This window comes from Podarcis gaigeae (assembly GCF_964106915.1).
Source record: "Podarcis gaigeae genome assembly, chromosome: 3".
NCBI classification, from domain to species: Eukaryota; Metazoa; Chordata; class Lepidosauria; order Squamata; family Lacertidae; genus Podarcis; species Podarcis gaigeae.
Genome location: NC_139680.1, coordinates 122,041,356 through 122,103,622, shown reverse-complemented (window position 1 = coordinate 122,103,622; position 62,267 = coordinate 122,041,356). Strand labels below are relative to the sequence as shown.

At 50.9% G+C, this 62,267-nt stretch overlaps 3 protein-coding genes across 6 annotated transcripts; all 3 read left to right on the top strand.

Moving 5' to 3' along the window:
* Positions 1 to 2,377: 2,377 nt before the first annotated feature.
* LOC310841807 (uncharacterized protein) lies at positions 2,378 to 14,534 on the top strand. Of its 2 annotated transcripts, none has more exons than XM_083733306.1 (6): positions 2,378 to 2,897; positions 3,465 to 4,092; positions 4,271 to 4,352; positions 4,809 to 4,891; positions 5,629 to 5,755; positions 11,833 to 13,858. In XM_083733306.1, exons 2-6 carry the CDS (start codon positions 3,667 to 3,669, stop codon positions 13,416 to 13,418), a joined length of 2,304 nt encoding a protein of 767 aa, XP_083589432.1. In that variant the 5' UTR covers positions 2,378 to 2,897; positions 3,465 to 3,666; the 3' UTR covers positions 13,419 to 13,858. The 2 variants fall into 2 exon arrangements, 1 of the variants encoding a protein (XP_083589432.1); XR_014562751.1 differs by lacking the exon at positions 2,378 to 2,897 and adding an exon at positions 14,011 to 14,534 and having other exon boundaries at positions 2,960 to 4,092; positions 11,833 to 13,830.
* Positions 14,535 to 20,997: 6,463 nt separating this feature from the next.
* LOC310841838 (uncharacterized protein) lies at positions 20,998 to 27,658 on the top strand. 2 transcript variants are annotated; one of them, XM_083733389.1, is made up of 7 exons: positions 20,998 to 22,292; positions 22,327 to 22,443; positions 22,493 to 24,039; positions 24,217 to 24,298; positions 24,758 to 24,840; positions 25,579 to 25,705; positions 26,302 to 27,658. In XM_083733389.1, the coding sequence occupies exons 3-7, from the start codon at positions 23,614 to 23,616 to the stop codon at positions 27,549 to 27,551; spliced, it is 1,968 nt and encodes a 655-aa protein (XP_083589515.1). In that variant the 5' UTR covers positions 20,998 to 22,292; positions 22,327 to 22,443; positions 22,493 to 23,613; the 3' UTR covers positions 27,552 to 27,658. The 2 variants fall into 2 exon arrangements, with proteins under 2 accessions (XP_083589515.1, XP_083589516.1); XM_083733390.1 differs by having other exon boundaries at positions 20,998 to 22,443; positions 22,493 to 22,840; positions 23,412 to 24,039.
* A 12,174-nt stretch (positions 27,659 to 39,832) lies between these two features.
* On the top strand, positions 39,833 to 62,042 carry SLC5A6 (solute carrier family 5 member 6). 2 transcript variants are annotated; one of them, XM_083733433.1, is made up of 17 exons: positions 39,932 to 40,026; positions 43,926 to 44,034; positions 45,915 to 46,468; positions 47,443 to 47,508; positions 50,232 to 50,283; positions 50,486 to 50,553; positions 51,278 to 51,432; positions 52,194 to 52,334; positions 52,719 to 52,848; positions 53,747 to 53,835; positions 54,618 to 54,730; positions 54,865 to 54,932; positions 55,082 to 55,168; positions 56,064 to 56,236; positions 57,775 to 57,878; positions 59,520 to 59,641; positions 61,243 to 62,042. In XM_083733433.1, the coding sequence occupies exons 3-17, from the start codon at positions 46,130 to 46,132 to the stop codon at positions 61,420 to 61,422; spliced, it is 1,887 nt and encodes a 628-aa protein (XP_083589559.1). In that variant the 5' UTR covers positions 39,932 to 40,026; positions 43,926 to 44,034; positions 45,915 to 46,129; the 3' UTR covers positions 61,423 to 62,042. The 2 variants fall into 2 exon arrangements, with proteins under 2 accessions (XP_083589560.1, XP_083589559.1); XM_083733434.1 differs by lacking the exon at positions 43,926 to 44,034 and having other exon boundaries at positions 39,833 to 40,026.
* The last annotated feature ends 225 nt before the right edge of the window (positions 62,043 to 62,267 follow it).

Here is a 62,267-nt window from a genome sequence, read left to right as displayed (position 1 = left end):
TGGTACCTCAGGTTAAGAACAGTTTCAGGTTAAGAACGGACCTCCAGAACGAATTAAGTTCTTAACCTGAGGTACCACTGTAAATAAGTAAAATTTCTCCTCCCAGGATTCTTTCCCCCTCTGGATAAACAGCTCCTGCTGAAGTTGGAGAGGGGTAGCGAGAGAGAGCGGCAGTCGCAGACCCAGCACCCCCCCTTGCGCCCCAGAGGCGCTTGCTCTCAAGGGGAAGGGGAGACCAAGGCAGCCCTGCTCACACCAACATGTGGACCTTCCCTTCCTCTATTGGGTGAGGCAAGGACCCCTGGACGGTCAGGTCCCGGCAAAGGCGACTGGGGCGCAGAGCTCATCTCCCTTCAGGCTGAGGGAGTCAGCAGTGTTGGTCCGCAGACAGCCTTCCGGGTAATTTAGGCAGCAGGACTAAACCACCTCTGGCCAGAGCGCCCAGAAACACCACAGTGGTACCTATTTCTCTACTTGCGCTGGTGTGCTTTTGAAGTGCTAGGTTGGCAGGAGCTGGGACAGAGCAAGGGGAGCTCAGTCATGGGGACTGGAAGCACAGACCTTCCGCTGGGCAGCCCAAGTCTCAGTGGCTTATAGACCACAGAACCCCCTGCGCCCCAAGACCCTCCCCTTTTTTGCGGGGAATTCCCTTATTCCCGCTGCTATCCCAGATTGTTAGATATCCTATTGAAAGAAGGTGAGGACAGGTGACCTCACCTAGGCCCGAAGTCACCCCCCACCAAAGCAGGCTCAAAGCTTCTCCGAGCTTTTCAAAATCATTTTTCTCAGCAGCTAAAAGACATTAGCTAAGCATCAGAAACATTCCGCTTGCTGTAACTAAAAAGATTGCAACAAAGGTAGGGAACACAGTCCATTGTTTCTCAGGCCTTTCTGATACCTTCTGGCCTTGCTAAAGAACCACATTGCAACTTGCTTTTTGTCCGGGAACCATGCCAGAACAAGAGATTGAAACATATCTGAACACTCTGAAACCCCTTTCCTGGGAAGGGGGCCCAGAGTCCCAATAGTCCCAAGACAGCTTTCTGTTCATGCTCAGAGGACTCCTGAGGGAGGAGAAAGGAGGAGGGAAGGGCTATATATGCTTGTGCACATGACTGTGAATTTCATGCATGCTTTTTGTGACTTGTCACACTTGTTCCTTCTACCAGTTCACGGATGGTAGAAATAAAAGCCTTTTCTCCGAAACTATTCCTTGAGTGTCTGTTGACTCCCAATTCCCTTTCCCAGGTGCAATATTTTTCCCACCCGAGGGCAAAGCCTCATAAGGCTACACTATAGACTGTCCCTGGGACAGGGGAGGCTGCTGATCCCTTGCCAGCTCTGGCCCTGCCTGCCCTTCGCCCTGGCCCCTCCGGCCCCCCCCCCGCCCGGCCTGCCTTTTCCCTGCCCATCCCGGGGGGGGGGGCAGGGGGCTCCTCTGGCCCTTCTCGGCTCCTTCTCCTCCTCCTCCGGCCCCCCGGCTCCCCACAGAGGAGACCAGCTGGTACCTATTTCTCTACTTGCGCTGGTGTGCTTTTGAAGTGCTAGGTTGGCAGGAGCTGGGACAGAGCAAGGGGAGCTCAGTCATGGGGACTGGAAGCACAGACCTTCCGCTGGGCAGCCCAAGTCTCAGTGGCTTATAGACCACAGAACCCCCTGCGCCCCAAGACCCTCCCCTTTTGGGGGGGAAATCCCTTATTCCCGCGCCCCCTTGCCAGCTCTGGCCCTGCCTGCCCTTCGCCCTGGCCCCTCCCGGCCCCCCCCCCGCCCGGCCTGCCTTTTCCCTGCCCATCCCCTTTCCCCTCTCTCGGCTTCCTGCCTTTTCCTCGAGGCCCCCCGCCAAGAAGACCACCCTGGGGAGGGAGCAGCTGGGCGCGGAGGGGTTAAGAGCAGCTGAGCCGCCCTCCTAGAGAGGACAGGAAGAGGCGGAGGCGGGTCTTCCGGAGCCCCTCCCGGACCCCCCTCTGGCCTCCTCCGGTGAGTCTCCTCTCCCCCCTCGGGGGTCCCATTGCGGGGAGGGGCAGGCAGGGCCGGGCCAAGGGGGGGCGAGGGGGTTTCCCCAGCTGGTGCTGGACTACAACTCCCATCATCCCTCAGCCCTGGCCGGGCTAGCTGGGGGTGATGGGAGTTGTAGTCCAGCCACCTGGGGGGGGGGCGCCCAGCTGGAGAAAGGCTGGTCCAGATGCGGGACTGAGGACCCCGCGGGGCCCCTAAATGGCAGGGGCTTCCCCAAATGCTCAGATCTGCACCCCCAGACTGAAGAGGAAGCCTTGGGGACTTGGAAGGGACCCAAAGGGCATCTAGTCCAGCCCCTGCACTGCAGGAATCTCTGCTCAGTTCCCCATTGCAGGCAAGGATAATGAGTGAGTCTGCAACATATGAGTTGGTGCTTAGCGGTGGGCTCTGCTCCAGAGGCTCTTCAGAGATTGGGGTCCAAGTGAACCCCTCATGGCAGCGCCTTGAACGGAGCCCCATTGTTGTGGGGACTCAGTGAGGAGGGGTAGACGCATGGATGCCCCCGGAGATCCTTGGAGAAAAAGGTGGCATAGAAATGCCATTAATAAAGAAAGGCAGCCCAGCCCATCATCTGGGTGCTGCCAGATGGGTCTGGCATGACTTGTTTTCGAGAAACCCCTGATGGGTCCTCACAGCATCCTTTTCTCAGTCCTCACAGACTGACGGTTTAATTATCTGTTCTAGGACCTTCCCCGGTTGCCTGGTATCAATCTCAAGCTCACCGGTCGGTAGTTTTTCCTGTTTTTGAAGATGGGGACAACATCTGCCCCCCTCCAGTCTGCAGGAACCTCTCCTGTTCTCCCAGAATCCTCAGAGCTCTAGATGAAGGCTCTGAGCTTACATCCCCAAGCTCCTTCAGTACCTTGGATGCAGCTCAGCAGGTCCTGGAGATCTGGATTCACTTGAAGAAGCCATGCGTTCAGATACTTCCTCTTTTCCGATCCTGGACTTCAGCTCCCTCCTTACATCATTTATTCTTTTATCACTAGGTTGGGCATCACTTTCCTTATGCAGCCACACTGTTTTCCCTAGATGCCTCGCACTTTTCTTTACGGTTGGGACTGCCTGCATTTGGGCCTTCAATATTTCACCTTGAAAAAGCTCCCATTTATTTCAGTATTTCAGAACATAGGATCTCACCCAGTATCCCCTTAAGCCTTTTTAAATTGGCCGCCTTAAAGTGAATTCCTGACTACACTCAGCTTGCGTTTCCCTCTGTCTCAGGGGAGGACATGATCACTTTCTCCCACGTTTCCCAGTACTTCCACTTGGTTGATCAGTTCCCATCTGTTGTTGAGGACTAGATCCAAGATGATCCCCTTGCTGCTGCTTGCACCTTCTGGGTCATGAAACTGTCAGTGAGGCAGTTCTGCATGGTCACTTTCCTTAGACCAGGACTAGAGGCTTCTCTCTCTTCTTCCTTTTTTCCTGTTAATGAAAGTTCAGAGTCGGGGCTGTGGTGCAGTCCAGCCCTGGCTCCTAGCAAGACTCAGCCATGCTTGCTCAGGAAACATTTCTCTTCTCCTGACCAAGTATCAGTCTGATAACAGACCAATATGTTTGCTTTGTAGGATTTGCTGGTACCTCTAAATCGGACCATCAGAACTTGGCAAAAAAGGAAAGGATTCCTTCCGATCCCTTGGAGGCTTCATGAGAGCCCAGATGGATGAGCAAGACTCAGCTGGCCCTGAAGCAGGAGGAGGCCTTGCCCTCCAAACTGGGAGCAGTGGGAGATTATGGGAAAACTCAGTGCAGAAGATTTCGGGTGAGGAGGACACCCTCTGCTCAGAGGTGCAGAGCCAGCAGTTGACGCAGTCCGGCTCTCAGGAGGCCAAAGGACCCCGAGAGGCTTGCGGCCGACTCCACCACCTTGACTGTCGGTGGCTGAAGCCAGAAAGTCATACGAAAGCTCAGATGCTGGACCTGGTGATCTTGGAGCAGTTCCTGGCTGTCCTTCCGCTGGAGATGGAGAGCTGGGTGAGGGAACGCGGAGCAGAGACCAGTTCCCAGGCTGTAGCCCTGGCCGAAGGTTTCCTCCTGAGTCAAGCGGAGGAGAGAAAGCAGGCAGAGCAGCAGGTGAGAGAGACTTTCCTCTGGAAACTCCCAAGGGGCTCCAAGCAAGACAGGGCGCCTTCCAAGACGCTCTCCTAACGGCTGGCCCTCTTTTGAGAAGCAAGGGATGAGATCTGCTCCAATCATTCCTTTTCTAATCCTTTTCCCCATTCTCTGTTTTAAATCCTTGTTACTCTTTCAGGGAAAGTATCTCTTTGCGGAAATGGGCCTGGAGTCCTGTGAGGCAGAAAAGACTCCGTTGGACGCCAGAGAGAGGCCACTGGGTAAGGAGGAACTCGTCTTCTCATTCTGTGGATCTTGAAACTAATCTTTGGGTTCTGTTCATCTTTAGAAGGGGGAGGCACTTGGGGCCAAGAGCCCAAAGGGGGGGGAAGATGTATTTTGAAGAACAAAAATTTGAAATGGGTACAATGTCAAAATGCACTCAACAAGCAAGACCTTTTCCATGGCACATCTATGGCACTTATCTCTAAGTGCTGAACCTCTAGTTATAGGTAGGTAGCCGTGTTGGTCTGCCATGGATGGAAAAAGAAAAAGAAATCCTTCCATTAGCACCTTAGAGACCAACTAAGTTTGTTATTGGTATGAGCTTTCGTGTGCATGCACACTTCTTCAGATACACTGAAACAGAAGTCTCTTTCAGCAGCCTGTTTCCATGTGTCTGAAGAAGTGAGGGACGCAGAAACTGATGGCTTCCCTTTGACTTTTGTCTCTCGCAGGTGACAGAAGGATGCCCCCCAGACCTCCTCATCCATCTTTTCATGAGAACGGAGGAGAAGCAGCAGCTGTGGAAACAGATCTGGTATGGGGAAAGAGCTTTGTGGGGAAAGAGTCAGAGGAGTGGGGCAGCCAAGGAGCCTCTGGGCCAGAAAGAATCTCTCCTCCACTTGGTTTCTGTCAAAGCCTCTGTCCTGAACAAAGATGGGCAATCCCATTCAAGAAGGTTTATGTGCTGACAGGAATGAACAGCCATCTCTCCTTAGCTGGGCTTCGGAATGTCACTATTTTTATGATTTATCAGTAGCTGCAGTTATATTCTATATTGATCTAATCAGGCTTCTAAGCAGTTGAGAAGCTTCCAAGAAGTTGAGAAGCCATAACAAACCGTGGCCGGGATTCACCTGAGCAGCCCCATCAGCTGAAGAAGGGGAATCCCCCTCCTCCCCCTCTCTGTGCCCCCATGAGCCCCTTGAAGTTGGCTGTAGGGCAGAGGGAGGGTCCCATCGCCCCCAAGCATCGCACAGCGGGAGTAGAGAAGGGAGCGTTCTGTCTGGCAGACAGGAATACTTCCACAGACAGAACGATTTGAAGAACACCAGGCGGAGGTCCACCCATTCACACAAAGATTAATACCCATCATTAGAATGCACAGTAAAATAAATCCACTGAAATGCTAAAATAGGCATCCAGACCTAAAATGTGCAGCCAGATAAACCCATTAAAAGAACACAACAAGGAATGGGCAAAAAACAACTGAGGAATGTATAGTGGATAATCTTTGTGCTGTCTCAGAAGAGGACCTTTTCCCTTTTCCTTCAGGGTCCTCTGTGCTTTGAAGATGTCGCTGTGTATTTCACCGAGGAGGAGTGGGCATTGCTGGATCCTGACCAGAGAGCTCTGCATAAGGAAGTCATGGAGGAGAATCGTAGGATTGTGGACTCTCTCAGTAAGGATTCCTGCTGGACTATAATATCTGTCAGGGAACTGCCATCGGAGTTAGAGGTGCTGGACAGGCTCCAGCAGAGTAGGAGAGACTCTGCAGCAGAAGCAGGAACCAGCAGGGGGAGTGCAGGAGTTACAGCGGAGGGGAGGCTCTCAGACGCTTCTAGTGAGAATAGTGAAGAGGTAACTAGACCCCCTTTAGGAATTCCCTCCCTTCGCCGGAAACTGTCACGCAGAGAGTCACGAAAGCGCATGTCCGTCAAACAGCTTTTATGTTGGCGTAAGTTCCGTAGACGCCCACTGTCAGATTCTACCAGCGACTGACGGAGTCATGCTTTTGGGGGCTCCGTTAGTGCCTGGGTTTGGATGACCGGCCAAACCCCAGCGGGATCAAGCTTTTACGCACAAGCAGCTCATTATCCCATCACAGCAATCTGACAGTCTCCGAAAGCTGTTTGTGCAAGCAGAGGGCATCATGAGTGAACCAGCAGGAACCGGGGCAGCTGGAGCTGGAGCAGATCCAAGCCTGGAAGAAAGGTACAGGGCGTTGGAGGTCCAGCTCGCACTGCAAACGGCGAGGCTGGAGGAGAGGAGGGCTCAAGATGCAGATAAGGGGAAAACCACCCCACTTGCCAGAAGGGTGCCTGGATTGGTGCAGAAATTTGGGGGGAATCCCAGGAACTATCAAGCCTTTAGAACAGAGATGCAATATGCTCTCAATCTACTGTTTGATGACTTCCCCGATGAGAACTCTAGAGTGGCGTACGTGATTGGCCATCTAGAGGGAGGGGCGAGGGACTGGGTTCGCCCCCTGATGGCAGCCAATAATGAAATCTTAAAGGACACAATGAAGTTTTTTCGCGCCATGGACTTGATGTTTTCCAGCGAGATTGAGCAGGGGATGGTGCGCAGGGAGTTGATGGCTTGTAAACAGGGGAGCCGATCTGTACGTGAGTACTGGACTGAGTTCACCATGCTGATTCATAGACTGGGGTGGAACCTTGCTAGTGAACCTATTCAAATGCTATTTGAAGAAGGTCTCTCTCCGGCAGTGAAAGATGAACTTTCCCGGGCGCCTAGGGCGGAGTCTATGGACCAGCTGACTAAATCAGCGCTGTCCATAGGAGCACGCCAGGAGGCTAGAGCTTTGGAAAAGCGGGAAGGAAAGGGGGAACGTTGGAAGGACTTCCGCATTCCAGAGATTCCGGAGCAGCCTTTCCCGCCAGCAGAGCCGATGGAACTTGGAGCAGCGCGCGCGCGCACAGTTTCAAACACCAGTGAAGGGCGGAAGAAGGAGGGAAAGAGCGGCAAGAGATGCTATCTCTGCCAACAGCCAGGTCACTTTGCCAGAGTCTGTCCGCAAAGGAAGGAATGGCAAGGGATGGCAGGAACTGTTGGGGGGAAGGAGGAGGATGAAATGAAGGAGCAAGTAAAAGCCAACGCCTGGTTGCCAACATCGGGGCACAGCAGCCAGGCCAGGGAGTAGTGAACGTGCCCACGCCGGAACCCCCAAGACCAGCACTTGTGATAGAGGTGTTGCTGGAACTGGCAAACGGACACCCACTAAAGATAAGAGCGCTATTGGACTCAGGTAGCTCATGTAATTTCATGAGTAAGGAGTTTGCAGCTGAGCACCAGATACAGACTATCCCATTAAGTAAGCCTTTGCAGGTTACCACGATTGATGGGAGGGAGCTGTTGGGAGGAGAAGTGAGCCAACAGACTGTACCAATGATAATGAGGGTGGCACGGCACACAGAACTGATAGCGTTTAACGTAGCCACCCTGGGAGGAGCCCCTATTATCTTGGGAATGAGCTGGCTGGCACTACATGATCCGCTAGTAGGCTGGCATCAGCGCGTGGTTTCCTTTGGATCAGCACATTGCCTAGAACACTGCAAGGAGGGAGAGGCCCAGGCAGGCAGCAGGGCCACTCTAGCAGGGGTGGAAGTGATGGACAAGGGGAAGGTGCCACCACAATACGCTGACTTGATTGACGTATTTAGCGAAAAGGAAGCGGATAAATTGCCCCCGCACAGACCCTTTGACTGTCAAATTACTTTACTCCCAGGAGCACAATTGCCAGTGGGGAAGCTGTATGCAATGTCAGACAGTGAGATGCAGGAGTTAAGGGAGTTCATTGACAAGAATCTCAAGAGAGGTTTCATCAGAGAGTCACGAGCGGTGGGGGGCAGTCCAGTGTTCTTTGTGGACAAAAAAAACACGGGCAAGCCCAGACTTGTGTGTGATTTCAGGTCCCTGAATGCAGTGTCAGAACCAGTGACTTTCCCTATGCCTAGAATTGATGACATTCTGACACAGGTGAGAAAAGGGAAGATTTTTACCAAGCTGGACCTTAGGGGGGCATATAACTTGATACGTGTGAGGAAGGGGGATGAGTGGAAGACCACTATGTTCACCCCCTTGGGGGCGTTTGAGTACCTCGTTATGCCTTTCGGATTACAAGGAGGCTCCGCCTGTTTTCAATCATTCATGAATCACGTCCTGGGGCCATTGCTCTACAAGAACTGCGTAGCGTTCTTAGATGACGTCCTGGTGTACTCAGAGAATGAGGAGCAGCATGTGCGAGATGTAAGAGAGGTACTGAGCAAACTGCAAGAAAACCGGCTGTGGGTGAAACTGGAGAAGTGTCAGTTTCATACTAGGGAGGTGGAATTCCTGGGGTACCGGTTGTCTGACAAGGGATTGGCCATGGATCCCAGCAAGGTTCAAGCGGTACTGGAATGGAAAACACCAAAGACCAAGAAGGACGTGCAAAGGTTCCTGGGGTTCGGAAACTTCTATAGGAAGTTCATCAAAAACTTTGCCCATTTGCGCCCATCACAGATTGTCTTAGTAGCAAAAAGAAATTTGTTTGGACGGAAGAAGCGCAGCGGGCGTTCGAACGCCTAAAGCAGGCGTTTGCGTCGGAAGAACAGCTTCTGCACGTGGATCTACAACAACCAATGAGAGTGGAGACTGACGCGTCAGACCGAGCAGTGGGGGCCGTGCTTCTCCAGCCGGGAAAGGATACGTCGGAATGGAGACCGTGTGCATTCTTTTCGCGGAAATTGAACAAATCCGAGAGGAACTACACAGTGTACGACAGAGAACTGCTCGCCATTCATGAAGCATTCCGGAAATGGCGGCACTTGCTGATTGGGGCGCAACACAAGGTTCAAGTCCGAACTGACCACAAAAATCTGGAATATTGGAGAACAGCCCGTGTCCTGAACCAGAGACAAGTGCGATGGGCCCAGGAGTTCTCCAAATTCCACTTTGAGATTCGTTACGTGCCAGGTTCAGAGAACGTGAGAGCGGATGCCCTTTCCAGGAAACCTGAGTACTTAGAGGGGGAGGGAGCGCCTGAGGCAAGGCATGTAATCTCCGAAGACCGCTGGGTGTGTGGGGCGGCATTGGTGGGGCAAAGGGAACTGATGGAAGGTACGGAGAACGATGAATACGCCCAAGAGAAACTCAGAGAACTCAGGAGGACAGAAGAGAACACAGGGGGATTTGAAGAAAAGAACGGGGCGTTGTATTACAAAGGGGCACTGTACATACCAGATGGGGAACTGAGGGGCAGAGTACTCAAGCAGTTGCATGACAGCCCCACAGCGGGACATTTTGGACAGCACAAAACCATGTGGTTGGTTACCAGGGAGTTTTGGTGGCCCAAGGTGAGGGAGGACGTGCGGGAATATGTTAGGGGTTGCGACAGGTGTCAGCGAGCAAAAGGAGAGAGGGTGGCGCCAGCGGGGCTATTACAACCCTTACCCACGCCAGAAAGGCCTTGGGAGGCAGTATCCATAGATTTTATGACGGACCTGCCAAAATCCAAAGGCAAAACAGCTGTCATGGTGGTGGTAGATCTATTAACCAAAATGTGTCATTTTATAGCCTGTTCACATGCGGTTACAGCGGAGGAGACCGCCAAGTTGTTTGTAGAGCATATTTTCAGGTTGCATGGCGCCCCCTTGAGGGTGGTCAGTGACAGAGGCAAACAATTTACTTCCAGGTTCTGGAGGAAACTTATGAGCTTACTGCAAGTAGAACTCAATTTCTCCACTGCCCGACACCCAGAAACTAATGGGCAAGCGGAAAGGGCAAACGGCATTTTGCAACAATACCTGAGGTGTTATGTAAAGGACAGAGAAAATGATTGGGTAGATAAGCTACCGCTGGCCGAATTTGCCTACAACAACGCGGAGAATGTGTCCACAGGGATGAGTCCTTTCCTGGCAAACTATGGGTGCCATCCCCGGGCATTCCCAGGAGAGGGGGGGGAGAGGTGGAGCGTGCCGGCAGCGGAACATTTTTTTGAAGAGATGGAAGCGATCCACCGTCAGCTTCAACTTAACTTAGAGAGAGCCAAGGAAGAATATAAGAAGCAAGCAGACAGAAATAGGAGGGAAGGTGAAATCATAAGGGTGGGAGACCGAGTGTGGTTGTCCACCCAAGGACTACCGTTCAAGGGTGGGAGTAAGAAATTGAGACCCAAGAAATTGGGACCCTTTGAGGTCATACAGCAGGTCAACCCAGTAGCATTCAAACTCAGACTGCCCAGTCACATGAAATTACACCCAGTATTTCACAGGTCATTACTGTCGCCGTACCGAGAGGGACGTGAGTGGGGGGAGCGTGAGAGAGAGGCCACCCAAACGCTCGTGATAGAAGAGAGAGAGCGCGACATGAACGTGGCAGGAATCATTGATTCCAGGTGGAAGGGGAATCAGGTGGAATATCTGGTAGAATGGGAGGGGGAAGTAGAGTCGGAAAACACTTGGGTGCCAGCAGAGGTAGTGAATGACGAGATCTTAATAGAAACATTTCATCAGCGTTTCCCAAGAAAACCGCAACCCGTGGCACGATTTAGAAGGGAACACTTTGGGACCACCGATGAGGAGGGAGAGTTTGAAGGGTTCCCAGAGTCAGGGGTGGGTGAGGAAGCTGCCTCCGACGAAGAAGAAGAAGACGGGGAGAGAGACGGGACGCCGTGGCTAGAAGTGTTTGAATCCTCTGATGACGAGGATTGCTCTTTCAGGGGCTTTCCGCCCTCACCGCCAGTGGGAGAGGAGGCGGGAGGGGGTGAAGGGGGGCCTGGGGGGGAGGTGGATGTCAGGGAACTGCCATCGGAGTTAGAGGTGCTGGACAGGCTCCAGCAGAGTAGGAGAGACTCTGCAGCAGAAGCAGGAACCAGCAGGGGGAGTGCAGGAGTTACAGCGGAGGGGAGGCTCTCAGACGCTTCTAGTGAGAATAGTGAAGAGGTAACTAGACCCCCTTTAGGAATTCCCTCCCTTCGCCGGAAACTGTCACGCAGAGAGTCACGAAAGCGCATGTCCGTCAAACAGCTTTTATGTTGGCGTAAGTTCCGTAGACGCCCACTGTCAGATTCTACCAGCGACTGACGGAGTCATGCTTTTGGGGGCTCCGTTAGTGCCTGGGTTTGGATGACCGGCCAAACCCCAGCGGGATCAAGCTTTTACGCACAAGCAGCTCATTATCCCATCACAATATCTGTTTTGAAATACACACACACACACACACACACACCCCTACACCTGTGAGAATCCTGCAATATTTTGATGGTGCTTGACAGCATCTGGGATTCTCATTCCCCGCAGTTCACCTTGAATCTACTGTTTTGTCTGCAAATATTCTTGCCCCACATATGCCTTTTTAAACCATGACCAGGCTGGTCTGAGCTGCCCAGACCTTCTGGAATGTAACTTTCTGTGTGGTGGCAGAAGAAGTAGCAGCTTCTGTGAGGTTTTCTGTTTTTGCTTCTGTCGCTTTCTGGTTGACCAAAGAGACAACTGGCCTTGCAGATGGAGGAGATTCCATGATTAGGCCAAACAAGATCTTTTCCGGAAAATGCCAGGCTGTTTGAATCTCAGGTTCCCATCAATATGTGTGTCATTGACAGTCAACAAAGGCAGTGAACCCTGTAGTAGGACCTCAGATCTAACTCCCTTGAACTCTTCATTGATCACAAACATTCATTAGCAGTGCTCCATAAATTGAATAATTTGGGGCTCCATTTCTTCCTGAGGCTCTAATCAGTTTTTCTCTTTGATGCAGGTGGTGATGGATTGGAAATTATGAAGAAGGGGAACCGTGACAACATTCACACAGTGGGGAAGTTGTATAAATATTTGGAGTGTGGAGAGAGTTATAGTCTGAGCTCCCATTCTACTTCCCATGAAATATATCCTATTGGGAAAAATCGTTATCGGTACTTGGAAGATGGTAAGACGGTTCGTCAGAAGACATTTCTCACTTTCCCTAAAAGAACTCACAGCAGGGAGAAACCCCATCAGTGTTTGGAATGTGGGAAGAGCTTCAGTCACAGGGCTGTGCTCAAGGCCCATCAAAGAATTCATAAAGGAGAGAAACCCTATAAGTGCTTGGAATGTGGAAAGAGCTTCAGGCAGAAAGCTAACCTCACAGATCATCAAAGAATTCATACAGGGGAGAAACCATACCAGTGCTTGGAATGTGGGAAGAGCTTCAGTCGGAAGGACCATCTCTTATCCCATCAAAGTATTCATACAGGGGAGAAACCATATCAGTGCTTGGAATGTGGAAAGAATTTTAGTCGGAAGGATACGCTTACTTCACATGAAAGAATTCACCGAGTGGAGAAACCATATAAATGCTTGGAATGTGGAAGGGGCTTCATTAGGGGCTGCCAGCTCACTTCCCATCAAACAATTCACACTGGGGAGAAACCCCATCGGTGTTTGGAATGTGGGAAGAGCTTCGCTCGCAAAAATAGTCTCACTTCCCATCAAAGAATTCATACAGGGGAGAAACCCCATCATTGCTTAGAATGTGGGAAGAGCTTTAGTCGCAAAAATAGTCTCACTTCCCATCAAAGAATTCATACAGGGGAGAAACCATATCAGTGCTTGGAATGTGGAAAGAGCTTCAGTAGGAAGAGACGTCTCACTTGCCATCAAATAAGTCATACAAGGTATGAACCCTATAAATGCTTGGAGTGTGGAAAGAGCTTCAATCGGAGGTCCTTTCTCACTTCCCATCAAAGAATTCATACAGAGGAGAAACCATATCAGTGCTTGGAATGTGGAAAGAGCTTCAGGAAAAGGGTCCATCTCACTTCCCATCAGAGAATTCATACAGGAGAGAAACCATATCAGTGCCTGGAATGTGGGAAGAGCTTCACTCGCAAGAATAGTCTCATTTCCCATCAGAGAATTCATACAGGGGAGAAACCATATCAGTGCACAGAATGTGGGAAGAGCTTCACTCGCAAGAATAGTCTCACTTCCCATCGAAGAATTCATACAGGGGAGAAACTATATCAATGCTTGGAATGTGGAAAGAGCTTCAGTCACAGGCAGGGTCTCACTTCCCATCAAATAATTCATACAGGGGAGAAACTCTATCAATGCTTAGAATGTGGAAAGAGCTTCAGTCACAGGCAGGGTCTCACTTCCCATCAAAGAATTCATACAGGGGAGAAGCCATATCAGTGCTTGGAATGTGGAAAGAACTTCAGTCGGAAGGGACATCTTACTTCCCATCAAACAGTTCACCGTGAGGAGAGACCATATCAATACTTGGAATGTGGAATGAGCTTCAAATGGAAGAGAAGTCTCACTTACCATCAAAGAACTCACAGCAGGGAGAATCATGGTATTTGAAGATGGGTCTCCTATCTCCTCTCAATCTCCTCTTTTCCAGTCTAAGCCTACCCAGCTCCTTCTATCGTTCCTTAAAAGGCTTGGTTTCCAAATGCTTGATTATATTGGTCACCCATCCTGTGGCCACCCTTCTCGGCACAGATTCCAACTTCTCAATATCCTCCTTTGATTGTGACATCCAGAATTGAGCACAGGACTCCAGGTGTGGTCTGACCAATCAGAAAGGAATATAGTATTACTTCCCATGACCTGGACATTAGACGTCTGTTGAGATAGCCTAAAATAGCATTAGCTTATTTTGCTAGTGACTCACCTTGTTGACTCACGTTAAACTTTTGGTGTCCTAAGACCCTTAGATGCTTTTCACATATGCTGCTGGCAAGCGTGGAGTTTTACATAGAATCATAGAATTGTATTTTTTAAAAAACTTTTAATAAATTTTTATTCAATATGAGTTAAAATACATACATAATCACGACAAAAGAAAATACAAAAGAGAAAAACAAATACATCTATCCAAGGAAAAGGAATTAGAGAATATTTTGTCTCTTTTCATATTTACAGTTGTTGTTGTTGTTGTTTAGTCGTTTAGTCGTGTCCGCCTCTTCGTGACCCCCTGGACCAGAGCACTTCAGGCACTCCTGTCTTCCACTGCCTCCCGCAGTTTGGTCAGACTCACGTTTGTAGCTTTTGCCTTCCCTGGGAGGAAGGTGGAGTGGATGTCTGAAACTCAATGTCAAACTGAAACTCAATCCAGATAAGACTGAGGCAGTTAGTGGGTGGTGCCCGAGACCAGATGGCTGGGAGATGGCCTGCTCTTAAAAAAAAATAAAAAATTTAAATTGGTTTTACATAAAGTTATACACGATAACTGTAACCTTTCCAAAACATAAACAATAACAAGGTTCTTTTACACCTTCCCCCCCATGCGCTCCAGTTCTAAAGATGTTATCTTTTCCCTTTTTCCTGCATCTTTTACCATTATCCATCTCTTATGCAGCCATAGTAACCAAAGTTCAGTTCACATTACAAATGTCTTTGCATCCCTGCCCGTGATTTTAACTGTCTACAGTGGTCTTTCAAGTATACAATAAAATTATCCCAGTCTTTTAAAAATACTTGTTCTTCCTGGTTTCTGATCTTTCCCCTTAGTCTCGCCATTTCTGTGCATTCTATCAGTTTGGTCTGCCATTCTTCTTTAGTCGGTACTTCACCTTCTTTCCATCTCTGGGCAAAAAACATTCCCGCTGCCGTCGTGGCATACGTAAACAGTCTCTTATTTCCTTTGGTAATTCATCACATATTGTCAGGGAACTGACATCAGAGCGAGCAGAGCGAGAGGCGGAGGCAGGGCTCCCGAGCGATGCCGGAGAGGGGACCAGCAGGGGGGAAGGAATTCAGCGTAACACCAATAGAGATGAGAGGGAGATGGAGGAATTGGTGACAGGGCTCCAAGACCCTTCATACGAATCTAGTGGAGAGAGCGCTGGCACGCCCCTGCCTTCCCCTCACTTGCACAGACGCGTCCCGCGCAGGGAACATAGGAGGAGACTCGGGGTCAAGCAGCTTTTATGCTGGAAGAGGTTCAAGAAACGCCCAGTGACGGATTCTGCAAGTGACTAACAGGTCACGGAGGGCGAGCTCCAACCCTAAACATGGTTGAGCAAACAAACGGACTAAACTGAAGGCAATTTACGCACAAGTAACCCCCTTACAACCATTACACATATATTATAACAGAGAAGCCTCTGGTTTTCTGAGAAAGGGTGAGGGGAGAGACTCCACCAGGCCAGGCCTCCTTCCACCTGCCTTGCCCCAACTTCTGCTTCTCAATGTGTATTGTATTGTTTTGTCTACTGTGGCTTGCCGTTGTTTTACTGATTATAGTTTAGATATTATTGTAACTGTTGACTGGATTTCTGTTTAACTTTTATATGTTATTATTATGTTATACTATTCTAAGTAATGGTTGAATGTTGCTATTTTGATGTAGGCTGCCTATTTTAAAGTTATGTTTTGTATTGCATTAGATTGTTAGAAGATGTACATTTTCTGTTTCTTCAGCTTGTAAACCGCCTTGAGTATTGTAAGATAGAAAGACAGTATACAAATTAAAATTGATGATCATAGAATCATAGAGTTGGAAGAGACCACACGGGCCATGGAGTCCAACCCCCTGCCAAGCAGGAAACACCATCAGAGCACTCCTGACATATGGTGGTCAAGCCTCTGCTTAAAGACCTCCATAGAAGGAGACTCCACCACACGCCTTGATGATGTTGATGGTGACAAAAGTTTCCTTAAACGCTTTCTTTAACTCAGTATATATCATTTCCCAGAACGCTTTTACCACTCCACAGTGACCACCACATATGATAAAAGGTACCTTCTTTCCTTTTACATTTCCAGCACAAATTTGAGCTGGTTCTATACATTTTTGCAATTTTACTCAGTGTGAGGTACCAACAGTACATCATTTTCATACAGTTTTCTTTCAACGGAACAGCAAGCCTTAAACTTCAAATGCTCTTTCCATGACTTTTCCCATGATAAAAATTGTATATTATAACCAAAGTCTCTTGCCCATCACTGATGTAACTTCATCATTTTTAGTATACCATTCTAGGGAGATGGCCTGCTCTTGATGGGGTTACACTTCCTCTGAAGGAGCAGCTTCATAGCTTGGGGTCCTCCTGGATCCTTTCCTGTCGCTCCAGACTCAGGTGGCCTCCGTGGCCCAGAGTGCCTTCCATCAGCTTCGGCTGGTGGCCCAACTACGCCCCGGTCTGGACAGGGATCACCTAACTACTGCTGTCTATGCCCTGGCAACCTCAAGGTTAGATTACTGCCATGCGTTACACGTTGGGCTGCCTCTCAAGACGGTTCGGAAACTGCAGCTGGTGCAGAATTGAGCGGCCAGGTTGCTCACCGGAGCAAGGCGGATTGAACATATTGCACCAATCCTGGTCCGACTGCACTGGCTACCCATTCAGTGAGCTGGTTTTGACCTATTAAGCCTTAAACATCTCAGGACCGCAATTCCTCAAGACAGCCTCTCTCCATATCCCCCTACCTGGACCCTGAGATCATCTTCTGAGGCCCTTCTTTGTGTCCCTCCTCCTTGAGAGGTCCAGAGGGTGGCAGCACAGGAACGGGGCCTTCACTGCAGTGGCTCCCCATTTGAAGAATGCTCTCCCCAGGGAAGTTCCCCCAAGCGCCTTTGTTATACACCGTTATGCACCGGGCAAAAATGTTCCTTTTTAACCAGGCCTTTGGTTGATTTGATTGACATCCTATGCCCTTTTAAAATGTGTTTGGGGGGAGGGTTTATCAGGTGGTTGTTGTTTTTATTTTGATGATTCTGCGGTTTTATATTCTGGTTTTATTTTGTGAATTGCCCTGAAAGCCTGTGGGCATTGGGTGGTATATAAATTTAATACAGTGGTACCTTGGGTTACATACGCTTCAGGTTACAGACTCCGCTAACCCAGAAATAGTACCTTGGGTTAAGAACTTTGATTCAGGATGAGAACAGAAATCATGATCTGGCAGCCCCATTAGCTAAAGTGGTACCTCAGGTTAAGAACAGTTTCAGGTTAAGAACGGACCTCCAGAACAAATTAAGTTCTTAACCTGAGGTACCACTGTAAATAAGTAAAATTTCTCCTCCCAGGATTCTTTCCCCCTCTGGATAAACAGCTCCTGCTGAAGTTGGAGAGGGGTAGCGAGAGAGAGCGGCAGTCGCAGACCCAGCACCCCCCCCCCTTGCGCCCCAGAGGCGCTTGCTCTCAAGGGGAAGGCGAGACCAAGGCAGCCCCCCTTTTCCTGCTCACACCAACATGTGGACCTTCCCTTCCTCTGTTGGGTGAGGCAAGGACCCCTGGACGGTCAGGTCCCGGCAAAGGCGACTGGGGCGCAGAGCTCATCTCCCTTCAGGCTGAGGGAGTCAGCAGTGTTGGTCCGCAGACAACCTTCCGGGTAATTTAGGCAGCAGGACTAAACCACTTCTGGCCAGAGCGCCCAGAAACACCACAGTGGTACCTATTTCTCTACTTGCGCTGGTGTGCTTTTGAACTGCTAGGTTGGCAGGAGCTGGGACAGAGCAAGGGGAGCTCAGTCATGGGGACTGGAAGCACAGACCTTCCGCTGGGCAGCCCAAGTCTCAGTGGCTTATAGACCACAGAACCCCCTGCGCCCCAAGACCTTCCCCTTTTTTGCGGGAAATTCCCTTATTCCAGCCCCGTTTCCGGCTGCGATCCTGGATAGATAACCTATAGATAGACTGTCCCTGGGACAGGGGAGGCTGCTGATCCCTTATTTTCAGATCTGACAGTTGACAGCTATGGCAGGATCCTGGGCTGGATGGGTCCCCTTTGGCTCCATGCAGCTGCCCTGGGGCTCTTCCTGGTTTCTGAGGAGTCCTGCATGGAGCCTCCAGGGCCAGAGCCAGTCTACCTTAGCGGGCCAAAGGCGCTCTCCTCCTGCTTGGGGCGCCTGGGTGCCACTGTGGGCGCAGGATCCTGGGCCGGATGGATCCCCTTTGGCTCCATGCAGCTGCCTTGGGGCTCTTCCTGGTTTCTGAGGAGTCCTGCATGGAGCCTCCAGGGCCAGAGCCAGTCTACCTTAGATAGCAAAAGGCGCTCTCCTCCTGCTTGGGGCGCCTGGGTGCCACTGTGGGCGCAGGATCCTGGACCGGATGGGTCCCCTTTGGCTCCATGCAGCTGCCCTGGGGCTCTTCCTGGTTTCTGAGGAGTCCTGCATGGAGCCTCCAGGGCCAGAGCCAGTCTACCTTAGCGGGCCAAAGGTGCTCTCCTCCTGCTTGGGGCGCCTGGGTGCCACTGTGGGCGCAGGATCCTGGGCCGGATAGGTCCCCCTTGGCGCGAGGCACCTGCCCCAGGGCTCTTCCTGCATGGAGCCTCCAGGGCCAGAACCAGTCTACCTTAGCAGGCAAAGGCCCTCTCCTCCTGCTTGGGGCGCCTGGGTGCCACTGTGGGTGCAGGATCCTGGGCCGGATGGGTCCCCTTTGGCGCGAGGCACCTGCCCCAGGGCTCTTCCTGCATGGAGCCTCCAGGGCCAGAGCCAGTCTACCTTAGCGGGCCAAAGGCGCTCTCCTCCTGCTTGGGGCGCCTGGGTGCCACTGTGGGCGCAGGATCCTGGGCCGGATAGGTCCCCCTTGGCGCGAGGCACCTGCCCCAGGGCTCTTCCTGCATGGAGCCTCCAGGGCCAGAGCCAGTCTACCTTAGAGTGGCAAAAGGCGCTCTCCTCCTGCCTGGGGGCGCCTGGGTGCCACTGTGGGCGCAGGATCCTGGGCCGGATGGGTCCCCTTTGGCTCCATGCAGCTGCCCCAGGGCTCTTCCTGCATGGAGCCTCCAGGGCCAGAGCCAGTCTACCTTAGAGGGCCAAAGGCGCTCTCCTCCTGCCTGGGGGCGCCTGGGTGCCACTGTGGGCGCAGGATCCTGGGCCGGATGGGTTCCCTTTGAGATTCTTCCTGCACGGAGCCTCCAGGGCCAGGGCCAGTCTACCTTCGAGGAGCGGGGAGGCTGCTGCTCCCTGGCCAGCTCTGGCCCTGCCTGCCTTGAGCCCTGGCCCCAGAGGCCCCCCCCCGGCCCCCAGGCTCCCCCCAAGGAGACCTCCCCGCTGGCTAGGCAAGGGGGAAGAGCAGCTGAGCCGCCCTCCTAGAGGGGACCGGAAGGGAGGGGCGGGTCTTCCTCTGGCCCCTCCTCCTCCTCCGGTGAGTCTCCTCTCCCCCCTCGGGGTCCTGGGGGGGGGAGGCCTTGGCCCGGGGGGGGCCTGGAGGGGGGGACTGCAACCCCCCTCTTCCCTGAGCCCTGGCCGGGCTAGCTGGGGGGTGGGGTGGGGGGGGAGGTGGAGTCCCCCAGCTGGAGATGCCGGACTGAGGACCCCGCGGGTCACCCCCCTTCCAGCTCCGCCGGGAAACGGGAAACTGCAGCCCAGAGCGAAATCGCAGATCTGCACCCCCAGACTGAGGAGGCGGAGGCGGAGGGGGAGGCGGGTCTTCCGGAGCCCCTCCCGGACCCCCCTCTGGCCTCCTCCGGTGAGTCTCCTCTCCCCCCTCGGGGGTCCCATTGCGGGGAGGGGCAGGCAGGGCCGGGCCAAGGGGGGGCGAGGGGGTTTCCCCAGCTGGTGCTGGACTACAACTCCCATCATCCCTCAGCCCTGGCCTGGCTAGCTGGGGGTGGGGTGTGGGAGTTGTAGTCCAGCCACCTGGGGGGGGGGCGCCCAGCTGGAGAAAGGCTGGTCCAGATGCGGGACTGAGGACCCCGCGGGGCCCCTAAATGGCAGGGGCTTCCCCAAATGCTCAGATCTGCACCCCCAGACTGAAGAGGAAGCCTTGGGGACTTGGAAGGGACCCAAAGGGCATCTAGTCCAGCCCCTGCACTGCAGGAATCTCTGCTCAGTTCTCCATTGCAGGTGGCCCCCCACCTTCTGCTCAGAAACCTCCAAGGAAGGAGAGGCCGCCATCTCTCAAGGGGGTGACAGGGCCCAGCAGCTCTTCGGTTTCTCCAAATGCTTAGTCGGAATCTCCTTTCTGCAGGAGATCCAAGAGGAGAGGCCATGGTGGGAAGGAGGGGCAGTGCGGCCTAATGGTTAGAGTGCCAGACTGGGACATGCCACTCAGCCATGAAGCTCCCTGGGTGAGCTTGAGTCAGTCAGCCTCTCTTCGCCTCGCCTTCCTCACAGGGTTGTTGTGCGGGTGAATCACGTATTCCACCCTGAGATCCTGGGAAGATAAAAGGGGTCTGTACGTGTGATAAATAAATCCCAGGGTGCAGGTGGGGTGAAAGAGGCAGCCCCCTCCGAGAGCTGAGAGTAAGTGGGAGACCCTCTCTCCACAGCCCCCTCTGCTCCAGCTACGGTTCCCCAAGTCCCCTGGCAAGGAGGCTGGGTTGTTACACCACCCTAGGAATTGCGGGAGAGGGCGCTCTCCTGTCCACTCACCGCATCCTGAACAAACTACGGTTCCCAGGATTCTGGGGAGGAAGCCGTAGCTCTTGAAAGGGCTCTGGTCCTGCTTGGCAGATGCACCACAGGTGGAGCCTGGCTGGGGGTCCGGGGTCTTCTGCTAATGCTTTATAATATAATAATAATAATTTAAAGGGCTCTGGTCCTGCTTGGAAGATGCGCGACGGGGTCCGGGATCTTCTTATGGGCTTTATAATAATAATAATTTATACCCAGCCCACCTGGCCGGGTTTCCCCAGCCACTCTGGGCGGCTTCCAACAAAAGATTAAAAATGCTTTAAAACATTAGTGATTCAAAACTTCCCTAAACAGGCCTGCCTTTAGAAACAAGGATCTTAGGAATAATAGACCCAAATAAATAGGCTGTCTTCTTGTTTCATGTGTACATCACAAAATGGGCCGAGATCTGGGCAGCCCAGTTGTCAGCATGTGGGCTCTTGGTTCGTGAATGGGTCTAAACCAAAGCAGGAACAAAGGGGAAAGAGGACCGAACAGGAGAGCAGTCCCCGTGGCCCCCCAAGCGCCAGGTCAGGAGCGCCTCTGGCTGGGCTGAGATTCAGCCTCCTCGAGAGTCATTTTCCTCCTCTGCCATCTGGTTGAAGGAGGGAGCAGCCTGTGATTGACAGCAGAGCCAGGCCGGAGTCGGGGTGCAGTTCCCCCGAAAGGCCACCAGGGGGGTGGAGCCTCTCTCTCTGATTGGCTGCCCAGCAACCAGCCCAAGGGGCGGAGCCAGCACTTTGGGCGGGAAAAGAAAAGGAGCCGCTTCTGAGGGAGTTTTTAGTCAGGGACAGAGAAGGGAAAAGAGCAGATTATTGATTATTATGATTATGATTATTTTATCATTTATACCCCTCCCGTCCGGCTGGGCTCCCTCAGCCACTCTGGGCAGCTTCCAGCACATATAAAACCATAGTAAAATGTCAACCCTGAAAAGCGAAGCTTCCCCAAAGAGGCCTTCAAGTGAGCCAGGGCTCCTTTGGAGAGATAGAAGCAGAAAGAGGGATCTGGACCCAGGACTGGACTGAGGGAGAAGAAGGGGCTCTGGATGGAGCCTCTCTGAGGAGAATCTGGTCTCTGGCCAGAGGAGGAGCCGGTGGAGCCTCTGGGGAAGGCAGGCAGACAGACAGGCAGACAGACGGATGGACAGACGGGCGTCCCATGGGGGGCTGAGTCTGGGGCAGGAGAGGGAGAAGCCAGGGGAAGACCCTCTGAACCAGAGCTGTCCACTTTCAGATTGGAAAAGAAGGGATCCGCAGCCTCCCCTGTCCCGGGGACAGTCGACGGGATATCTAACAATCCGGGAGAGCAGCGGGAAGCGGCGCTGGAATAAGGGAATTTCCCTCCCAAAAAGGGGAGGTTGACAGCTATGCTCTGACCGGGGTCTCCTTCCCGTCTGGAGGGGAGAGGTCTTCCCGAAGGAGAAGGGGACCCCGAGGTCGCTGATCTTATTTGGAAAGACCTCCGCAGTGGCATTGCTCAGAGAACCGGGTCCAGGACGAAAAGCTCCTTCTCTGGAGGCAAAGAATGAGGCTGCGCCCAAAGCTTTTCACGGAAACGTCTGCCATTACTAGGGAAAGGAGCAGCAAGGCCGGGAAGCATTTGGCCCCCCTCAACGTCTCCCTCAAGTGGAAGAACCGATCTGGAGAGAAGCTGCGCCTGTACTAGTGGGTTTAGGCCCGTGACATCTTTGAGTTTAGTTTAATAATGACTTAACTTCTGCCTGAAAGAATGCCTCTCCTGACCCAACCTTCTTTCACCAACATTTTGTGTAAGAAAAAAAAAGCTTTTCTGGTTTGACCAACTCCTGCCTCAGACTGCAAATCACTAGGTTTTCCCTCAGAAAAGACGCCCTCCCCCGACAGCCTGTGGCAAACGGTAGAAATTTGGTGGGTCAACGATAATGAGTGAGTCTGCGACATATGAGTTGGTGCTTAGCGGTGGGCTCTGCTCCAGAGGCTCTTCAGAGATTGGGGTCCAAGTGAACCCCTCATGGCAGCGCCTTGAACGGAGCCCCATTGTTGTGGGGACTCAGTGAGGAGGGGTAGACGCATGGATGCCCCCGGAGATCCTTGGAGAAAAAGGTGGCATAGAAATGCCATTAATAAAGAAAGGCAGCCCAGCCCATCATCTGGGTGCTGCCAGATGGGTCTGGCATGACTTGTTTTCGAGAAACCCCTGATGGGTCCTCACAGCATCCTTTTCTCAGTCCTCACAGACTGACGGTTTAATTATCGGTTCTAGGACCTTCCCCGGTTGCCTGGTATCAATCTCAAGCTCACCGGTCGGTAGTTTTTCCTGTTTTTGAAGATGGGGACAACATCTGCCCCCCTCCAGTCTGCAGGAACCTCTCCTGTTCTCCCAGAATCCTCAGAGCTCTAGATGAAGGCTCTGAGCTTACATCCCCAAGCTCCTTCAGTACCTTGGATGCAGCTCAGCAGGTCCTGGAGATCTGAATTCACTTGAAGAAGCCAGGTGTCCAGTTACTCCCTCTTTTCCGATCCTGGACTTCAGCTCCCTCCTTACATCATTTATTCTTTTATCACTAGGTTGGGCATCACTTTCCTTATGCAGCCACACTGTTTTCCTTAGATGCCTCACACTTTTCTTTCCTGTTGGCACTGCCTGCATTTGGGCCTTCAATATTTCACCTTGAAGAAGCTCCCATTTATTTCAGTATTTCAGAACATAGGATCTCACCCAGTATCTCCTTAAGCCTTTTTAAATTGGCCGCCTTAAAGTGAATTCCTGACCACACTCAGCTTGCGTTTCCCTCTGTCTCAGGGGAGGACATGATCACTTCCGACTTTCCCAGTACTTCCACTTGGTTGATCAGTTCCCATCTGTTGTTGAGGACTAGGTCCAAGACAGATGATCCCCTTCTTGTTTCTTCCACCTTCTGGGTCATGAAATTGTCAGTGAGGCAATTCTGCATGGTCACTTTCCTTAGACCAGGGCTAGAGGCTTACTTCTCTTTCTTCTTCCTTTTTTCCTGTTAATGAAAGTTCAGAGTCGGGGCTGTGGTGCAGTCCAGCCCTGGCTCCTAGCAAGACTCAGCCATGCTTGCTCAGGAAACATTTCTCTTCTCCTGACCATGTATCAGTCTGATAACAGACCAATATGTTTGCTTTGTAGGATTTGCTAGCACCTCTAGATCGGACCATCAGAACTTGGCAGAAAACGAAAGGATTCCTTCCGATCCCTTGGAGGCTTCATGAGAGCCCAGATGGATGAGCAAGACTCAGCTGGCCCTGAAGCAGGAGGAGGCCCTGCCCTCCAAACTAGGAGCAGGGGGAGATTCGGGGGAAACTCAGTGCAGAAGATTCCAGGTGAGGAGGACACCCTCTGCTCAGAGGTGCAGAGCCAGCACTTGAGACAGTTCTGCTCCCAGGAGGCCAAAGGACCCCGAGAGGCTTGCGGCCGACTCCACCACCTCGACTGTCGGTGGCTGAAGCCAGAAAGTCATACGAAAGCTCAGATGCTGGACCTGGTGATCTTGGAGCAGTTCCTGGCTGTCCTTCCGCTGGAGATGGAGAGCTGGGTGAGGGAATGCGGAGCGGAGACCAGTTCCCAGGCTGTAGCCCTGGCCGAAGGTTTCCTCCTGAGTCAGGCGGAGGAGAGGAAGCAGGCAGAGCAGCAGGTGAGAGAGACTTCCCTCTGGATACTCCCAAGGGGCTCCAAGCAAGACAGGGCGCCTTCCAAGACGCTCTCCTAATGGCTGGCCCTCTTTGGAGAACAAGGGGTGAGATCTGCTCCGATCATTCCTTTTCTAATCCTTCTCCCCATTCTCTGTTTTAAATCCTTGCTACTCTTTCAGGGAGAGGATCTCTTTGCAGAAATGGGCCTGGAGTCCTGTGAGGCAGAAAAGACTCCGTTGGATGCCAGAGAGAGGCCACTGGGTAAGGAGGAACTCGTCTTTCTTCTCATTCTGTGGATCTTGAAACTAATCTTTGGGTTCTGTTCATCTTTAGGGGGGGGAGGCACTTGGGGCCAAGAGCCCAAAGGAGGGCAGATGTATTTTGAAGAACAGAAATTTGAAATGGGTACAATGTCAAAATGCACTCAACAAGCAAAACCTTTTCTATGGCACATCTATGGCACTTATCTCTAAGTGCTGAACCTCTAGTTAAAGGTAGGTAGCCTTGTTGGTCTGCCGTAGTTGTAACAAAATAAAAAAATTCCTTCCAGTAGCACCTTAGTGACCAACTGAGTTTGTTATTGGTATGAGCTTTCATGTGCATGCACACTTCTTCAGATACACTGAAACAGGCTGCTGAAAGAGACTTCTGTTTCAGTGTATCTGAAGAAGTGAGAGACGCAGGAGCTGATGGCTTCCCTTTGACTTTTGTCTCTCGCAGGTGACCGAAGGATGCCCCCCAGACCTCCTCATCCATCTTTTCATGAGAACGGAGGAGAAGCAGCAGCTGTGGAAACAGATCTGGTATGGGGAAAGAGCTTTGTGGGGAAAGAGTCAGAGGAGGGGGGCAGCCAGGGAGCCTCTGGGCCGGAAAGAATTTCTCCTCCTCTTGGTTTCTGTCAAAGCCTCTGTCCTGAACAAAGATGGGCAATCCCATTCAAGAAGGTTTATGTGCTGACAGGAATGAACAGCCATCTCTCCTTAACTGGGCTTCGGAATGTCACTATTTCTATGATTTATCAGTAGCTGCAGTTATATTTCTATATTGATCTAATCAGGCTTCTAAGCAGTTGAGAAGCTTCCAAGAAGTTGAGAAGCCATAACAAACCGTGGCCGGGATTCACCTCAGCAGCCCCATCAGCTGAAGAAGGGGAATCCCCCTCCTCCCCCTCTTTGTGCCCCTTTGAGCCCCTTGAAGTTGGCTGTAGGGCAGAGGGAGGGTCCCATCGCCCCCAAGCATCGCACAGCGGGAGTAGAGAAGGGAGCATTCTGTCTGGCAGACAGGAATACTTCCACAGACAGAACGATTTGAAGAACACCAGGCGGAGGTCCACCCATTCACACAAAGATTAATACCCACCATTAGAATGCACAGTAAAATAAATCCACTGAAATGCTAAAATAGGCATCCAGACCTAAAAGGTGCAGCAAAATAATCCCATTAAAAGAACACAACAAGGAATGGGCAAAAAACAACTGAGGAATGTATAGTGGATAATCTTTGTGCTGTCTCAGAAGAGGACCTTTTTCCTTTTCCTTCAGGGTCCTCTGTGCTTTGAAGATGTCGCTGTGTATTTCACAGAGGAGGAGTGGGCGTTGCTGGATCCTGACCAGAGAGCTCTGCATAAGGACATCATGGAGGACAATCGTAGGATTGTGGATTCTCTCAGTAAGGATTCCTGCTGGACTATAATATATGTTTTGAAATACACACACACACACACACACACACACACACACACACCCCTACCTCCACCTGTGAGAATCCTGCAATATTTTGATGGCGCTTGACAGCATCTGGGATTCTCCTTCCCCATAGCTCACCTTGAATCTACTGTTTTGTCTGCAAATATTCTTGCCCCACATATGCCTTTTTAAACCATGACCAGGCCAGTCTGAGCTGCCCAGACATTCTTGAATGTAACCTTCCATGTGTTGGCAGAAGTAGCAGCTTCTGTGAGGTTTTCTGTTTTTGCTCCTGTCACTTTCTGGTTGACCAAAGAGACAACTGGCCTTGCAGATGGAGGAGATTCCATGATTAGGCCAAACAAGATCCTTCCCGGAAAATGCCAGGCTGTTTGAATCTCAGGTTCCCATCAATCTGTGTGTCAAGGAGAGTCAACAAAGGCAGTAAACCCTGTAGTAAGGCCTCAGATCTAAGTCCCTTCCATTCTTCATCGATCACAAACATTCATTAGCAGTCTTCCATAATTTGGGGGTCTATTTCTATCCTGAGGCTCTAATCGGTTTCTTTCTTTGATGTAGGTGCTGATGGACTGGAAATTATGAAGAAGGGGAACCGTGACAACATTCACACAGTGGGGAAGTTGTATAAATATTTGGAGTGTGGAGAGAGTTATAGTATGAGCTCCCATTCTACTTCCCATAAAATATATCCTACTGGGAAATATCATTATCGGTACTTGGAAGATGGTAAGACATTTCGTCAGAAGACATTTCGCACTTTCCATAAAAGAATTCATACAGGGGAGAAACCCCATCAGTGCTTAGAATGTGGGAAGAGCTTCAGTTGCAAAAATAGTCTCACTTCCCATCAAAGAATTCATACAGGAGAGAAACCATATCAGTGCTTGGAATGTGGAAAGAATTTTAGTCGGAAGGATTACCTTACTTCACATGAAATAATCCACAGAGGGGAGAAACCCCATCAGTGTTTGGAATGTGGGAAGAGCTTCAAACTGAAGAGACATCTCACTTATCATCAAGCAATTCACAGTCGGGAGAGACCATATCAGTGCTTGGAGTGTGGTAAGAGCTTCAGTTGGAAGGACCATCTCATATCCCATCAAAGTATTCATACAGGGGAGAAACCCTATACGTGCTTGGAATGTGGAAAGAGCTTCAGGCAGAAAGCTAAGCTCACTTCCCATCAAAGAATTCATACAGGGGATAAACCATACAAGTGCTTGGAATGTGGAAAGAGCTTCAGGCAGAAAGTTCAGCTCACAGATCATCAAAGAAATCATACAGGGGAGAAACCATATCAGTGCTTGGAATGTGGAAAGAATTTTAGTCGGAAGAGTACCCTTACTTCACATGAAAGAATTCACCGAGTGGAGAAACCATATAAGTGCTTGGAATGTGGAATGGGCTTCATTAAGGACTGCCAGCTCACTTCCCATCAAAGAATTCATACAGGGGAGGAACTATATCAGTGCTTGGAATGTGGAAAGAGCTTCACTTGTAAGAATAGTCTCACTTCCCATCAAAGAATTCATACAGGGGGGAGACCATATCAGTGCTTGGAATGTGGAAAGAGCTTTAGTCGACAGAATAGTCTCATTTCCCATCAAAGAATTCATACAGGGGAGAAGCCATATCAATGCTTGGAATGTGGAAAGAGCTTCAGTCAGAAGATTACCCTTACTTCCCATCAAACAATTCACTGTGAGAAGAGACCATATCAGTGCTTGGAATGTGGAAAGAGCTTCAAATGGAAGAGAAGTCTCACTTACCATCAAGGAACTCACAGCAGGGAGAATCATGGTATTTGAAGATGGGTCTCCTATCTCCTCTCAATCTCCTCTTTTGCAGGCTAAGCCTACCCAGCTCCTTCTATCGTTCCTTAAAAGGCTTGGTTTCCAAATGCTTGATTATATTGGTCACCCTTCTCGGCACAGATTCCAACTTCTCAATATCCTCCTTTAATTGTGACATCCAGAATTGAGCACAGGACTCCAGGTGTGGTCTAACCAAGGCAGAAAGGAACCTAGTATTACTTCCCATGACCTGGACATTAGACGCCTGTTGAGATAGCCTGAAATAGCATTAGCTTATTTTGCTACTGACTCACCCTGTTGACTCATGTTAAGCTTTTGGTGTCCTAAGACCCTTAGATCCTTTTCACATATGCTACTGGCAAGCGTGGTGTTTCCCATAGAATCATATTTTATTTTATTTTTAAATAAATTTTATTAACCGGCCAATCACATCAAATCAAACCACATCACATAAATTCCAAATTACAGAGCCGAATTTTTAAAATTTTGTGGGGGGGGTCCCATACTTCCAGATCCGAGGAAGAATTCTGATCTAATCATTCCTTCTGCATTAATGTCCAAATCAGTCCAAATCAGTCCAAATAGATGTTCAAACAGTCCAAACATATATTCATATCTTGCTGTTTCCACATCACTCGTAATCAAATATTTTCCCTTTGTCCTTTATGGTCTCTTCTCATGGTCTCCTTAAGCAGATAAGCACCGATAATACTCCTGCGTACATTTCCTGTCGTAAATCCTCAATTCCAGTTAGTTCCCATAAATCATCACCTTCGGAGATAAGATCACTTTTTCCTTCGTAAATTCTGTCGTACCTGAAGCCTCTTTGAGGGGTCTCTCCCACGATGTAAACACACTCTCTTCCACCTCCCAGGCTTATTCCTCCGACAGAGCTTCCTAAGATGGCGTCGACGACATTTTTAACTGCATCAGAAGCAAAGCTCTTATACATTCCACAGTCTTCTAAAAACATGCTTTGGTTCGAAAGTTTATCTCCACACAGCCTTAGATTCACAGCTTAAGTCCTTAAAACCTCATTTCTGGCTTTTGACTCCTGAAGGGAGGGGATTCTTGGGGTATCACTTAGTAAAATAAAATGTTTTCCCCCCTCCCCCATCAGTCATTTGCCATACCGTATCAACGTATCTTCTCATAATTTAAAATTTGCTTTTCCAGAGACCTCTTCTGTTGCAGTCTTCACTCACTCCTCCTCATTTCATGAAGTATGTGCATTCCTTCGTGCCAAATTGTTTCCTTTGAAGTTCTTGCAGCTAGTGGCACAGGTCAGAGACAGCGTCCAGGAGTGCCGAGATCCCACAGGAGGGTTTTTGTGCCTAATGCCCCCATCCACCTCAAAAATTTGGGGGTGGTATCGGGCACAGCAGGCATATGGCCCCACTCACCGACCTGGGTGGGTAGGGAGGCTAATTACTCCCAAGATAGCCTCCAAATTACCTCCTGTGGGTCGGAGAGATAATAATAATTTATTATTTGTACCCCTCCCATCTGGCTGGGTTTCCCCAGCCACTCTGGGAGGCTTCCATAGAAACCAGAAATACACTAAAATATCACAGATTAAAAACTTCCCTGATCAGGGCTCCCTTAAGATGTCTTCTGAATGTCAGGTAGTTATTTATCGCTTTGACATCTGATGGGAGCGCATTCCACAGGGCGGGCGCCACTACCGAGAAGGCCCTCTGCCTGGTTCCCTGTAGCTTTGCTTCTCGCAGTGAGGGAACCGCCAGAAGGCCCTTGGAGCTGGACCTCAATGTTATGGTCAGCCATCTTCCTATGCACCCCCTAGTGGCCCCCCGTTTCCCACAGAATCATAGAATTGTAGAGGTCTAATGGTCTTTGTGGACCACAAGCTGAACATGAGTCAACCGTCTGATGGCATCCAGCATGGAATGTGTGCCTCCGTTTTTCAGCATTTTTAGTAGTCTAGCAGTCTCTGCTCTTTTTGCCTTCCCTGGGAGGAAGGTGGAGTGGATGTCTGAAACTCAATGTCAAAGTGAAACTCAGTCCAGATAAGACTGAGGCAGTTAGTGGGTGGTGCCCGAGACCAGATGGGTGGGAGAAGGCCTGCTCTTAAAATATATATATATATATATATATATATTTGCTTTCGTAGATTTTCACGGGTACAGGAATGCAGGTTTTGGTGTCCTCGGGTGTCTTCCCGTGTAAAAGTTGGGGTGTCTAGGCGACGTTTCGACGAGGTCTCACTCGTCATCTTCAGGCTGGTGCTTTCGGCTTCTTGTTACTGGAACAGAGCGGGATCTCAATGTTTGAGTTCCTATAAATACTGTAGAGGGGGTGTGGTGTCTAGCCTCCAATGTTCTGGGCAGAGAGGAAGTTCCCAGGCTAGTGTGCCTTTTCTTCTTTTGTTCCTTAATTACTTGAGAGATACCTTGAGTGATTTCTTGAGTGATATCCTGAGTACCACTTAGGTGGGTCATTAGGTGTGGATTAGTTGCTAAAGTCTTTGTGTCTTGACCTCTTGAACTTTGTGAAGAGTTTTCCTGAGAAGATGGCTGTATTGCACTTAGTTGTGCTTTGGCTTGGCTTCGTGTATAGGGGCGAGCTGTGGTTTTGTGGCTTGTGTCAGCCAGATCTGTGTAGGGATTGCAGGGGGGTGCAGCATCCGGAGGTGCCACCATGGATTGGCTACTGGATGGTGTCAGTAATTCATCTGTGGAGAGGGTCTGGGTTTGGGTCTGGTGTGGTTGATTGGTGTTGGCGTTCTGTGTGCCTCTGGATCTGGTGTCAGTTTTTGTGGGGAGGGCTAATTTCCAGATGTCTGGCAAGCGGGATGTGTCGTCACGCTTGTTCATGTTGTGAGGGTGTTTCTCTATCTCGATGGCTTCCATGATTATTCTCTTGTGGTGATGTTCCGTGTTAAAGAGCAATTTGGAATCTGCAAAATTAATTTCGTGTCCTGTTTCTTTCATGTGTTGGAAAAGAGAGGAAGTTTTTTCTTCTTTTTTGACGGCATTCTTGTGTTCTGCGATACGTGCATTTATTCGTCTGTTTGTTTGTCCAATGTACGTGGCTGGGCAGACTTTGCAGGGTATTTCATAGATCCCTTGGTTTTCCAACTGGATTTTATCACCCGAGGACACCAAAACCTGCATATATATATATATATATAAAAATTTAAATTGGTTTTAGATAAAGTTATCCACAATAACTGTAACCTTTCCAAAACATACAAAATATCAAGGTTCTTTCACACCTTCAGACCTTCCCCCCCATGCGCTCCAGTTCTAAAGATGTTATCTTTTCCCTTTTTCCTGCATCTTTTACCATTATCCATCTCTTATGCAACCATAGTAACCAAAGTTCAGTTCACATTACAAGTGTCTTTGCATCCCTGCCCGTGATTTTAACTGTCTACAGTGGTCTTTCACGTATACAATAAAATTATCCCAGTCTTTTAAAAATACTTGTTCTTCCTGGTTTCTGATCTTTCCCCTTAGTCTCGCCATTTCTGCGCATTCCATCAGTTTGGTCTGCCATTCTTCTTTAGTCGGTACTTCACCTTCTTTCCATCTCTGGGCCAAAAACATTCCCGCTGCCGTCGTGGCATACGTAAACAGTCTCTTATTTCCTTTGGTAATTCATCACATATTATATTATAACAGAGAAGCCTCTGGTTTTCTGAGAAAGGGTGAGGGGAGAGACTCCACCAGGCCAGGCCTCCTTCCACCTGCCTTGCCCCAACTTCTGCTTCTCAATGTGTATTGTATTGTTTTGTCTACTGTGGCTTGCCGTTGTTTTACTGATTAAAGTTTAGATATTATTGTAACTGTGGTTTTTTAAAAAAAAGATATTTATTAAAGTTTTCCAAGTTAATACAATAAAAAAAAACAAAAACAAAAAACAAAAAATAGAAAAATACAAAAAAGTTTAAAAACACATAAAGTTCACCATACTTATTTTTCATTAACATATTTCCCCGACCTCCTCAAACCTCCCTTCCTTATATTCCAGTTCAAATTGTTCACTCAGCAAATTATTAATTCTCAAAGTTAATTTTGCTTATTCCCAAATCTTATTTTTCATCTCTTAAAACATTACAGCTGGAAACCACTTAATTTCTATCCAACATCATTCTAACATTCCTTAATTTTACAATATTTCTGAAGATAATCTTTGAATTTCTTCCAGTCTTCTTCTGCCGACTCTTTTCCCTGGTCTCGGATTCTGCCGGTCATTTCTGCCAGTCCCATATACTCTATCACCTTCATCTGCCATTCTTCCAGAGTGGGTAAATCTTGTGTCTTCCACTGCTTTGCGATGAGTATTCTTGCTGCTGTTGTAGCATACATAAAAAAGGTTCTATCCTTTTTAGATACCAATTGGCCGACCAGGCCCAGGAGAAAGGCCTCTGGTTTCTTCAGAAAGGTATATTTAAATACCTTTTTCATTTCAAATTTGAAATGAAAGCTTCAAATTTGACCAAATTTCTAAATCTTTTTTCACTTCCTTCCAACATTTTTCATAGTTATCTTTAAATAGATTCCCATTTTTAGCTGTCATGTTAATCCCCAGGTATTTCACTTTCTTAACCACTGTCAGACCTGTTTCATTCTGAAACCTCTCTGTTTCAATCAATGTTAATTTTTTCCCTAAAACCTTAGTTTTTAACTTGTTCAATTTAAATCCTGCCACTTGACCAAACTCTTGAATTAGTTCCAACACCCTTTTGGTGCTAGATTCTGGCTCCTGTAACGTCAGTACTAAATCATCTGCAAATGCTCTCAGTTTGTACTGTTAAGCTCCGACCTGTATACCTTTAACCAACCGGTCCCTTCTAATCATATTCAGCAGGACCTCCAGGACCGATATGAAAAGTAATGGGGAAATTGGGCATCCCTGTCGTGTCCCTTTTTCTATCCTAAATTCTTCCGTAACCACATTATTTACAATTAATTTGGCCTTTTGTTCAGAGTATATTGCACCCATACCATTTTCAAACCCTTGGCCTACCCCCATACCCTGTAGATTCTTTTTCATAAAACTCCAAGAGATGTTGTCAAAGGCTTTCTCCGCATCCACAAATATCAAGACTGCTTTAGTGTTTATATTCACTTCTAACTTTTCCAAAATGTCTATTATATTCCTCAAATTGAAAGCCCGCTTGGTCCTTGTGAATCTCATCCATCAGTACTTTTTTCAATCTCTTAGCCAAAATATCAGCAAAAATTTTGTAATCCACATTTAATAACGATATGGGACGGTAGTTCTTAAGTTGAGTCTTTTCAGTCTCAGTTTTTGGTATGAGTGTGATATACGCCTCTTTCCATGAATCTGGTGCCCTTTTCCCTTCCAAAATTTCGTTGCAGACTTCCTTCAAGGGTTGTAATAGCCACTCCTTTAAGGATTTATAGTATCTGGAAGTCAGCCCATCCGGTCCTGGAGACTTGCCTAATTGCATATTTTGAATGGCACCTTCTACTTCCTGGTCAGATATTTTGTAATTCAGCATCAATTTACTTTCTTGAGAGATTTTTGGCAATCCGTTTGTCTCCAAAAATCGATCTATATCCATTTCCTTCTGTGGCCCTTGTGAATATAATTGTTTGAAATACCTCTGGGAGCAGTTTCTGATCTCATCTGGATTGTGTATGTTCTTTCCTTCCACTTCTAAATTAGTAATAGTATTTAATTTTTGTCTTTTTTTCATTTGCCAAGCCAAGAGTTTCCCACATTTATCTGCTGATTCAAAAGTCTTTTGTCTCATTTGTTTAATTTTCCATTCTATTTCCTGATTCATCAATTCCATATATTGTACTTGATGTAATTTTATTTCTCTCAAAATCTCCTGCGACTTTGGTTTTGTTCTCAATTTTTTCTCTCCATCTTTAATTTTCTCCAGTATTTTATCTTTTTTCTCATTTTGACTTCTCTTCTTTATTGCATTCTGTTGAATCAAAAACCCTCTCATAACAGCTTTACTTGCATCCCAGATTACTCTTTTTTCAACATTTGTTGTCATATTTATTTCAAAATAGTCTTTCAAAGTTTTTTGGGCCTTCTTATATACTTCTTCATCTCTAAATAAGGTGTCATTCATCCTCCCATCTAAAGGTGCCGGTTGTTGTTTGCTTCATCTCCATCTTTACAGCATTATGGTCAGAGCAAGTTTTGGGGCAGATTTCCACTTTTTTATCTTTGGTGCCATTCCTCTAGTAATCCAAATTTGGTCAATTCTAGTCCATGTCATCTTGGCTTCAGAGAAAAAAGTTCCCTCTCTCCCCAGGGGGTTCTTAGTTCTCCAAATGTCAATCAGAACCATATTGTCAGTCAATTCAAAAAAAAGGTATTTGGTAGTCTACCATCTTTGGTGACTACCTGTTTTTGTGCCTTATCCATATTTGTAGATACTACTCCATTCATGTCCCCCATCAGAATTAAGTTGTAGTCCATATAATCCAATAAAATCGCATGCAACTTCTTAAAGAATTCAGATTTCCCCTCGTTCGGTGCATAAATTCCTATGATCAGAAATTTCTCTCCTTGAACTTGGATTTCAATTGCCAAAAATCCTCCTTGTTCATCTTTAAAAATTAATTTCAGTAACAATCTCTCCTTTGCATATATCACTACCCCTCTTTTTTTAACTTTATCAGATGAGATGAACTCTTGTCCCAATCTCTTATTAATAAGTATTTTTCTATGTAGTCTCATCACATGTGTTTCCTGTAGGCAAATCAAGTCCAATTGTTCTTTTTTTAGTATGTGAAAAACTAATTTTCTCTTCCGAGGTGAGTTCAAACCATTACAATTCCAGGTTAGAAGTTGCAGAGCCATGGTGATGGGGTTACTTCACTTTACCTCCTACTGCTCCAAGTAACTGTTCTTGATCTGTCGGTGGTGTCTCTTTCCCTGGGCTGTCCAATCCAAAGGAAAGGTTTGCTATGTCAAGTATTCCTTTTTCCAGTGGTCTTTGGTCTTCTCCAGATTCTGCTTCTTTTTGCAAGTCTTCTCCGTAATCTCCTAAAAACTTGTCTTTGTCGATTACTGTTCTTATCCTTATCTTCCTTTCTTTATATTTAAACGATAGGCCTTGGGGAAATTCTCACCTGAAGAGTATTCTATTTCTCCTCAGTAGGGTGACTAGATCTCTGTGTTGTTGTTGTTTAGTCGTTTAGTCGTGTCCGACTCTTCGTGACCCCATGGACCAGAGAACGCCAGGCACCTCTGTCCTCCACTGCCTCCCGCAGTTTGCTCAAACTCATGCTGGTAACCTCGAAAACACTATCCAACCATCTCGTCCTCTGCCGTCCCCTTCTCCTTGTGCCCTCCATCTTTCCCAGCATCAGGGTCTTCTCCAGGGAGTCTTCTCTTCTCATGAGGTGGCCAAAGTACTGGAGCCTCAGCTTCACAATCTGTCCTTCCAGTGAGCACTCAGGGTTGATTTCCTTCAGTATGGAGAGGTTTGATCTTCTTGCAGTCCATGGGACTCTCAAGAGTCTCCTCCAGCACCATAATTAGATCTCTGTAGTTGGACCTTATATCCAAAATGTGTTTTGGGATGTCCTTAAAGATCTCCACAAACGAATCTTCAATTTCCAAAGTTCTTTGATAGTGCAAATTCAGAATTTTATCCCTTTCTTCCTTAGTTCGAAAGGTAATCAAACAATCTCTTACTTTGTTCTTTCTGTGTCTTCTTCCAATTCTAAATGCACTCACTATCTTAAATTCTTCCTTCCCCAAATCCTGCTGCCCAAAGTCTATAAATTCTTTTGTAAGAAAATCCACCAAATTGTCCTTCTCAATTTCAGGTATTGCTCTTAATCTCAAGTTTCTCTCCTTCCCTTGTAGTTCAATCATAGACAATGTCAGGTCATGGTCCTCAAGTTTCTTATATACTGGTAATCTCTTCTCTTGGGCGGCAATTGCAGTCTCCTTAGCTTCCTCAGCTACTTTTCGAATCGTGGCCGATTCCTCTATTAATCTTTCAATAGACTGTGTATTGGAGTTCACCTTCTTGCCCAAATCATTAATGCTTGTAGTGTTCAAATCTATTTTTGCAGAAGCCTCCGCTACCTGTTTATTTGTCTCAGCCACTTGTTTGGTTGCCCAGAGGAGCGCAACCAAAATGGTCAAAGGCCTGGAAACGATGCCTTATGAGGAACGGCTATGGGAGCTGGGCATGTTTAGCCTGGAGAAGAGGAGGGTAAGGGGTGATATGATAGCCATGTTCAAATATATAAAAGGATATCACATAGAGGAGGGAGAAAGGTTGTTTTCTGCTGCTCCAGAGAAGCGGACACGGAGCAATGGATCCAAACTACAAGAAAGAAGATTCCACCTAAAAACTAGGAAGAACTTCCTGACAGTTAGAGCTGTTTGACAGTGGAATTTGCTGCCAAGGAGTGTGGTGGAGTCTCCTTCTTTGGAGGTCTTTAAGCAGAGGCTTGACAACCATATGTCAGGAGTGCTCTGATGGTGTTTCCTGCTTGGCAGGGGGTTGGACTCGATGGCCCTTGTGGTCTCTTCCAACTCTATGATTCTATGATTCTATTTGTCTCTGCTACTTGTCTTGCTAGATTTTCCAAAGAGTCATTAATTTTACCAAGTGCCTGGGTCAATACATCTTCAGATGACATTACTTTTGGTGTAGTTTGCGAAGTAGCAGCTCTTAGTGTACCTGCAGTTCCAGATGTTGAGGCCCTTCTCTGAGTTGCAATGTCACTCCGAAATTGTCTGCCAGATCTAGTGCCAGTTGTTTTTTCCTGTGCTAAGTCTAGTTTCCCTTTATCATTTGCCATGCCACTCTCATGAGAATCCCACGCCTGAAGAATTTGTTTTGGGAAGGAAATTTCCAGTTACTTAAGTATTGTTGCAACAATGTCAATATTCCTCTAAGGGGACCAGTTCAATTCACAACTCTTTAGAAACAAATAAAGTCCCTGTAAGTTCTTCAAATCACTTAAAAGTCACAGTTTCAATGTCCCCCAATAGTTATTTTGTAAATAGTTACTTTAAAATGTTGCTTTATGACAGGAGAAGTCCAGTAACACTGTATCACTCTGCAGAGCTAGTTCAAAAGCCTTAACTTTCAGCTCTAGTTTGAGACAGGCTCCCCACTGATCGGTTTCTTATCCAAAAGCATTCCGTTCCCAGGTTTGAAGGCAGCGGATTGAGCTTTTCTTTTCCCCCTTTTTCATGCAGGTAAAGAATGTTTAAATCTTTCCCCCTACACTCCTGCAATTTAGGGGGGGACACCACTTTTTTGATGTTGGATTTAAGTCTTCCCAAAAACGTCTTTAAAGGTTTCCGCTTTCTAATCTCTTTGCTTTGCTCAGTCTATAAAGAGGGGAAGCAGACTTCCTGTTTATACTTTCCCCTTTCGGTGCCAAATTAATTCAATTTGTTCTCAAAATAGTTCAGATTTAACCTACTCACGGGTAGCTTTTTCAGAGTCCAATTGCCAGGAAGAAGTCAGCGCTCTCCGCTAACGGCTGTGCGGTTTCACTTCACGAGAAGAGCAGTCGACTCTCAGCACTGCGCCGCTCACCCCGATCCGTTCCAAAGCCTTTAAAAAGGCTTTTTCGCAGTTCAGGGGGGGCGCAATGGTGCCCGCTGAGTCCCACGCTCACAGGCTTCACCCGCCTGTGATTTTTAAGGGTCCCCGCTTTACCGCAACGGCCAGACCCGAACTCGTGAAGCTAGTCCCTCCGGAGCTCAGAGGGAATCCGCCATTACGCGTTGGCGCCAACCCGGAAGTCCGATATTATTGTAACTGTTGATTGGATTTCTGTTTAACTTTTATATGTTATCATTATGTTATACTATTCTAATTAATGGTTGAATGTTGCTATTTTGATGTAGGCTGCCAATTTTAAAGTTATGTTTTATTATCACATTTTTGTATTGCGTTAGATTGTTAGAAGATGTACATTTTATGTTTCTTCAGCTTGTAAACCACCTTGAGTATTGTAAGAGAGAAAGGCGGTATACAAATTAAAATTGATGATGACAAAAATTTTCTTAAACGCTTTCTTTAATTCAGTATATATCATTTCCCAGAATGCTTTTACCACTCCACAGGACCACCACATATGATAAAAGGTACCTTCTTTCCTTTTACATTTCCAGCAGAAATTTGAGCTAGTTCTATACATTTTTGCAATTTTACTCAGTGTTAGGTACTGCAATGCGTTACACGTTGGGCTGCCTCTGAAGACGGTTTGGAAACTGCAGCTGGTGCAGAATTGAGCGGCCAGGTTGCTCACCGGAGCAAGGCGGTTTGAACATATTGCACCAATCCTGGTCCGACTGCACTGGCTGCCAATTCAGTGTGCTGGTTTGACCTATTAAGCCTTAAACATCTCAGGACCGCAATTCCTCAAGACAGCCTCTCTCCATATGAACCTCCCCGGACCCTGAGATCATCTTCTGAGGCCCTTCTTCGTGTCCCTCCTCCTTGAGAGGTCCGGAGGGTGGCAGCACAGGAACGGGGCCTTCTCTGCAGTGGCTCCCCATGTTAAGTATGCTCTCCCCAGCGCCTTTGTTACACACCTTTATGCACCGGGCAAAAATGTTCCTTTTTAACCTTTGGTTGATTTGATTGACATCCTATACCCCTATATGATGGACTGTGGCAAAGGCCTGATTGTGATGGTTGGGCCTCAGTTTGGACTGAAAGGATGGAAGGATCCCATTACACAGGGATCTATGGACTGTTGGAAGATGGATATGTGTTTGGAAATGAATGAAGGTTTTGGGGCTACAAGATTTGGATGCATTGGGAAATATATTTGGAAAGACCACTTAAAATCTAAACCTGAAAATTTGGTTGAAGGGTTTAAATGGTACAGCTATTATGTGAGGAAGGGATTCCCCAGAGATGTGTCACTGGGAATTAAAGAGTATGAACAAAATTGCCAGAAGGGGCCTGGGGGGGACCAAAGAGCCTCCGACATCAGGTTCCCGGATTAACGAGCTTTAGGGAATTGACGGAAAGGATTGGCAGCTTTTTGGGGACCAGGGGAGGAGCTGTGGGGAGAGGATTGGGAAATTTAAAGTTTTTATTGAAATGTATTATAAAGTTTAAAGGCTATCTTAAAGTAAAGCAAACCGTAAGAGAATTTGGATAATGGTGGATAGATACCCACAGGTTTCAGCAGAAATGTCGTGAGAAGTTATGTATTTATAAGTTAGGAATCTAAAGTCAATAAGGTCATGAAAAGTATGTTATGTATATGTAAAAATTTTGGAAAGATGGAAAGGATTTGCTAAAATAGCAATTGAAGCAGAATACAAAAAAGGGAGGTGTGAGGAGGTCAAAGAACTAAGCTAATGAAAGTTACATTATTAATGTACATTTTATTCTTATGTAATGTTTTGTCTTCTCCTTTTTTCTTTTCTTTTTGCGTTTGTTTCTTTGTGTGACTGTTTACTTTTGTTATATTTTTGAAAATCTAATAAATATTATTTTTTTAAAAAATACATCCTATGCCCTTTTAAAATGTGTTGGGGGGAGGGTTTATTGGGTGGTTGTTTTTATTTTGATGATTCTGTGGTTTTATATTCTGCTTTTATTTTGTGAATTGCCCTGAAAGCCTGTGAGCATAGGGTGGTATATAAATTTAATAAAGAAATGAAACGCCTCCTCCCAGGATTCTTTCCCCCTCTGGATAAACAGCTCCTGCTGAAGTTGGAGAGGGGGAGCGAGAGAGAGCGGCAGTCGCAGACCCAGCAGCCCAAGTCTCAGTGGCTTATAGACCACAGAACCCCCTACGCCCCAAGACCCTCCCCTTTTTGGGGGGAAATTCCCTTATTCCAGCCCCGTTTCCGGCTGCTATCCTGGATAGATAACCTATAGATAGACTGTCCCCGGGACAGGGGAGGCTGCTGATCCCTTATTTTCAAATCTGACAGTTGACAGCTATGGCAGGATCCTGGGCCGGATGGGCCCCCTTTGGCGCGAGGCACCTGTCTCAGAGCTATTCCTGGTTTCTGAGGAGTCCTGCATGGAGCCTCCAGGGCCAGAGCCAGTCTACCTTAGCGGGCAAAGGCGCTCTCCTCCTGCTTGGGGCGCCTGGGTGCCACTGTGGGCGCAGGATCCTGGGCCGGATGGGTCCCCTTTGGCTCCATGCAGCTGCCTTGGGGCTCTTCCTGCACGGAGCCTCCAGGGCCAGAGCCAGTCTCCCTTGGCGCGGCCCTGGCCCGGGTGGGGCGCCGGCCGGGTTCTCTCTCTGGCGTCCCTCTCGGGGGCTTCCCTTCGGGGCTCCCCCTTCCCGGCGTCATCCCCGCGCGCCGGGCGGAGGCGGCGCCTGTCCTTGGCAATGTCAGCTCCGCTCAGCGCCGAGAAGGAGGAGGAGGAGGAGGAGGCGGGACCCGGCAGCGGCGGCGGCGGCGGCGGCGGCACGTGGGCGGCCCGAGCAAAGGTCTCTCTCTCTGGCGGGGCTGCCGGGCGGCCCAGGAAGCGCGATCCCCGGCGGACGCCCGGCTGGTAGGTGCGCGCTCGCTTGCCCGCCCCGCACGTGGGAACCGGGCCGGCGGCGGCGGCGGGACGCGTGTTCTCTCTCGGCGGATCCTCTTCGGGGCGCGGGGGCTCCGGGTGCCCCGAGCAGGTACAGCAGCAGCCGCGCCCCGCGGTGGGGTCTCCGGGAAGGGGGCTGCCCGCCGGGCGGGGGGTCGCAGGGACGCCGCTCCAGATCCGCCCTCCCATTGAGCTGGGCGCCAGCACGACAGCCCCGCGGGGTAGGCTCGCCTGAGAGCTCGGAGCTGATAATCATAATCATAATTTTTTATTATTTATACCCCGCTCATCAGGCTGGGCTTCCCCAGCCACTCTGCGGCTTCCAACAAAACACTAAAATACAAGAACCTATTAAACATTAAAAGAGAGGAGGAGGAGGGGAACCGCACACTTGGGTTCTGGGGCTGCCAGCCCTGCAGGTAGGGAGCCCCCCCCCCCCAATTGCCACCCGCTGGTATCTGGGCATAGGCTGGGGTGCCCGCTGTGCGGGGGGGGGGGGGTTGGTCATGGAACTGTAGAACTGGAATAATAATAAGAAGAATTAATAAGAATTTATGGTTTGTACCCTGCCCGCCTGGCTGGGTTTCCCCAGCCGCTCTGGGCTGCTTCCAACAAAGATTAAGAAGACATTAAAATGGAAGGGACCCCAAGGGGCATGTGGGGCAGCAGCAGTCCCAGCCTTGCTTAGACCCATTCTGGCTCCCTTCCATTCCCCTTCAGAGGGGTGGAGGCAGGGCCAGATTTACCTATAAGCTAAGCAAGCTATAGCTTAGGGCCCCACTCTCTTGGGGACCCCCCCCAAAAAATCACTATTAATATACTTCTTATTTGTATTTCAATTACTTTGATAAAATACATATTTTGTTATCTGCAAATGGCTTGAGATACCTATTAGGTCCATAAATGACCATATAGGATATAAAGGTCAAGGGACCTCTGACCATTAGGTCCAGTCGTGGCCGACTCTGGGGTTGCGGCGCTCATCTCGATTTATTGGCCGAGGGAGCCAGCATACAGCTTCCGGGTCATGTGGCCAGCAGGACTAAGCCGCTTCTGGCGAACCAGAGCAGCGCACGGAAACACCATTTACCTTCCCGCTGGAGTGGTACCTATTTATCTACTTGCACTTTGCGTGCTTTCGAACTGCTAGGTGGGCAGGAGCTGGGACCGAACAATGGGAGCTCACCCCGTCACGGGGATTTGAACCACCGAGCTTCTGATCGGCAAGACCTAGGCTCCGTGGTTTAAGCCACAGTGCCACCTGCGTCCCAATATATTCAATATATTCAACACCAAAAACAGGGACAATTTGTTGTTGGCAAAGGGCAGCTGCACATATAAAGGGCGCCATTACCTTCAGGAGCTGAGGGCCACATCAAACCTCATTCTGGCCCTGGAAGGAGGTGTAGGAGAAGACAGGCCTTCTGGCTCCAGGCCCCCCGTCCCCCTTGAGGACCCTCTCCACCCCAGGGGTCTGGGGGGCCGCGTGACACAGCGTGGTCATCCTGCACGTGGCCTGAGGTGCCACATGATGCCGACAGTGTGAAGGGACCCCCAAAGAGTCAGGCTGGGGGGGGGGGGAGTGCACCTCTAGCCGCTGGATGCGTGACCCGATCCTGGAATCCTAGAGCTGTAGAGTTGGGCAGGGACCCCCAGAGGTCATCCAGTCCAGCTCCAGAATCCCTGGCAGGCGGCTGCCCAAGCTCTGCTGAAAATTCTCCAGGGAAGGAGAGTCAAAGGGGGCTCTTCTCTCCCCATGAAGACCCCACAGCCCTTGTGCGTTATTCAGACGCAAGATATCAGGAGCATCCTCTGAACAGTACGATCTGTTTGGCAGAGGGGCTGGCTGTGGGGTGGGAAGGGGGTCACTTTTGCTGGAGGGGGTGAGGCAGAGGGATTCCCCGGAGGGGCGGAAATGCCCCCCCCCACGAGCGAGGCTGTAGCTGCTTTCCGCTGAGCGGCGGGGTGGGCTGGATGTCCTCTGGGTGCCCTTGCCGATTTAACATTTGTTTGCGACAGCAGAGCTCTGGGTGACTCATTGGAGCCGGAGGAGCCTTTGGGAGGAAGCCAGCCTGTTCCTAGCGGACCCCTGGTGGGCAGGAGGCTGGATTGGCAGAGCACCCTTGAGCTCTGCAAGTTGCAGAGGGGATTGGGGCCCCTGGCCTGGGCGGTGGAAAATCCCCATGAAACAGCGTTGCTCCTGTGAGGTCACGAGTCTCCCTCTCCCCCAATTTGGAGGCTCCAACGCAGCTCCTCGGATGCTGTCCTTGGGTGAAGGTCAGGAAAAACTAGAGGGGGCCCACGGAGGGCAGGGAGCAGAGTGGGGAGCCCACCTTCCCTCCCCCAGACCCCCCACCCCTCTGGCTCGTCTATGGGGTGCAGGAGAATTGGGCTGGGCTGCCAGTCACGTCTCTGGGCAGAAGCAGTTCTTCAGCTCTGGAAAATCAGCTGAATGGGGGGGCATTTTGGGAGTGGGGGGGACTTCTGGGCGTGAGAGCAGGGAATGCCGTTGGGGCATGTGAAAGACAAGGGAGTCCTGAGGTGTGGGGGGGCAGCTGGCCACACATAGCACCCCTCCTTATTCCTGCCCCCCCCCCGTCAGCCGTGGAGACCCCTGAACTCAGAGGGCCTTGAGCCGCTTGGCACAGCTGCAGAGGGAGTGCCTGGGTTGCGCTTGCAACCCCCCCCCCCCCATTGTGGCATTTGCGTGGCTGCTGTGAGGGCAGGATGCTGGTCGGGGGGGGCACTTTGGCCTGATCCAGCTGCAGCCAGACGCTTCTTTGCTTCTTCTTTTGCTAGGCCTCAAATGCCGATACTCTTGCAAACAAAATAGGAAGCAGACATGGCAGCAGCAGCCCCCCTTCTGCACTTTAGAGAAAGCCCCCTCCTCGCTTCTCCTGGACCCCTATCCTGACCCTCAGACCGGCACTTTGGCTTTTCTCCTGCTAGGATCAGACAAGCCCTAGCAAGCCACCGTGGGCCGTAATCCCAGGAACTATGCATTCAGCGTTCCTGGCTCTGTGGCTCAGTGCCCTGCAGGATCAGTGCCCTCCCGGCTGGTTGCTCAGCGGCTTCTCCCCCACCCTCCAGAAGTCATTTTCCTCCATGGTATTGTCTCCCCACCCCCAACTCTCCTTTGAACTGGCAGCCTGGAGGCCGGCTGACTCCTCAAAGTTTGCCAGTTGTAGAGGCTAATCTCCCTCTCTCCCTCCTGCTTAAATGCTTAATCTCTCCCAAGCGCTGTGGCTGATGATTAAGGAGCCCTTTCCAAGACCTGAGCTTGCTAGAGGGAAGCAAAGCCCTTTGCAAGAGAACTCTGCCCCTGCTGCTTGCTTTGCTAAACCTGAGCTGCCCACTTGCTGCATCTCAGGTCTTGCAATGCACCCGGTGGCTCGGTTTACCCAGAATTTGTTTCTTTGCTAGCCGACTAAGCAGAATGTAAAGGGACCCCTTTACTAGGGGATGCAGGTGACGTTGTGGATTAAACCACAGAGCCTAGGGCTTCTGATCAGAAGGTCGGCGGTTTGAATCCCCGCAATGACGGGGTGAGCTCCCGTTGCTCAGTCCCTGCTCCTGCCAACCTAGCAGCTCAAAAGCACGTCAAAGTGCAAGTAGATAAATAGGTACCGCTCCGGCGGGAAGGTAAACGGCGTTTCCGTGCGCTGCTCTGGTTCGCCAGGAGCGGCTTAGTCATGCTGGCCACATGACCTGGAAGCTGTACGCCGGCTCCCTTGGCCAGTAAAGCGAGATGAGCGCCGCAACCCCAGAGTCGACCTAACGGTCAGGGGTCCCTTTACCTTTACTAAGCAGAATGTCTCCTTCCTCACTCTTTCTTTCACATGACTCTTTTTTCCATTGTAAAATCACAGGCTTGGCGTTTCCATGCGGTGCAGCTCTCTGCCTTCTTAAAATACTTTACAAATATTGGTCATGCCTAGATGAGAATGTGCAAATTGGGAGAATAACAAAAGCTGACATGTGAGTCTGGTTGAAATGCGAGTCTTTCTTCTTCCTTTTTGCTGTGCCCCGGGGAAGGCTTCCAAGCCACACAGAAGAGCCTCGCTTCTCTTCTGGGGGGGGGGGGAGTCCAAAGAGGGCAGCCTGGCAGTGCCCCCACCCTCTCCACGCTGACCCTCGTTCCCCCCAGGCTGCCCTTGCAGGTCCAGCTTTGGGGGCCTGAGCTCAGATTTCCAGCCCTGCATGTGGGACCCCCACAAATGATCCTCCCCCCCCCCATAAGGGGCCTGTGCTGCTCTCCCCCCCCCCATTGGACGGAGGTCTGCTGGACTCCCTCTCCTCATTTCTGCTCAGGCTACCAGGAGCTATTTGGGGCTGCAATTTCACAACTGGCTCCATGCTGCTGAGTCCCCACATTCTGGGATCTCAGCCGGGCCAGACCGCCTTCCTCCTCCTGGCTTTTATGGGGGCTTCACTCTGTGGAGGTTGGCAAACAGAGGCTGGATGGCCATCAGTCAGGGATTCTTGAACTGCAGTTCCTGCATTGTAAGAGGTCAGGCTGGATGAGCCCTGGGGGTCCCTTGTGACTCTGCAGTGCTGCGATTCTATGAACCCTTCCCAGGCCCCCTCAACAGCGACACCCCCTTTCTCCTTAAATGGCCTTCCTCTCCCCCCCCCCCCAGCCTGGGCATGGATGGTTCCCTTCCACAGTCTCTGCTGCGAGGCCAAGCGGCCCCCTCTGCAAGCTGAGAGCAAGCAGGGCTGGATCAGGCCCGCTTTCTGTCCTGTGCCTTTTCAGAGCCCTTGCAAGATCTCTTGGGTTGCTCGACTCTCTTTCCGCGTGGAGGAGAGGACATTCTGTGCAGCTGACCTCAGGAAGCGTTTTGCCGTGCAAACCTGAGCAGAACGTATGAGAAGCCGGGCCAATGGCCCATGTGGGCCAGAATCCTGTTCTCACAGTGGCCAACCAGATGCCCATACATGATAAAAGATCAAACATTAAAAAGTTCCCTTCAGATGCCTTCTAAAAGTCAGATAGTTTTGTATTTCCTTGACATCTGGTGGGATAGGGTGCCACCACCAAGAAGGCCCTCTGCCTGGTTCCCTGTAACTTGGCTTCTTGCAGCGAGGGAACTGCCAGAAGGGCCTCAGCACTGGACCTCAGTGTCCGGGCAGAACGATGGGGGTGGAGGCGCTCCTTCAGGGATACTGGGCTATCCATAGCCCTCTCCTCCTCCATGAATTTGTCCAACCCTCTTTTCAAGCCATTCAAGTTGGTGGCCACCCCAGTCTCCTGTGGGAGAGAGTTCCACTGTCTAACTCTGTGCTGTGAGAATAAAGCCTTTCTTTTCCCGTTCTACAAGTTCTGGTGTAGGAGAAATGAAGAAGAGCTTTTCTCCACCCCTCCCTCCAGGCGTCATGTTATAAACTCCCATCGCATCTGCTCCTACTTGCCTCTTCTCTCGACTAAAACCCCCCAAATTCTGCTTCTCCTGGGCTGGGCAGATGGCGCCAGCAGATGCTTCTCCTGGCGACACCCCCCACTGCGCCCTTGGCACTCGGAGGCTGCTCTTGGGCGGCTCAGGCTGTGTGCTTTGGCCCCGGGCGCTGCTCCTGGGGCGCTTCTCCGAGTCCTCCCTGCCCCTCGCTGGGAAGGCCTGGCTCCCCGGTGCCAAAAACACTCCGGGCCGTGAAGATTGGCAGCCGGCACTTGCCTCACTTGGGATCCTGCCAGAAGACTTTGCTCGCTCCCTCTCTGCCTCGCAGCCTTGAGACGGGGAGATTAGCAGCAGCGGCGAAGTCTGCTGCCTCCCAGAGCTGGGGTGTCTGGAGGAGGGGGTGCCGGCTGGGTCACGCGCTCCCGGGTCCTTGGGCTCATTCCTCCTCCCTCTCTCTTCCAGATCGCCTCGCCTGGGCCATGGCAGCCGCAGCGGATCCCCGGCAGCGAGGCCGGCGCTTGGCAGGCTGGTGACGAGCCGGTGCCCGGTTTGGGGAAGGCAGGCTGAGTGGCTGGAGCCGGGTTTCAGCGCAGGGGTCCCTCCCGTGATGGCCAAGGGACAGTAGAAGCCCCTCGCCCTCCCAGAGGCTCCGGAGAGCCGGCGCCGTGGGGACAGCCATGCCGGTGCTGACGTTTGGCGTGGCCGACTACGCCATTTTCGTCCTTCTGCTGGTCTTCTCGGCCGGGATCGGACTCTTCTACGCGCTGAGTGGCGGGAAGCAGAGGACCACACAGGAGTTCCTGCTGGCCAACCGCAGCATGGGCTTCTTCCCCGTGGCGCTCTCCCTCCTGGCCACCTTCCAGTCGGCTGTGGCCATCCTGGGTGTCCCCTCCGAGATCTACCGCTTCGGCACCGAGTACTGGTTCCTGGGCTGCTCCTACTTCCTGGGGCTCCTCATCCCCGCTCACGTCTTCATCCCCGTCTTCTACCGCCTGCGCCTGACCAGCACCTACGAGGTGAGTGGCAGCGGGTGGGGATCTTGAGGGTCTCCTGGGAGATGGGCTGGCCTGGAGGAGATGGGGTCAGAATTGGACCCACGGCCCTCTTCCCTCGGGGTCTCCCGCTGCAGCCGGCACCAAGGCACAAAGTGTGGTGCTCTTTTGGTGTGGTGGCATCTACACTGCGGAACTCCCTGCCTCTTGAAAATCAGGCTTCATTGCACTCTTTTCGGCACCTACTACATACACTCTCTTTGTTATATAAAACTTTATTTATTTGTTTTTTTAAATTAAAATTTTTCAGAGATGTATCAGACATAAAAACAGGATTCCAAAGAATCTCCTGGACTTCCCTCCTCCCCTTTGTGGGTCCTATTATTTATCATTTCCTCCTGCATCTTTTATGATAGTCCAAATCTTTTACATCTCCATTGTATTCAGAATTCCCCCTGAAACTACAAGTGATGTTCCAATCCTACTAACAAAATATTCTCACTTAGACAAGCCTGTTCAGGCGTCTGGAAAGTTGGTCTGTTTTTATTTTGTTGCCGTTTTAACTTTTTGAAAGTCTTACACTGTTGGTGTTATTCATTCTTCTTGCTGACACTTTTATCGCCTTGTCTTCTCGGCAAAACCGCCTTGAGATGTTTTCTTGGTGGGCGCTGCTGAGTCGAGTCCTGCAAGGAGGCCGGCTGGCTTACAGCCCCACTGGGAGGCCGGCAGTTGGAGGTCTCTGGCCGTCCTGGGGTCCCCCCTCCTATCAAGTGGTGCCTGCAGATGGGGGAAGCAGATGGGGACGTGGCGGGTGGGTGGGGGTCAGGAATGCTGCCCCAGATGCCCCAGGAGAGCAGGGGGGCTGTCCAGGGCTCCTTGGGACCATCTTGTGGGGCTCCTGCCCTCCCACCAACAGCGCAAAGGCTGCGCCTGGAGGCCAAGCCATATTTGCTCTCTGCCCTACTGACACCCCCAATTCTCTTTGTCGCCCCACCCAGTACCTGGAGCTGCGGTTCAACAAGGTTGTGAGGGTGTGTGGAACAGCCACCTTCATCTTCCAGATGGTGAGTGCAGAAAACCACCCTGGTCTCTCTGCCTCCTCAGTCGTGGGGAAAAGGAGCCCCTCCCTTTTAAGCTGCTGCCACAAGCTGCCAGTTCTTCTGCTTAAAACTTTCCATGTCTCCCTCCCTACCATCTGCCTTTTCCTCCTTCTTCCTTCCTTCCTTCCTTCCTTCCTTCCTTCCTTCCTTCCTTCCTTCCTTCCTTCCTTCCTTCCTTCCCTCCCTCCCTCCCTCCCTCCCTCCCTCCTTCCTTCTGTTGCAGGAATTTATGTATAGGTTGGGGGGGGCATTTGCCCCTCCAGCAGATATCATGCGCATGCAGCCCACTACCAAAACCAGCACAATCGCTTTTGTGACTTGTCCCCACAAAACACTTCATCACAGTTTCTTCCTATCTATTCAAAGGGCCTCTGCTGCATGATACCAAATGTAAGAATTCACTGATAAATGTATATAGAATCATAGAATCCTAGAGTTGGAAGAGACCCCAAGGGCCATCGAGTCCAACCCCCTGCCAAGCAGGAAACACCATCAGAGCACTCCTGACATATGGTTGTCAAGCCTCTGCTTAAAGACCTCCAAAGAAGGAGACTCCACCACACTCCTTGGCAGCAAATTCCACTGTCAAGCAGCTCTTACTGTCAGGAAGTTCTTCCTAATGTTTAGGTGGAATCTTCTTTCTTGTAGTTTGGATCCATTGCTCCATGTCCGCTTCTCTGGAGCAGCAGAAAACAACCTTTCTCCCTCCTCTATGTGACATCCTTTTATATATTTGAACATGGCTATCAGGCCTTTGACCATTTTGGTTGCCCTCCTCTGGACACGTTCCAGTTTGTCAGTGTCCTTCTTGAACTGTGGTGCCCAGAACTGGACACAGTACTCCAGGTGAGGTCTGACCAGAGCAGAATACAGTGGCACTATTACTTCCCTTGATCTAGATGCTATACTCCTATTGACGCAGCCCAGAATTGCATTGGCTTTTTTAGCTGCCGCGTCACATTGTTGGCTCATGTCGAGTTTGTGGTCAACCAAGACTCCTAGATCCTTTTCACATGTAATATAATAATAATAATTATTTATTATTTGTACCCCGCCCATCTGGCTGGGTTTCCCCAGCCACTCTGGGCAGCTTCCATAAAAACCAGAAATACACTAAAATATCACAGATTAAAAACTTCCCTGAACAGGGCTGCCTTAAGATGTCTTCTGAATGTCAGGTAGTTATTTATCGCTTTGACATCTGATGGGAGGGCGTTCCACAGGGCGGGTGCCACTACCGAGAAGGCCCTCTGCCTGGTACTGCTCTCAAGCCAGGTATCACCCATCTTGTATTTGTGCCTCTCATTTTTTTTGCCCAAGTGCAATACTTTACATTTCTCCCTGTTAAAATTCATCTTGTTTGTTTTGGCCCAGTTCTCTATATGTACTGGCTCACTGGGAATACTTCAGAAATCCATCTAGACCTGTGAGCTCAGCTACTCAGCAGCCCCTCTGCCTGAGGGATAATCCCTGGCCTCCTGATACCTGAGTGCCAGACAGGTAGCCCTTCCAGAAAGAACAACCCCAGATGAAGACAAAAGGGTGTGATGAACTTGGCTGGGAAACAGGGAAATGTAAAGATCTTTTTTGTTCCACTTGATGGGTGTTTGGTGGAGGGCAAGGGGAACCATGGGGCAGGGTCCAGGATGCTCAGATTCCTGCCACCAGACCTCCCCTTTCATGATGTAACCGTGATGTAGGAGTGGTGTAGCTTGGGGGGGTGTAAGATGGGGATTAAAGGTAAAGGGACCCCTGACCATTAGGTCCAGTCGTGGCCGACTCTGGGGTTGCGGCGCTCATCTCACTTTATTGGCCGAGGGAGCCGGCGTGCAGCTTCCGGTTCATGTGGCCAGCAGGACTAAGCCACTTCTGGCGAACCAGAGCAGCGCACGGAAATGCCGTTTACCTTCCCGCTGGAGCAGTACCTATTTATCTACTTGCACTTTGACGTGCTTTTGAACTGCTAGGTTGGCAGGAGCAGGGACCGAGCAACGGGAGCTCACCCCGTCGTGGGGATTCGAACTGCCGACCTTCTGATCGGCAAGTCCTAGGCTCTGTGGTTTAACCCACAGTGCCACCTGTGTCCCTAACATGGGGATGAGCAGCTAATAAAAGTTTGGGGGCTCTTTTGTTTGGGGCTTCCATCTTGTTCCACCTGGTGGCAGGGGGGAGTCCTGTGGTGACAGTCTTCAATCAAGACCAAGCCGACTGGCTGCTGTTTTGCTCTGGGATTCCTGGCTGGTGTCCTTGCTTTTTGTCCAAGGGAGCCCTCAGATTTCTCCGTAAATAGTTCCTTCCTTCTTTCTTTCTTGCCTTTGTCTTCCTCCCTCCCTCCTTCCGCTTCCTTCTCCCCCCCCCCCCATGCTGTCTCCCCTGTCCTTCCCTCTCATTCTTCCTGCCTCGGCTGTGGCGCTCAGTGGTTGGCGCAGAGCAAGTCCTTCTCTCTCAGCCTTGCCTCCCTCGCAGGGCTGTTGTTGGGCAGGTGGGGGAGGGAGGAAGACCCAGAGACCATGCGGGGGGGGGATCAAGGTCACGATTCTCCTCTGGAGTCAGCTCCCCCCCCCCCCCGGCACGTGGGTTTTGCAGTTGTACTCTGCCTCATCCTCCGATCTTGGGGGGGGGGGGTTCACAACCCAGAAAGGCCCTGTGGGGTCCACTTCACAGTGGGGCTGCCTTTCTCCCCACAGGTGGTGTACATGGGGGTCGTCCTCTACACCCCAGCGCTGGCTCTCAATGCAGGTGAGGAAGTGGACCTGATCCCGGGGGGCAAGGCTTTTTCACAGCTGGAGCATTTTGGGTGGTCTGGGGGGCAGGGAAAGTGGGCAGTCTGGACCCAGCCCCCCACTTGGGGGGAAGGGGGGGTCTGATGCTGGGCTGCTGCTCTTGAGGGGCAGGCGCTCGGCTGCTGGGCCCCTCCCTGAGGACTCTTCCTTGCTTGCAGTGACCAACTTTGACCTCTGGGCCTCTGTGCTGACCATTGGACTGGTCTGCACCCTCTACACCGCCCTGGTGAGTAGGGACCCCGCAAGGGGCAAGGGGGCAGCCGGAGCCCCCCAGAGATTCTGGGCTGCAGGAGGTTGGGGGCTCCACAGGACCCCCAAAGAGGGCAAATTCTTAACCACCGGCCATGAACAGAGTGGCCCCTGATTGGGGGTTGGCTAGATGTCCTTTGGGAGTCCCAGCTCCACAAGTCTATGATTCTGGGGTGGGGCTGGAGGTGTGAGTGGCCACGCAGCCCCTGGGCCCCTTCTCCTGTCAAGATTGGTGGCTTCTGGCCCCCTTTTTCCCATACGACCATCCCTAGTTCCCCTCACCCTATAAAATGCATTGCAGTGTCCAGATGGGCAGCTTATGAATTATTATTATTTATACCCCGCCCACCTAGCTGAGTTTCCCCAGCCACTCTGGGGAATATTAATTATTAATTATTATTATTATCATTATTATTAGCAGTTTGCACTCCCCACTAAGGAAGAGAACGACACGAGGAACTCCAAGACAGCGACAATTAATTCCGTGCTTATTCAAAATCCCATTTAAACCACAGAATGGATGGACTTGATCCAGGGAAGCCTGGGATTCAGGGACCCCTTCAGTGTGCCTCTCAGAACCCCCCACAAAATCCCATTGCCCACCCCCCCAGGGGGCAGGACCACCCACTGCGGAAACCGTGGGACAGTGCAGTCACCCCGAATGTTGCCCCCCATTAACCGCCCCCTCCTTCCCTTGGCAGGGCGGCCTCAAAGCCGTGATCTGGACGGACGTTTTCCAGACCTTTGTCATGTTTGCCGGCCAGGTGGCCGTGATCGTGGTGGGCACCGTCAAAGTGGGCGGCATGGGGCGCGTCTGGCAGCTGGCTGCAGAGAAGGGCAAGGTGTCCGGCATCGAGTAAGTCAGGGGGGCAGGTGGGGGGATAGGGGGGCTGGTCCTTCCGTCTGCTGCCCCGTGGGATGGCCCAGCAGAACCCAGAATCGGGGCCACGGGTGCAGATCCGTCCCTTTGCACTACACCTCTGCACAAGGAAAGGATCTGGGGAAAGGATCTGGGGGTCTTGGTGGACCCCAAGCTGAACCCGAGCCCAGAGGGTGATGCAGCAGCAAAAAAGACCAATGCTGTTCCAGGCTGCATCTGCAGAAGTCGAGGGTCCGGGTCAAGGGAAATCAGAGTCCTGCTTGATTCTGGAATATCGTGTCCAGTTCTGGGCACCACAATTTATATTGGATATTGACAAGCTGGGAGGTGGGCAGAGGAGGGAGACCAAGAGGATCCAGGGTCTGGAAACTGAGCCTGATGAGGAACAGTTGAAGGAGCTGGGAATGTTTAGCCTGGAAAAGAGGAGACTGAGAGGAGACAGGAGAGCCATCTTCAACTATCTCAAGGGCCGTCACATGGAAGAGGGAGGAAGCTTGTTTCCTCCTGCTCTGGAGGGCAGGACTCGAACCCATGGCTTCAAGTTACAAGAAGGGAGATTCTGACTAACATCAGGAGTAACTTGCTGGGGGAATGGACTCCCTTTCCTTGGAGGGTGGATGGCCAGCAGCCAGAGATCCTTGAGCTGTGATTCCTGCATTGTGGGGTTGGGGTTGGTCTAGATGACCCTTGGGGTTCCCTTCCACCTCGACCATTCTCTGCTCCCCTTCCCTCCCCAGCCTGAACCCCGACCCTTACGAGCGGCACACCTTCTGGACCTTGGCCTTTGGGGGCGTCTTCATGATGCTGTCTCTCTACGGGGTCAACCAGTCTCAGGTCCAGCGATACCTCAGCTCTCGCTCGGAGCGGCAGGCCGTGCTGTGAGTGGGGCACCGTGGGGTGGGGTGGGGTACTTGGGAGACGTGGGGCTGTGGGGCCCAAGGGGATCCAGTCCCCGTCTGGAAGCAGGAGGGGGCAGCTGGGAGGAGGCTGGGGGTCAGCCTAAGGATGTCCTGGGAGAGAGAGGGAGCTATGGGGGGGGGCTTCTATCGGGGGGGGAGGCTGACCTTTTTCCCTATGGAGCATCTGCCTGGCCACTGGGCCAGAGTTGCCTCCTTTGGCCGGATCCAGCAGCCTCTTCGGGTGCCCTTGTGGAACCTCCAGCTCCAGAGGCAGTCTACCTGGAGTCCTAGTTCTATGGGGCCTCTTGGGCCTGATCCTGCGGCCTGATCCTCCCTCCCTCCCTCTTTCTGCCCCCCTTCCAGGTCTTGCTACGCCGTCTTCCCCTGCCAGCAGCTGGTCCTCTGCCTCAGTTGCCTCACCGGCCTGGTGATGTTTGCTTACTACCAGGAGCATGAGCTGAGTGCCGAGCAGAGCAGCGCCTCCTCCGATCAGGTGGGTCAGGCGCCCCCCTCCCAAATCCCGGAGAGGCATTGCGGCTGCCGGTCAGTGGAGGCAATACTGTTGCACACAAAATTGGAGTAGGCTTTTGCCGCCCAGCTCCCCATCCAGGGACCCAGGACCCCCTAAGTCCGTTATCGATCAGAGAAGAATGGGTGGGGTCTCTGTCCCAGGGGCTGCCCCAGATGATCTTCACGGACCGGTTCCAGTTGGGGGAGCAACTGCCCTCCCTGAGTTGCCCCCTGGTTTGCATCTCCCTCCTCCACTTTGCAAACCTCTACTTCGGTTTTTTTTAAATTATTATTATTATTATTATTATTACTGAAATTTCCCAACAAAATTTACCATAATCAATCCTAAAAACAAAAAAACAAAAACACAAATTGCTAATAATAATAATAATAATAATAATAATAATTTATTTATACCCCGTCCATCTGGCTGGGTTTTCCCAACCACTTTTAAATTTCTATTCCCTTCCCCCAACTTCCCTTTCTGGTTTATCACTTATTCATTTCTTCTGTGTGTAATTTTCCATACGTTATATATTGACATTGAAATCATACCTTATTGACATATTCTTAACATTTTATCCTCATATTTATTTTTTCTGTTTATATTTGTCCGTTGTAAATGTATTACTCGAATCCTGCAAGTGAGTTCATTTCAGTATGTTATTTCTGTATATACATCATAAAAGGTTCCCAATCTTTCTTAAAGTCCTTATTGTCCTTATCTTAAGCTTTGCCATTTCCGCGTATTCCATCCACTTTTCTTGCCATTGTTCTTTCGTTGGCATTTCATCGCTTTTCCACCTTTGAGCTAATAAAACACTGGCTGCTGTTGTCACCCACATCAATAAATTCTTCTTGTCTTGTGGTCACTCTGGCAGATGGTCCTCTACTTCGTGATGGACGTCCTGCAGGGAGTGCCCGGCCTCCCCGGCCTCTTTGTGGCTTGCCTCTTCAGCGGCTCCCTCAGGTGAGCTCGGCAGGCAGCCAGCCCTTCCTTCCTGGGGGATCATGAGGACTAGAACCCTTCATAATTCCGAGCACAATTCAAAGTGTTGGTGCTGACCTTGAAAGCCCTAACTGGCCTCAAAGGCCCAGTAGACCCGAAGGAGCGTCTCCACCCCCATCGTTCTGCACGGACACTGAGGTCCCACTCTGAGGGCCTTCATTGCAAGAAGTGAGGTTACAAGGAACCAGGCAGAGGGCCTTCTCGGTGGTGACACCCGCCCTGTGGAACGCCCTCCCATCAGAAGTCAAGGAAATAAATAACTAACTGACTTTTAGAAGGCATCTGAAGGCAGCCCTGTTGAGGGAAGCTTTTAATGTTTGATGGACTACTGTATTTTATTATTCTGTTGGAAGCCGCCCAGAGTGGCTGGGAAAGCCCAGTCAGATGGGTGGGGTATAAATAATAAATTATAAGTATAAGTATAATTAGGATTAGGATTAGTATTATTATGGAAGGACCAGAGCACAGGGCTTGGCACGCAGGCTCTGCCAGGTTCGGTCCCTGCCGGCAGCATCTCCAGGGAGGGCTGGGGGGAAAGACACAGGAGGGCTGGTGCTGCCAGCCAGTGTCGACTTTATGGAGCCTGTGTTCCTGCTTAGATCTTCCTTCGGAAACATGAGGACTAGAGCCTTGTGTTGATTTCCAGGGAAGTGCATTGTGTCTCCCGGGAGGGCTCTGCCCAAGGGGCTTTTCCTGCCCCCTTCCCTTCGGCTGACCCCCCCCCCCGCCTCTTCTCTCGGCAGCACCATCTCCTCCGCCTTCAACTCCTTGGCCACCGTGACCATGGAGGACCTGATCCGCCCTTACGTGGCCAGCATCCCCGAAGGACGGGCCACACTCTACTCCAAGCTGCTGGGTGAGCTGCCCCTGGGGAAGAGGGGTTGGGGGGCAGGCAGCGTCCAGGGCCCCCAGCTCCACGGCTCCAGCCACACAGCCCAGGGATGCCCCTGCCTCTCCTCTCCCTCTGACTGGAGCCCCTTCTCCCCCCAGCTCTGGCCTACGGACTCCTCTGCCTGGGCATGGCTTACGTCTCCTCCATGATGGGTTCGGTGCTGCAGGTAAGGGGTCAGTGGAGGGGGTGGCCGGGGAGGGGGGAGCTGAGTTTGGAGCCGGTGCACGTTGATTTTTTAAAATAATAATTTGGGGTTGGTCTGGATGACCTTTGGGGGTCCCAACTCTATGGTTCTCTCATTCTCTCCCCCCTTAGGCTGCCATCAGTATCTTTGGCATGATGGGGGGCCCTCTGCTGGGAGTCTTCTGCCTGGGCATGTTCTTTCCTTGTGCCAATTCCATGGTGAGTATTGCTGTTTATTTTTTGGGGGGGGTGTTAGGAGCTGTTGTTCCCCCACCCCTCTTTCTTTGGGGTCAGGAGCCTTCCCTTCCTCTCCCTACACCCCAAAGGGGGTGGACAGCGTTGCAACTGGCAGAATAGCTGGTGGGGTTTTTTCGTGGGGGTGGCTTGGCCTAGCTTGCAATGGGGGGGGGGTCAGGATCCCCTTACTACTCTCTTCCTCGCAATGGGATATTGGCTCTGCCCAAGGCAGGATGGGGAGCAGCAGCGGCTGGAAATACGCAGACATAACATTTCACAAGGACAGGACCAGGGACAGAATAGTCGTCACACACAGAAGGAACAAGTATATAGTTTGAATGTTTCACCTGTGGGTTTATAAACCATTTAATGTGTCTAGGCGAATGGATGTCGGTAATATTGCAGTTGTTGTACAAGGGATTGTTATTCGGACTGGAACGTAATTGAGATGAACAAGATTTTGGGACTCAGAAACAAAGCAACGTCATCAAACCATGTGGGGGGGGCACCTAAATTACATAATTTGGCATCTGAATGGTTGGGATTTGTCATTGTATTATAATTTGGCTGCCATTGGATTATTGTAATTGAAAACTAATAAAAATGATTGTCAAAAAAACACACCTTAAATAATGAATTATTATTATTATTCCCAGCAGATGTCAAGGAAATAAACAACTATTTTACTTTTAAAAGACAACTGAAGGCAGCCCTGTTTAGGGACGTTTTTAATGTCTGACGCTGTATTGTTTTTAATATTTGCTTGGAAGCCGCCCAGAGAGGCTGGGGAAACCCAGCCAGATGGGCGGGGTATAAATAATAAATTATTATTATTATTAATTATTACTATTACTCTCTTCCTCCTGCTCTTCCTCAGGGGGCCGTCACTGGCTTGGCTGCCGGGCTGGCCATGGCGTTTTGGGTGGGCATCGGGAGCTGGGTGGCCAACCATGTGCTTGTGCCCCCCGGGACTGGCGCCCCCCAACTGGACGGAAACCTCACAACAGCCGTCATGACGACGCTGCAGACCTTGACGGCGACCCCACAGAGGTAATGGGGAAAGGGACTGGGGGACCCCAGGACACAAGGATTGGGGGGCTGGCTGTGTGTGTGTTTAGGTTGAGCTTTCTATTATTTCTGACATTCCTATCCCACCCTTTTCCCCAAGGAGGCATCCATGCTTCTCCGCGCTCATTTAATCCCCACAACGACCCTGCGAGGTAGACCAGGCAGAGAGCGGCAGGGAAGGAGCCTTGTGGCTGGGGGGGGGGTATGAGCCCATTTAACCCCTGCATCCCCCCTGCCCAGAGGTTGGAGTTCCTGTTCCCAGGATGCCTTCCCCATGTTTCCTTAACCTGAGCGTTGCTGGAAAGAGAGGTTTGGTTGCCCTGAGCGATGGGGCCATGGCTGACAAGGGATTCTGGGATGCTGCTCTGGACTCTGGGCTCCCTGTGCTGCGGACGGGATCTGAGCACCCAAAGTCCTGGCCCAGATCCCAGCGTGGCTTCAGGGCAATTTGTGGTTACAGTGGTACCCCTGGATGCGAACGGGATCCATTCCGGAGCCCCATTCGCATCCAGAAGTGATTGCAACCCATGTCCGCGCGTCTGTGCATGCGTGCGACGTCACTTTGATGGTCTGCGCATGCACGAGCGGCGAAACCTGGAAGTAACGTGCTCCATTACTTCCGGGTCACTGCAGCCCTGCCGAAAATACTTATCCCGAAGCTACTTCAACCCGAGGGAGGTGGGGGAATGCCCTTCCGTCTGGCCCAGGATTTCTTCCTCCTCCTTTTCCTCTCTTACCTCCAAGCTCTCATCCTGCCATTTCCTTCCAGAACTGTAGAATTGGAAGGGACCCCTGAGGGTCATCCAGCCCGACCCTCTGCAATGCATGGTTCAAGCATCCCTGGCAGGCAGCCCTCCCAGGAAGGAGAGCCCCCCCGCCTTCCGAGGGAGTCGGTCCCACTGCCCAACGGCTCTTGCGCTTGGATATTCCTTCTGAGTGTGGAGTCAGAATTTCCTTTCTTGCCCCGTGAAGTCGTTGGGTGGCAGAAGACAAGCTGCCTCCGCCTTCCATGTCCAGGCAGGCTCGTCAACAGGCGAGGGGGGCAAGCTGCATTCGCAATATTGGGGTGCAGCACTGGCCAGCCCTAGAGGGTTGTTGTAAGGATGGCTCTGCTGGGTCTGGCCTGGCGGTTGGCTTCCCCGGCGGCCCCCTGGGAGACCCCCAAGACCCCCTGTGGCTGGTGGTTGTATAGCAGCCCCCCTCCCACGCGCTCTGGGGGCATTTCCCCAGTCTCTGCTGCCCCCTTTGTGGAAGCCCCCAGTTCCCCACGCCTGGGGCAGGCGGCTGCATCCAGGTTCCAGCATCTCTTTCTTTGATAGATTTTATTAAAGTCTGAAAGAAGATTCATGAAGGTTAATTTACAAGATCCAAAGATTAAAGATACTGATGTAAATAAAGACTCAAAGCAGAAGAAGGGAGGAGGGAGAGAAGAAAAGAGAAAAGGAGAACTTTCTGAGCTTTGTAGAAAATTATTCAAAACACTCCCTTCAAGATAAACACCTTTCTGCCTTTTTCTGCAGGGTCAGGGGGCTGCGCAAGTTCTACAACCTGTCGTACTTGTGGTACAGCGCACACAACTCGACCACCGTCATTGTCGTGGGACTGCTGGTCAGTCTCCTCACAGGTAGGTCGGGAGTGCGGGTGGCGCTCAATTTCGTGGTCGCCCCACAAAGCTGAGTGTTGGAAGATTCGGGACGGAGGAAATTTGAAAGCACTTCTTCTTGCAGTTTATCGTTAACCTGTGGAACTCCCTCCTCAGGAGGCAATGATGGCTGCCGTTTTGGATGGTTTTAAATGGGATCGGATAATTGCATGGAGGGGAATTGATGGCTCTGCTCTGCCTCCAAAGTCAGAGGCAGCAATGCTTGTGAATCTCAGTTGCTGGAAACCACAGGAGGGGAGAGCGATGCTCACAGCCTAGGACCCTCGTACCTGCGGGACCGCCTCTCCCGATATGCCCCGTGGAGGACCTTAAGGTCCATAAATAGCAACACCCTAGAAGTCCCGGGCCTTAGGAAGTCAGATTAGCCTCCGATAGGGCCAGGGCCTTCTCAGTGGTGGCTCCCGCCTGGTGGAACGCTCTGTCTCATGAGACCAGGGCCCTGCAGGATCTGATTTCTTTCCTCAGGGCCTGTAAGACAGAGTTGTTCCACCTGGCTTTTGGCTTGGAATCCCCTTCCCCTCTTTCCTTTCTCCTCCTGTGATGGAAGTCCCATTTGGGGACTTCACTGGCTTTTTTCTGGCCCACGTAGGACCAGTCTGGAAAGTTAGCCTTGGTGAAGACTGGACGTTTTCATCCCCAAAAAAGTTTTTGATTTGAGTTTGCACTGAAATGAGGCTGCATTTTAATGTTTTAATGTTGTATTTTAATCTTGTTTTTTAAGTTGTATTTCAATCAATTCGTTTTTATACCTGGTGTTAGCGGCCCTGAGCCTGCTCTTGGCTGGGGAGGGCGGGGTATAAATAAAAATGATGATGATGATGCTCGGATTTCCCTGCTTGCGGGTTTCCCATAATGGGCACCTAGTTGACCACTGTGAGAAGAGGAGACTGGACCAGATGGGCCGTTCAGAGGTTCTTGCGACTGGCGGAGCAGAGCTGGCCCAAGTCAGAAGAGGCCAAGGGGGCAGGCGCTGGGGTCTGTGCGCGTATTCTGCACCTGGCGAGCCAGGGGGCGAGGCCTCTGCCCCCCTTGCCATTGCAGACTACTGGCCTTCAGCAGAAGGGAGTGGAATCCTTATTTCATTCTTCTTTGAAGCCTTCACCAGCATTTTATAGTGGGGGGGGGGGTGTTTAATAATATTTGTACCCTGCCCATCTGTCCGGGCTTCCCCAGCCACTCTGGGTGGCTTCCCACAAAGATTAAAAATACATTAAAATGTCACACATTAAGAACTTCCCTGAACAGGGCTGCCTTCAGATGTCTTCTAAATGTCAGGTAGTTGTTTATCTCTTTGACATCTGCTGGGAGGGCGTTCCCCAGAGCCTGTGCCACCACCGAGAAGGCCCTCTAATCTAATAAATGTATAAAAGAAGCCTGGAGTTGGGAGCATGGAAGGCAGAAGGGTGAGGTGGGGGGGTGTTGGGGGGCCCTTCCAACCAGACCCTTTGTGCGCCTTCGCTGTGCCTTGGCATTCTGCCTGGCACCTGGGCTCATGCCACACTGCGGGTGCCTAGGAGACTGAGCAGGGCGGCCTCTTCCGGCCCCATCAGGAGGGGGCGTGACGCTGCTGGAGTCCAGTAACGCTGCCTTCTTCCCCCCCAGGCCCCATGCGGGGGGAGGATGTGGACCCCCGGACCATCTTCCCTGTGCTGCCCCGCCTGTTCTGCTGCTTGCCGGCGAGGTACCGAGAGAAGCTGCGCTGTGGGGTCTGCAGCCCCCAAGAGGTGAGGTTTTCTGCGTGCGCCTTGAGTGGGGGGGGGAGTTCTGGGAGGGGGCAGGCTGGGCAAGGCAACCTCCCATGCGCTTTGGAGCCCTGAGGAAGCGCACCAAAGGGGGTTGGAGGAAAAAAAAGGGGTTGCGAAGAGCTCCAGAAAGACCGCCCCAAACTGAGAAAGGGGCGCTAAAGCAACAAATGTGAAGAATGGTAAGCAAGGGGAAAGTTTAGCATCCTGGGAAAAGGGGACAAGTGGGGGCTGCAGGCTCCTGTCCTGGGACCGTTGTTGTTCAGCGTCTTTCTAAATGACTTGGGTGGTGCTGTGGGTTAAACCACAGAGCCTAGGACTTGCCGATCAGGTCAGCGGTTCGAATCCCCGCAACGGGGTGAGCTCCCATTGCTCGGTCCCTGCTCCTGCCAACCTAGCAGTTTGAAAGCACGTCAAAGTGCAAGTAGATAAATAGGTACCACTCCTGCAGGAAGGTAAACGGCGTTTTTGTGCGCTGCTCTGGTTCGCAAGAAGCGGCTTAGTCCTGCTGGCCACATGACCCGGAAGCTGTACGCCAGCTCCCTCGGCCAGTAAAGCGAGATGAACGCCACAACCCCAGAGTCGGCCACGACTGGACCTAATGGTCAGGGGTCCCTTTACCTTTAAAAGGACTTGGATGAAGTAATCGAGGAGATGCTCACCCAATTTGCAGATGGAGTACCGTAGCTGATGCCACAGAAGTCAAAATCAGAATTCAAAATGGCCGTAACAGACTGGAGAAGTGGGTGCAAGCTAACAAAATATATTTCGGTAGGGACAAAGGTCAGGTTCTGCATTTAGGCAGGAAGATGCACAAATAGAAGGTTATTATTATTATTAGATTTATATATCGCCCTTCGTGACAAAATCTCAGGGCAGTTCACAAGGTGAGGGACACCTGGCTTGTGAAAAGGATCTGGGGGTCTTAGTAGACCACAAGATGAACATCCATTGTGTGATGCAGCGGCAAAAATGGCTAATGCTATTCTAGGCTGCATCCACAGAAATCTAGTGTCCAGATCAAGGGAAGGAATAGTCAAACTCAATTCTGCCTTGGTCAGACCCCCCACCTAGGATCCTGTGTCCAGTTCTGGGCGCCACAATTTAAGGAGAATGTTGACAAGCTTGGGAGACCAAGAGGATCTGGAAACCAAGCCGTATGAAGAACGGTTGATGCAACTGGGTTATTTTTAACCTGGAAAAGAGGAGACTGAGAGGAGATAGGAGAGCCATCTTCAAATATCTCATGTGTTGTCGCATGGAAGAGGGAGCAAATTTGTTTTCTCCTGCTCCGGAGGGCAGGACTCGAACCCATGGCTTCAGGTGACAAGAAGGGAGATTCTGACTAACATCAGGAAGAGCTTTCTGACAGTAAGAGCTGGGACTCAGTTTCATTGGAGGTTTTGAAACAGGTTGGATGGCTGTCTGTCGGGGATGCTTGAGCTGAGATTCCCGCCTTGCAAGGGGCTGGACTAGATGACGCTAGAGGTCCCTTCAAACTTTAAAATTCTGTGGTACTAAACCGCATCCCTGCAGAGTCGGAGTTTGACTTGTGCCCTTTCTCTCCCTCTCTCTCTGCCCAGGACGGAAACTGCTCAGAGCCCGTCCCCCTGACTGTGGAGAAGACCAGCAACGGGCTGCTGAATGGGCTGCCGGAGGGGCTGCCCCTTGGGGGGGGCAATGAGGGAGAGGAGCCCCCCGGGGAGGGGGCAGCCCGGCCAGGCGGGAGCCACAGCTACATCCTGCGGGAGACAGCCCTCTGAGCGGGACGGCGGGAGCAGGCAGGCAGGCGGGGGCGTCTGCAGGGCTTGGCTGTGTTCCGAGAGAGGACACCCCCAGGGAGAAGGGGGTCCCGGACCCTCCTTGGGGCACCGTGGGCCACTCTGCACTGGATCCCGGATGAGCACTGGAGGGGGGTCAGACTGGACCCCACATCTGGGTGATGGAGCAGCCCTTTCCGGGGTCCCTCCTGCCATACTGTGAATGTGCCAATCTCTTAAGTGTGGGTGAGGGGCTGCTGCCCCCCGTAGCTCAAGCACACTGGGCGAGGCAGGGGTGTCTGGCTCCTCCTGCCACTCAAACGCCCTCAGAGCCCTCCAGCCCACCCACCTGAGGCCTCACCAAAGAAGCCCCCCTGGACCTTCAGTGGGGTCGGGGGGGGTACCCTCTCATTCCACTTCCAGACATTCCTCCATCTCAGCGGCTCCCTTGACGGCAGCCCCACCCCCCTGTCCGCTCGTGGGCCTTGTCATCCCCTCTCGTTTTCTGTTTTCTGTACCCCGTGTTGCACTTCCTCTGAGCGGTTCTGTTTCCCCGGTTCCTTGCCTTTTTGACGACGCTAAGCGAAGGATTTTGGCTGCTGTTAATAAAAACGGTTCTTGTTGCTGCTGGCTGCTTCGTGGGTGGAAGCTGGGCGCTGGGGGAGCCGGGTTCAAATCCTGCCTCGCTGGGCTGCTCTCGGAAGACGTCTGGGGCTCTGCTCAAGGGGGGCTGCTGTGCATGTGGGGCCCGTTGTTGTGTCCACTGGAACTTATTTATTATATTTATAATATAGGACCACCTCTCCTGGTATGCCCCACGGAGGACCTTAAGGTCCACAAATGACCAC

What these genes read in the sequence shown, in the direction of transcription:
- LOC310841807 (XM_083733306.1), top strand. Translation starts at nt 3,667, where the DNA reads ATGAGAGCCCAGATGGATGAGCAAGACTCAGCTGGCCCTGAAGCAGGA. An exon ending in GAAAGCAGGCAGAGCAGCAG is followed by an intron (nt 4,093 to 4,270) that starts GTGAGAGAGACT and finishes TTACTCTTTCAG; the next exon opens with GGAAAGTATCTCTTTGCGGA. An exon ending in CGCCAGAGAGAGGCCACTGG is followed by an intron (nt 4,353 to 4,808) that starts GTAAGGAGGAAC and finishes TGTCTCTCGCAG; the next exon opens with GTGACAGAAGGATGCCCCCC.
- LOC310841838 (XM_083733389.1), top strand. Translation starts at nt 23,614, where the DNA reads ATGAGAGCCCAGATGGATGAGCAAGACTCAGCTGGCCCTGAAGCAGGA. An exon ending in GGAAGCAGGCAGAGCAGCAG is followed by an intron (nt 24,040 to 24,216) that starts GTGAGAGAGACT and finishes CTACTCTTTCAG; the next exon opens with GGAGAGGATCTCTTTGCAGA. An exon ending in CAGCTGTGGAAACAGATCTG is followed by an intron (nt 24,841 to 25,578) that starts GTATGGGGAAAG and finishes CTTTTCCTTCAG; the next exon opens with GGTCCTCTGTGCTTTGAAGA.
- SLC5A6 (XM_083733434.1), top strand. Translation starts at nt 46,130, where the DNA reads ATGCCGGTGCTGACGTTTGGCGTGGCCGACTACGCCATTTTCGTCCTT. An exon ending in TCGGAGCGGCAGGCCGTGCT is followed by an intron (nt 52,335 to 52,718) that starts GTGAGTGGGGCA and finishes CCCCCCTTCCAG; the next exon opens with GTCTTGCTACGCCGTCTTCC. An exon ending in CTCTTCAGCGGCTCCCTCAG is followed by an intron (nt 53,836 to 54,617) that starts GTGAGCTCGGCA and finishes TTCTCTCGGCAG; the next exon opens with CACCATCTCCTCCGCCTTCA.